Source organism: Ovis canadensis, chromosome 3 (genome assembly GCF_042477335.2).
Source record: "Ovis canadensis isolate MfBH-ARS-UI-01 breed Bighorn chromosome 3, ARS-UI_OviCan_v2, whole genome shotgun sequence".
In the NCBI taxonomy this organism is placed as follows: Eukaryota; Metazoa; Chordata; class Mammalia; order Artiodactyla; family Bovidae; genus Ovis; species Ovis canadensis.
This window is the reverse complement of record NC_091247.1, coordinates 90,080,049-90,152,137: the sequence shown is the minus strand read 5'-3', so window position 1 is coordinate 90,152,137 and position 72,089 is coordinate 90,080,049. Positions and strand designations below refer to the sequence as shown.

At 40.1% G+C, this 72,089-nt stretch overlaps 1 pseudogene; it reads right to left on the bottom strand.

Annotated features, from left to right (window-relative positions):
* Positions 1-45,958: 45,958 nt before the first annotated feature.
* LOC138436277 (endogenous retrovirus group PABLB member 1 Env polyprotein-like) lies at positions 45,959-47,402 on the bottom strand (annotated as a pseudogene).
* Positions 47,403-72,089: the final 24,687 nt, after the last annotated feature.

The window sequence follows — 72,089 nt, the reverse complement described above, 5'->3', positions numbered from 1 at the left end:
CCCAATGCTTTATCCATAGGCATGTCTAATTCCACTCTCACCTATTAGAGAATACTGAAAGCCTGCACAACCTCAGCTGACATTTTATTAACATTCCTCAGGGGAACAGCTTAGAAAACCTATACATTCTTCCACATTAAGAAATTGATTAGCTGTGTTGTACCTCAGCCAGTATAGACTCAATTCTGGCTGCACATTAGAATTACTTGGGGGAGCTTTTAAAAAATCAGAAACAAAATAAAACACCTCTGCTCACCACCAACCCCTGGAGATTCTGATTCAACTATTATGGAGTTATTTTTAAAGTGGTATTGTTTTTAAAAGCTCTCTGGTAGTATGTAGCCAGATTTGAGAACCATAGAACCTTGATAGGTGAGAAAATCAGCAGCCATGGAAACACATAACCCTAAGGCACAAAAGATGAGTAGGCAGATCTTCCCTAGTCCTGATATTTCTTTGAACAATGAGAAGTATTTCTTTGGGTATAGCAGAATAGGAAATTAGACACAAACAATGAGAGTAGAAATGAATGGTTTTCTTGGCTGTGCCAGAGGATGTGCATGCAGGAATAATAGGAAATAAGATTTGTGAAGAAGAGAAGTGGACTCACAGGGTCAGGTAATATAGTCTCAACTCTAAGGCCAAGGCCTGGAAATGAGATTTACTAGACAGTTGGGAGCTCTCATAAGTCCATGAGCAGTATAATTCTCAGACATCTAGTGCCTCTTAAATTGTTTTCTGCTTCTAAATCACCTTTTCTAATCACACATTGTATGTCTATGTGAGTGTGCCATTCTACTGTTGCTTATGTGTGCATAGTATATTTTGTATATTGAACCACCATGCCTCTTGGGTTATAACCATTAAGCAACTATATATTTATTCCTCTGTCCCTTTAAAAATATTTGTTTAAGCTAGTTCTTTCCTTGCCTCTGGATGAAAATCTAAGTGGTCCATGACTACTCTAGTAAGTTCTACATAATGGTGACTCTCAAAAGCTGGCTCTGTCCTCTAGATCTGACAGGTGTTTAAAACTAATCTTTCCTTTCATGGGATGCTCAAATATTCTTTAGTGAAAACCTTCTTCTACTTCCCCCAAGTTACTGCAGATCTTGTACCTGTAGCTCCCTTGATAATAGCAAATATTTCTTTATTTTGACTGATAACTTAGTCCTGACACAGGCACTAAAAATCAGGTGTTGCCTACAATTTCTTTCTGCTCAAGTCTGTTACCCACTCAGACAGGAGTTAATAACATTCAGGCTCACTCTCTCTCTCTTGTACCTGGCATATATCTGGTCCACAGGAAATGCTTATATATGTTTTGTGTCAACAAATTCTGGGAGTTTGGACTGAACCCTCTCATCCTCCATTCCTTTGACTTATAGCCAGTGGCTAAGCAGCTTGCCTTTGGAGCATTACATTTGCAGCAGAGTGGCAGACACCAGGTGCCAAGGCCTTGTAGTTGGGGAATCAGTGCTCCTAAGTGTTCTCTTGAAGCCTTTTTCATTAGTATGAGGTGAGAGGGCCAGAATTTCCTTACTCTGACTTGGGGTGGAGGGTGGGATTCTCTCCACACAGACGAGTCTTTCCAAAAATGCCTCCTCAGAACTGCTGAAGAAATTAATCACAATTAACTAAGTCAGTCACTGATGCTACTTAGCTTGAACTGTTCTACTTAGAGTTACCCAGGTGAGAAGTGGCTAGATTGGAAACCACAGTTGCCTTTGTGATGATCAATTTGGGACTCATATTTAAAACTACTGATTGTTTTCTCTGTCCTTGGCATATTAATGCATCTTCATAGTTATGGCTCATTACTCCCTTTCGCAGTCTTATGGGCCTCTCACTTCAAGTCTGTTTCAACTTCTCTGATAAATGACTGCCTGCCCACCCCCTAGAGGACCCTAAAGCAAATTTCAGGTATGCTCCATAGCCTACATTTAAAATCATGTTGCTCAAAATATACTCTCCAAATTTCATAAAAATCTGTCAAGCTGAATTTGCTTGATGCAGTAACAGAGATATGTTAAAACATATACAAATGTGCTTTTATTTTTATAGCTTTACATAGATGCAGTTAAAAATAAATAAATATTAGATAGTAAATTCAACTGGCTAAAGAAGAGAGTATTTTGATTATGTTGTTGGAATGGATGGGAATTTGAATGGCATTGTTTCTCAATCCTGCTGGAGGCTGGGGAATAGTAAATTTTCTCAAACACCATTTAAGTCTCTGTGCTCCTTGCTATTTGTCTTGCTGGGGATATCATAGGTCTTGATGGATTTGTTATGTGCAGTCATGCTTGGCTGATTGTTCTACCTCTTTGATCGTCCCACTAGGAATTCCATTACGGGGCTGTCCTTCGGAAATCTGCTGTTAGCTTGAGCCTGCTATGTTGCCATATGCCCTGCAGCTTTAGTCTGATAAACAGTTCTTTCTGTTCGTTTACTCTGCTAGGTGCTTACAACACAGATTCAAGTTAGTATAAAAGGTTTAGTTTTGATCTTCCCAAATTGCTAAATATAATTGGATCTTTTTTATGCATCTTTACTATATTAGAGGCATTGCTGAACAGATCCAATCCTTTTAGAAGGGAAATAAGTTATTTGGCTTCTTTGGAAGTTGTAGATTCATTTTCATTGTTGCTTTAGTACCTATTTGTTTGTTTGAAAATTTTTCTTGCAGTTTATTAAAGTGAGCTCTCTGTATTTTGCTGGAGAACTTTGCTCTTCCTGACAAAAATGATTGGGAGTTTCATTTTTATTTATTTATTTTGCTATTATTTTAAAAATATTTAGTGAATTGTCAGCAGATTATAAAGCTTACCAAGAGATTTCAGAGTTTATTTTGCTTAAGCTGTGGGTTGTTAGCAAGATGTGATTTCTAAAATTGAGATTGCATTACAGGTACAGTTGAGAGTTGTGTTAAATTCAGTAGGAGAAAAAAACAGAGCACATATGTATATTTATCTATGTTTAATGTAAGTAATTTATATGTAAAATTAAAGAATTCTCCCCTAGGTGATTTCTGAATAAAATAATAATTAGTCCTGTTCTGGGTTGAAATTCAGTGTGATCTGGTACCTTTATTCCTCCCATTTTATTCTTTCCTTGATGATTAGAATCCTTATAGCTTTCCTTTCAGTGTGTATGCTATATGATGACATATATGTTCTGTTCTCTTCCCTCCACTCTGGAAAGTTTCAAGATATTCTAGATGAAGCTCCTATTATGGCTTTATATTTTTGCCATGTTCAGTTCAGTTGAGTTTAGTTGCTCAGTCGTGTCCGACTATTTGTGACCCCATGAATCGAAGCATGCCAAGCCTCCCTGTCCATCACCAACTCCCTGAGTTTACTCAAGCTCATGTCCATTGAGTCAGTGATGCCATCCAGCCATCTCATCCTCTGTTGTCCCCTTCTCCTCCTGTCCCCAATCTCTCCCAGCATCAGAGTCTTTTCCAATGAGTCAACTCTTCACATCAGGTGGCCAAAGTATTGGAGTTTCATCTTCAGCATCAGTCCTTCCAATGAACACCCAGGACTGATCTCCTTTAGAATGGACTGGTTGGATCTCCTTGCAGTCCAAGGGACTCTCAAGTCTTCTCCAATACCACAGTTCAAAAGCATCAGTTCTTCGGCACTCAGCTTTCTTCACAGTCCAACTCTCACATCCATACATGACTATTGGAGAAACCATAGCCTTGACTAGACGGACCTTTGTTGGCAAAGTAATGTTTTTAATATGCTGTTTAGGTTGGTCATAACTTTCCTTCCAAGGAGTAAGCATCTTTTAACTTCATGGCTGCAATCACCATCGGCAATGATTTTGGAGCCCCCCAAAATAAAGTCTGACACTGCTTCCACTGTTTGCCCATCTACTTCCCATGAAGTGATGCCATGATGTTCGTTTTCTGAATGTTGAGCTTTAAGCCAACTTTTTCACTCTCCTCTCTCACTTTCATCAAGAGGCTTTTTAGTTCCTCTTCACTTTCTGCCATAAGGGTGGTGTCATCTGCATATCTGAGGTTATTGATAAGGTACATATACAACTGTTGTCTTTGACAAAGATGAAATTCAGTGCCCTCATGTCACTATTTATTTATTTTTTAATACAACCTTCCTCCTCTTTTTTCTTCTGTTTCTCCCAGCATGTTTTAGGCTGGCTCACAGGCTTTCCATTTGCTACAAAATAACTTCTTAACCACTTACTTCCTCTAGAAATACATTGTTCATTTCCTAAAGATATGTATAAATCTTTTAGGTGCAGTATTTAAATCACAAAAACTGTATCCTTGGTGCTTCAGAGTAAATTAACTACTAAAACTTTAAATAGACCTTTAAATAGACCTACGAATCTCACACGCTAGTAAAGTAATGCTGAAAATTCTCCAAGCCAGGCTTCAGCAATATGTGAACTTTCAGATGTTCAAGCTGGTTTTAGAAAAAGCAGAGGAACCCGAGATCAAATTGCCAACATCTGCTGGATCATTGGAAAAGCAAGAGAGTTCCAGAAAAACATTTATTTCTCCTTTATTGACTATGCCAAAGCCTTTGGCTGTGTGGATCACAATAAACTGTGGAAAACTCTGAAAGAGATGGGAATACCAGACCACCTGACCTGCCTCTTGAGAAACCTGTATGCAGGTCAAGAAGGAACAGTTAGAACTGGACCTGGAACAACAGACTGGTTCCAAATTGGGAAAGGAGTACGTCAAGGCTGTATATTGTCACCCTACTTATTTAACTTATATGCAGAGTGCATTATGAGAAATGCTGGGCTGGATGAAGCACAAGCTGGAATCAAGATTGCTGGGAGAAATATCAATAACCTCCGATATGCAGATGATACCACCCTTATGGCAGAAAGAAAAGAAGAACTAAAGCACCTCGTGACAAAAGTGAAAGAGGAGAGTGAAAAAGTTGACTTAAAACTCAACCTTCAGAAAACAAAGATCATGGCATCTGGTTCCATCACTCATGACAAATAGATGGGGAAACAGTGGAAACAGTGTCAGACTTTATTTTTTTGGGCTCCAAAATCACTGCGATGGTGGTCGCAGCCAGGAAATTAAAAGACGCTTACTCCATGGAAGGGAAGTTATGACTAACCTATACAGCATATTCAAAAGCAGAGACATTACTTTGCTGACAAAGGTCCATTTAGTCAAGGCTGTGGTTTTCCAATAGTCAAGTATGGATGTGAAAGTTGGACTATAAAGAATGCTGATTGCCGAAGAATTGATGCTTTTGAACTGTGGTGTTGGAGAAGGCTCTTGAGAGCCCCTTGGACTTCAGGGAGATCCAACCAGTCCATCCTAAAGGAGATGAGTCCTGAGTGTTCATTGGAAGGACTGATGTTGAAGCTGAAACTCCAATACTTTGGCCATCTGATGCAAAGTGCTGATTCATTTGAAAAGACCGTGATGCTGGAAAAGATTAAAGGCAGGAGGAGAAGGGGATGACAGTGGATGAGAGGGTTGGATGGCATCACCGACTCAATGGGCATGAGTTTTTGTAGACTGGGAGTTGGTGATCAGGGAGGCCTGGTGTGCTGTGGTCCATAGGATTGCAAAGAGTTGGACACAACTGAGTGACTGAACTGAACTGATGCATGTTGTGTGTATGCAAATAGTGGATCGCAGTCAGAATATAGTTGTCACCAACCATACTGATAATTGAAGATTCCACAGATGGCATGCCATTTCTCTTCTCCCTATGCCAAGCACTCTTCCTCGGTTCCTCTTCAGTCCCTTCCCTTTTTGGCTTTCATCGTTTTAGGACCTCTTTGAAGAAGCAAAGATGATGTCAGTACAACATTCCACACGTGCTAAAAGGAGCATCTTTTCTTCCTGCTGTTTTGCTTCCTTCCTTTTCCTATTTCTCAACTATGCATACCATTTAATATCCCTACCTGTTAATAATCCACAGTAACCCATTAACACTCATAAGGTAGGCATGTAGGAGAAAATTTAATTGACACCATTCTACAGCTGCATACTGAGAACAGGAATGGGTTTAAATCACTCTAAACGAGGAACCAGAATCTGATGGCCATTGACTCAGGGCTGTTTCTCTCTCTTTCCCTTGCAATAGCACCCAAAGTGCACCACAGCAGAGATTTCCAGAAATAAATAGAATACTTAAAATAGAGCTGTGATCTGTCTTTGGCAATAAACCAATAATTACATACTGACTAGAAATTCACCTAATTACTGAATATATATGAAATTTCCTCTATGCTGCTTGGATCTGAAGGGACAAATTACTTTAGACTTGGGTCCTCTCCATTTAGTTTGAATTATGTTCATCTGTAGATCATCCCAACACTATAGATACATAAGTAACTGAATATCTCAGAATGATTGTTGTTTTTTAAATTTCCAATTAAAAAGTTTCTAGCCTTTAATTTCATAGAATTTGGTTGGAATTGATATAGTAGTCAAAGCTTCTCATTGTTATTCTATAGTTTCCTTGCTTTCAATCAACACAACTTAGGTCCTATATGTCTGTCATATACTGTTCTAGGTGCTGCAAGAATTACTTATTCACTGAGTGAATGTGTTTGTAATTTAGCAGTTCAGTCATATTTGGAAAACAGTCTAAAAGAAATGAAGGTAAATAAGGTTAGGATAAAGTCATAAATATAATATCTCTCCATTGCAAATTACAGTCATTCTTTTGCATTGTTGTTTTAATAAACTATAGAATTTTGGGGATTCATGGAACCAATCCTAATATCTTACTATGTAGAGTAGAGAAAACTGATTCTGGGAAGATTAAGAGATATGCTCAGGATCATAGAGCAAATTACCGGCAGCTGGATCCAACCCAAGATTTTTGAGGTTAAGATTGTAAGGACCATGTGCATTTTAGCAAGACCTGGCAAACCTCTTTGTGAAGTCACTGATAATTTTGAATCCAAAAGTATGCCTTATACCTTCTTGGGAAAAGAAAAAAATCTCATATCATTGTCAGGGTCCTAGCTTTTAGTTTGGTTAATGGATTCATTGCTGCTGATTGCCCTGTTAAATATAACCCCCCCAAAAAATTACTTTTGTAAAATAGAAGTTAAGGAGATGATATTTTTGGAAGATTTTTCCATCTGAGACAAAACTGACTTCTTCTTATGTGGCCCTTATATTCCTCTTGTCACTACCAAACAGAGGTGGCCTGAACATCACAGACATTGAAAGCTGGATGAAACATTAGGGGCCATAATTTAACCTTTTCATTTTATAGTTGAGATAACAGAGGCTAAAAAAAGAAAGTGACTTGCACAGATAGCTAGAGGCAGAGGAAGACATTGTGATTCCTAGTTGTAAATTACTCTGCCTTCTTCTTTCATGTCCTGACATAATGTGGGAAAATATTGGAACCTTGTTTCATAGGCAATAGTTAAAGGGTTTATCCTTACATTGAAAACAAACTTTCTGCTAGCACTAGAAGATGATTCTGGGTCTCTGTGTATCCACTCAGGACTTTCTGGGGTCTTTTCTTCCATCATTCTGAGGCATAATAGTCGGTGGTTTTGCAGAGAGTGACCATATTTCAATAAAACTGTTACGGATGGGCCTTGGCTTTTTCAAGTTCCTAAAAAGGTGATTATTGGGCTGATAATTTTCTATAACAGAAAAACAAACTATTTTAAGAGAAGTTCCTATGCTACTGACAGTTTCCTTTTCTTTGCAAATTTGGTTCATTCTCTTAGGCATCTTATTTTAGAATTATATGAGGGATGTATTGTATACATCTGGAAAGTTTTGCAGATCTTTAAAGAGAAGAAGCATGAAAATTCTCTCTTGATAGCAGCTCCCTCAAATAAATACCCTTTAAAAAATAAGTTATGACTGATTAATAGCCATGGCTTTCATTGTCCCCAGTGAACATCCATTAGGAATCTGGGGCAAAAGATTGATGGATTATTGCCAGCAAGTAGCAGGACATACTTAGTAGTCATCCTCAAAGCTTCAAAAGTTTATTCAAAAGTTCAATCTGAGGAGAAAGGAGTCTCTGTGAAGCCCTTTCTATAGCTGATGGAAGTTCAGAGATAAGCCACTGCTGATAGGCTAGGGATGACATGAAAAATTTGCTTATAGTAACTACACCCTTACTCATTTGCTCTCACACCTTTACTTCTCAAGCCAAAATTACCTAAGTCCTTGTTTTGGATAAGCCATCAAATTCATGGAAAGAAAGCTGCATGCCTATTAATCTGTGTTGCTTTTGTTCAGTCACTAAGTTATGTCAGATTCTTTGCAACCCCATGAACTGCAGCATGCCAGACTTCCCTGTCCTTACTAATTGCCCTGAGTTTGCTTAAACTCATGTCCATTGATTCAGTGATGCTATCCAACCATCTCATCCTCTGTCACCCTCTACTCCTCCTGCTGTCAATTTTTCCCAGCATCAGGGTCTTTCCCAATAAGTTTTCTCTTTACATCAGGTGGTCAGAATGTTGGAGCTTCAGTATCAGTCTTTTCAATGAATATTCAAGGTTGATATCCTTAAGGACTGACTGATTTGATCTCCTTGCAGTCCAAGGGACTCTTAAGAGTCTTCTCTGGCACCACAGTTTGAAAGCATCAATATTCTTTGGCTCTCAGCCTTTATGGTCCAACTCTTACATTAATAAATGACTATTGGAAAACCATAGCTTTGACTATTCAGACCTTTGTCAGCAAAGTGGTGTTTCTACTTTTTAATACACTGTCTGGGTTTGTCATAGCTTTTCTTCCAAGAAGCAAGTGTCTTTTAATTTTGTGGCTACAGTCACCATCCACAGTGATTTTGGAGCCCAAGAAGGTAAAATCTGTCATTGTTTTCACTTTTTCTCCATCTATTTGCCATGAAGTGATGGGAATGGTTGTCATGATCTTAGTTATTTGAATGTTGAGTTTTAAACCAGTGTTTTCAGTCTTCTCTTTCGCCTTCATTAAGAAGCTCTTTAGTTCCTCTTTGCTTTCTGCCATTAGAGTGGTATCAGCTGCATATCTAAGGTTGTTGATATTTCTCCTGGAAATCTTGATTCCAGCTTATGCTTCATCCAGTCTGGCATTTCACATGATGTACTTTGCATATAAGTTAAATAAGCAGGATGACAATATACAGCCGTAATGTTCTCCTTTCCCAATTTTGAACCAGTCCATTTTTTCATGTCTGGTTCTAAATGTTGCTTCTTGTCCTTCATATAGGTTTCTCAGCAGACAGGTAACCTGGTAGTCCCATTTCTTTAAATTTTCCACAGTTTGTTTTGATTCACATAATCAAAGGCTTTAGGTGTACTCAGTGAAGCAGTAGTATGTTCTTGGAATTCCTTTGCTTTTCCTATGATCCAATGGTTGTTGGCAATTTGATTTTTGGTTCCTCTGCCTTTTCTAAACACGGAACTTCTATGCAAGTTCTTGGTTCACATAGTGCTAAAGCCTATCTTATATTAGATAACAAACTTATGGTTCCAATCAAAGAAAAGGAGTTAAATGTTATTGAATTTCCTTATTGTTCAAACTCCTTTTATATATACAAAATGATAAATATTTATATAATTTTACTTTATAACCTTATATATCATATTATGGGTGCTTGTGTACTGACCTTCACCCTTCTTATACTCTCTTATACCTGTTATATAGAAACCTAACTCATACCTTTTGCCCTTTTGGTATCACCCAGAGAGAATTTATCTAGCCCCTGAACCCCAGTCACCATGACATCTTGATTCTCAGCATGAGGAAAACCTGAGAGTCACCAGTGATTGATTTAGAAAATCTTTTTTTCCACATGTTTGCTGATAAAAACAGAATTACTCAGAGGAGCAGGAAGATTTTTGTGGTTCTATTACTCCCACTGCCTTGGAGTTGTGTAGATTTCTAGCTTTCTGTACTTTAAGAGTTAATTGATACAAATTTTCAATCATGTTTTCAGGTGAAGAAATTGAATCTCAAAAAATAAAAGTGACGGTAAAAGTTACCAAGTCATTTGGTGATGAAAATAAGACTGGAGGACAGATCTAATTTGGGGTACATAACTTTTTCCTAAGGCATTCCAGGCCTCTACATTTTCTTATATAAAGATTCAAAGTTTGTTTCCATATAAGTGTCCACAGAATCCTCAGCCTATGAGCCAAGTAAGAGCTTACTATAAGGCCTATGTATCTGACATGTAACTGTTTCTGCTAATATAGCTTATAATGATTGTCACTGATAAGGTAAATGATTGAGTAAATGCCAGAAAATACCAGGCCATGTATATATTTTCTATCCAGGGCCTGAGTTTCTGTCAGGAAAGCAAGGGGAGGCAATGGACATTTATTGAGTGTCTCATTAGGTACAAATTCTGTGCAGGTGCTTTACCTGTGAGCATAGCAATCCTGTGAGGGATTTAGACACTTTCTGCACTTTCAAAATGAATGATATGACGTTCTGAGAAAGAATCAAGATTATGCAGAAGACCATGCAAGTAGAAAGTAGGACATCTAGGTAAATGCCTTGTAGTGAAGCAGACTCTTCTTCCTTCCGTAAAACCCAACTCTTCATCAGAGCAAATACACTCTAAAAAGAGCCAGATGTTCTGCACTATAGCAGTTGAGCTATTATAACAGACCAGGTTTCAAATTTTAATTTAATAAATTGTATTATATTATTATTATCATCAAACTCAATATATTGCAATGTTTCTAGCTGTCTTTTATTAATGAAAAAAATACCTTTTTTCTTTTAAACTGGTATTCTCTTTCAGTCATGGAATCTTTAATCACATCATGTGGTATTACACTCATACTTTACATATTTTAGTACCCAGGGGAGTCCTGGAAATTTCAAGCTTAAGGTAAGATGAATTTTTAAATGGAGACTAATACTTATGCCTCTAGACATTCTCTGGAGACTTCCAAATGGTAAAAACCCATTTTCAAAGCTTCCAAACACATCTAAGAAGTGAAATTCTGTTGACAAACCCTTCGGCTATATGCCATGAACTAAAGCTTTGGTAACAAATTACATTGAAGTTTTATTGGACAAAAAAAAAAGCAATTTCATCAAAACAAGAATAACAACTGAATCAATTCCAGATCAGTGCTAAAGACTATGCTTAGGAGAGATGGTTCTGTTCATTTAATTTTTTTAGTGAAACTGTGTGCCTAATGAAATTTCCTCATATACAGCCTCTACTCTTGGCAGTGAAATATCTCCACAGATACACTTGTCAACATAAAAACTGGCAGAATTTTTCTTTTATCCAAAGAGATAAAATTTGCAATCACTGATGAGATCTGGAAAGATCTACTAGATGAGTGATTAGCCAAACAAGGTCCTGAGGGTAAAGGCTTTTCTAGATGTGCTGATGGAGCACAGTCACCAAATGCTGGTTTATTCAGTTCTCCAATTAACATTTATTAAGTTTCTGGATGCAGCAGTTTAAAGGTAGGAATTACTCTGAAGTAGTTTTGCAGTTATAAAGCTCTATCAGGTTGAGAAGCTGATATAATCATTTTCCTGATTTTTTATTTTTTTCTTGCCATCTAAGGCTGTGCTTAGGAGATCATCCTTACGGGAAGGATTAAGTGATAGTTGAGGGTAGTGTCATCACAATGACAATTCATAATTCTTTCTGGGAATGAATTGAATTCACAGAGTCCAGATTTTAAATGAGTGCTTCAAGTATCTTGATAAGCATAATAGCAGTCATTTTGCTTCAAAATATTCCTTAAAATTGTCACAGTTTGCAGATGACATGATATTATATGTAGAAGACCTTAAAGATGCTACCAGAAAACGACTACAGCTCAACAATAAGTTTGGTAAAGTTTCAGGACACAAAATTTTAATATAAAGAAATCTGTTTCATTTCTATGCTATTAGTACAAAATATCAGAAACAGAAATTAAGTAAATAATTCCATTTACCATTACATCAAAAGAAACAAAATACCTAGGAATAAATCTACTTAAGGAGGCAAAAGACCTATATTTCAAAAATTATATGATGCTGAGAAAGAAATTGAAGAACGCACAGATGAAAAGATATGCCATATTCTTGGATTGGAAGTATCAATATTGTTAAAATGACCATAGTACCCAAGGCAATCTACAGATTCAGTTCAATCACTATCAAATGACCAAGGACATTTTTCACAGAACTGAAACAAGAAATTAAAAACTTGTATGGAAACACAAAAGACCTTCCAAATAATCAAAGCAATCTTGAGAAAGAAAAACAGAGCTGGAGGAATCATGCTCCCTGCCTTCAGACTTTCCTACAAAGCTATTGTAATCAAAACAGTATGGTGCTGGCACAAAAACAGACATATAGATAAGCTGAACAGGATGGAGAGCCTAGAAATAAACCCATACATTATGGTCAATTAATCTATGACAAAGGAGGCAAAAATATATAATGAAGAAAAAATAGTCTCTTCAATAAGTGGTGCTGGGAAAACTGGACAGCTGCATGTAAAAGAATGAAATTAGGACATTCAGTTCAGTTCAGTTCAGTCACTCAGTTGTGTCCGACTCTTTGTGACCCCATGAATTTGAGCGTGCCAGGCCTCCCTGTCCATCACCAACTCCCGGAGTTCACTCAAACTCACGTCCATCAAGTCAGTGATGCCATCCAGCCATCTCATCCTCTGTCGTCCCCTTCTCCTGCCTCCAAACCCTCCCAGCATCAGAGTCTTTTCCGATGAGTCAACTCTTTGCTAATACCAATCAAAATTAAACTCAAAATGGATTAAGGACCTAAATAGATACTAAAGACCAGATACTATAAAACTCCTAGAGGAAGACATAGGTAATACACTCTTTGACATAAATTGCAGCAGTATTTTCTTTGGATTTGTCTCCTAAGTAATGGAAACTAAAACAAAAATAAATAAGGGGGGCTTAATTAAACTTAAAAACTTGCATAACAAAGGTAACCACAAAATGAAAAGACAACTTATGGAACAGAAGGAAATATTTGCATGTGATACTGTTAACCAAGGGATTAATCTCTGAAATAATTTCCTACAGCTCAATTAAAAAAAATGTGCAAATCTAAATAGACATTTCTCCAAAGAAGATATACAGATGGTCAACAAACACGTGAAAAGGTGCTAAACACCTTTGTTTCACCCAGTTTTCTCAAGAGGCTACAAAATTTATATTATGCCTAGTCAGAAGGGAAAACTGAAGCCTAGATATTTTTAACTTACCCCATATTTGCCATTGCTAGTTAACAATGGCAAAGCTAATATTGGATCCCAGTTTCTCTGACTCCAAAGGTCTTCATCCTTTTGCCAGACCTTGCTATGTCCAGTGCTGACCTGCAAAGGTTTTATTTATTTATTTATTTATTGTCAAAGTATCCTAGATGATGGTTACACTAGCAGATTGAACCCTCTTTCTATCCAAAGAGCAATACTCTGATAACAAAGTAATTTTTTTTTAAAGGCATAAATGCAGAGGAACAACTAGAATACACTAGGGAACCTTTAGAATAGAAGAAAGCAAACAGGCAAATAGTGGCTGCACTAATCACTCAAAGAGATTTGACTCTAAGAGGTCATAAAAGGGGCCGGAAGTCAGCTGTAAGTCGGCCTGAAGTCAGAGGCTGAACCCAGTAAGCCCAGCCTCTGCCTAAAAGACCACCTTGAGAGTTTATATCAGTCACCAGAAGAATGAAGTCCTGGAATTTTCAGAGCAGCTCAGGCTCTCAACAAGTAGGCAAGAATTTAAGCTGTAAATTGTGAATTTTGACTGCATTAAAATTTCCCATTTCTGTTTTCAGCTATGGAATAAAAGAAGAAACAAAGCACTAAAATCTCCTGTGGTATGGCTGCTAACAACCAGGTTGATTTTGGGTGTGTCATTATCTCTCAAGGTCTCAGTATCCTGAAATATAAAAGGAAAAGGCTACACTATGATCCCACTAGTGCAAACATTCTGTGATCATGAAGAAGTGATCTGTTTTATAGATCTGCATTTATGTCAAGGGAAATGGCATTGTAAGTTTTTTATCATCACAGCAAAACCATTGAAGTAGCAGATGGAACAGTACATTTGTATATTGCCATGTAACTGGTCATCCCTCTTTTATACAAGTCTTATTGAAGAAATGAGAGTAAAAGCCTCTCCATATTCAAGTATAAAATAATCTATAAAATTGCATTCAATGGTTAGCAGCTTGTGTCTGAGTTTTAATAGAGTTATAATTCTTTTCTGCATTCAAGGAAGGCTTTTCCATTTAAATATAAGAGATGGGGTACTTGATTTGGTTAAATTTATTAATGCAGCTCATGACTTACCCCTTTTATTTTCATTCAGTTCAGTTTAGTAGGTTCGTCATCTGCATCCTTGTAACCCCATGGACTGCAACATGCCAGGCCTCCCTATGCATCACCAATTCCTGGAGTAAACTCAAAATCATGTCCATTGAATCAGTGATGCCCTCCAACCATCTCATCCTCTGACGTCCCCTTCTCCTCCTGCCTTCAATCTTTCCCGACATCAGGGTCTTTTCAAATGACTAAGCTCTTCGCATCAGGAGGCCAAAGTATTGGAGTCTCAGCTTCGAAATCAGTCCTTCTGATGAACACCCAGGACTGATTTCCTTTAGGATGGACTGGTTGGATCTCTTTGAAGTCCAAGGGACTCTCAAGAGTCTTCTCCAACACCACAGTTCAAAAGCATCAATTCTTCAAAACTCAGCTTTCTTTATAGTCCAATTCTCACATCCATAAATGACCACTGGAAAAACCATAGGCTTGACTAGATGGACCTTTGTTGACAAAGTAACGTCTCTGCTTTTTAACATGCTTTTTAGGTTGGTCATAACTTTCCTTCCAAGGAGTAAGTGTCCTTTCATTTCATGGCTACAGTCACCATCTGCAGTGATTTTGGAGTCCCCAAAATAAATTCATCCACTGTTTCCATTGTTTCCCCATCTATTTGTCATGAAGTGATGGGACTGGATGCCATGATCTTCGTTTTCTGAATGTTGAGTTTTAAGCCAACTTTTTGACTCTCCACTTTGACTTTCATCAAGAGGCTTTTGGGTTCCTCTTCACTTTCTGCCATAAGGGTGGTATCATCTGCATATCTGAGGTTATTGATATTTCTCCTGGCAATCTTGATTCCAGCTTGTGCTTCCTCCAGTCCAGCATTTTTCATAAGGTACTCTGCATATAAGTTGAATAAGCAGAGTGACAGTATACAGCTTTGACGTACTTCTTTTCCTTTTTGGAACCAGTCTGTTGTTCCATGTCCAGTTCTAACTGTTGCTTCCTGACCTGCATACAAATTTCTCACGAGGCAGGTCAGCTGGTCTAGTATTCCCATCTCTTTCAGAATTTTCCACAGTTTCTTGTGATCCACACAGTCAAAGGCTTTGGCATAGTCAATAAAGCAGAAATAGATGTTTTTCTGGAACTCTCTTGCTTTTTCGATGATCCAGTGGATGTTGGCAACTTGATCTCTGGTTCCTCTGCCTTTTCTAAAACCAGGTTGAACATCTGGGATTTCACGGTTCGCATATTGTAGAAGCCTGGGTTGGAGAATTTTGAGCATTACTTTACTAATGTGTGAGATGAGTGCAATTGTGTGGTAGTTTGAGCCTTCTTTGTCATTGCCTTCCTTTGGGATTAGGACAAAAACTGACCTTTTCCAGTCCCGTGGCCACTGCTGGTTTTCTAAATTTGCTGGCATATTGAGTGCAGCACTTTCACAGCATCATCTTTTAGGATTTGAAATAGCTCAACTGGAATTCTATCACCTTCACTAGCTTTATTCATAGTGATGCTTCCTAAGGCATATGGGACTTGACTTCATAAGGCACTTGACTTCACATTCCAGGATGTCTGGCTCTAGGTGAGTGATCACACCATCATTATTGTCTGGATCATAAGATCTTTTTTGTATAGTTCTGTGTATTCTTGCCACCTCTTCTCAATATCTCTGCTATTGAGGTCTATACCATTTCTGTCCTTTCCTGAGCCAGTCTTTACATGAAATGTTCGCTTTGTATCTCTTATTTTCCTGAAGAGATCTCCAGTCTTTCCCATTCTATTGTTTTCCTCTATTTCTTTTGACTGATCACTGAGGAAGGCTTTCCTCTCCTTAACTCTCTTTGGAACTCTGCGTTCAAATGGGTATATCTTTCCTTTTCTCCTTTTTTTTTTTTTTTTTTTTTTGCTTCTTTTCTTTTTACAGCTATTTGTAAGGCTTCCTCAGAGAGCCATTTTGCTTTTTTGCATTTCTTTTTCTTGGGGATGATTTTGATCCTTGTCACCTGTATGATGTCACTAACCTCTGTCCATAGTTCATCAGGCACTCTATCAGATCTGGTCCCTTAGATCTAGTCTATCAGATCTAGTGAGATCTATTTCTCACTTCCACTGTGTAATGGTAAGGAATTTGATTCAGCTCTGTAGCTCAGATTGTAAGGCGTCTGCCTACAATGCAGGAGACCCGGGTTTGATCCCTGGGTCAGGAAGATCCTCTAGAGAAGGAAATGGCAACCCACTCCAGTACTCTTACCTGGAAAATCCCATGGATGAAGGAGCGTGGTAGGCTACAGTCCAAGGGGTTGCAAAGAGTTGGACAAGACTGAGCAACTTCACTTTCACTTTATACCTGAATGTTCTTTTGGCAAAACTCTATTAGCATTTGCCCTGCTTCATTCCGTACTCCAAGGCCAAATTTGCCTGTTACTCCAGGTGTTTCTTGACTTCCTACTTTTGCATTCCAGTCCCCTATAATGAAAAGGACATCTTTTTTGGGTGTTAGTTCTAAAGGTCTTGTAGGTCTTCATAGAAGCATTCAACTTCAGCTTCTTCAGCATTACTTGTTGGGGCATAGGTTTGAGTTACCATGATATTGAATGGTTTGGCTTGGAAACAAAGATTATTCTGCCGTTTTTGAGATTGCAGCCAAGTACTTCATTTCGGACTCTTTTGTTGACCATGATGGCTGCTTCATTTCTTCTAAGGGATTCCTGCCCACAGTAGTAGATATAATGGTCATCTGAGTTAAATTCACCAATTCCAGTCCATTTTAGTTCACTGATTCCTAGAATGTTGACATTCACTCTTGCCATCTCCTGTTTGACCACTTCCAATTTGCCTTGATTCATGGACCTGACATTCCAGGTTCCTATGCAATATTGCTCTTTACAGCTTCAGACCTTGCTTCTATCATGAGTCACATCCAGAACTGGGTATTGTTTTTGCTTTGGCTCTATCCCTCTCTTCTTTCTGGAGTTATTTTTCCACTGATGTCCAGTAGCATATTGGGCACCTACCAAACTGGGGAGTTCCCCTTTCTGTATCCTATCATTTTGCCTTGATGGTGTGATCACTCACCTAGAGCCAGACATCCTGGAATGTGAAGTCAAGTGGGCCTTAGAAAGCATCACTACTAACAAAGCTAGTGGAAGTGATGGAATTCCAGTGTAGCTGTTTCAAATTCTGAAAGATGATGCTGTGAAAGTGCTGCACTCAATATGCCAGCATATTTGGAAAACTCAGCAGTGGCCACAGGACTGGAAAAGGTCAGTTTTCATTCCAATCCCAAAGAAAGGCAATGCCAAAGAATGCTCAAACTACTACAGAATTGCACTCATCTCACACGCTAGCAAAGTAATGCTCAAAATCCTCCAAGCTAGGCGTCAGCAATACATGAACCGTGAACTTCCAGTTGTTCAAGCTGGTTTTAGAAAAGGCAGAAAAAACAGAGATCAAATTGCCAATATCCACTGGATCATTGAAAAAGTAAGAGAGTTCCAGAAAAACATCTCTTTCCCCTTTATTGACTATGGCAAAGCATTTGATTGTGTAGATCATAATAAAATGTGGAAATTCTTCAAGAGATTGGAATACTAGACCACCTGACATGCCTCTTGAGAAACCTATATGCACCTCAGGAAGCAACAGTTAGAACTGGACATGGAACAACAGACTGGCTCCAAATAGGAAAAGGAGTACATCAGGGCTGTATATTGTTACCCTGCTTATTTAACTCATATGCAGAGTACATCATGAGAAATGCTGGGCTGGAGGAAGCACAAGCTGGAATCAAGAATGCTGGGAGAAATATCAATAACCTCAGATATGCAGATTACACCTCCCGTATGGCAGAAAGTGAAGAACTAAAAGGCCTCTTGATGAAAGTGAAAGAAGAGAGTGAAAAAGTTGGCTTAAAGCTTAACATTCAGAAAATTACTATCATGCCATCCAGTCCCATCCCTTAATGACAAATAAATGGGGAAAAAGTGGAAACAGTGGCTAAGTTTATTTTTCTGGGCTCCAAAATCACAGCTGACTCATTTGAAAAGACCCTGATGCTGGGAAAGATTGAGAGCAGGAGGTGATGGGGAGACAGAGGATGAGATAGTTGGATAGCATCACTGATTCAATGGACTTGGGTTTGGGTGGACTCCAGCAGTTGGTGATGGACAGGGAGGCCTGGCGTGCTGTGGTTCATGGGGTTGCAAAGAGTCAGACATGACTGAGCTACTGAACTGAACTAATAATGAGGTAGAGATGAGATTACAGATTTATCCCATATAAAAGAAAATCTGACATATGAAAACCAGCATTTAAAAAGAGATATATCAATATGAAATGTTCACGTTCCCCAAATTATTTATTATTTATTAGTAGATGGTAGTAACTGCTTTAGATTTGGAGACAATGCAAAATGAGGGGGACAAATACAAAGAAAAGAAAGGTAGAAAGTTTAGAATAGAGTAAAAAAAAAAAAAAAGAACCAACATATTTCCATGTAAACTTGAATTGAACTGAAGAAATAAGAAAAAGTACTGAATGGACTGAGAAAAGTAAATACAAACTCCAAATGATGGTCCAAGATTGGAATTTAGGGTTAAGTTCCCGCTTCAATGTGTCTTTCATTTACATATTCTCTCTCTCCACACACACGCACGTGCACACACACACACACACACACACACAAAGTTAGGAACACTAGATTAATTCATATTTTGTTTCTCATATTGAAAAAACTAAGATTTGGAAATTAGTCATTTTAAGATTTTTCTATACTACAGATTGAAATAGGATTGTTCAACTAATGATACAGAATTCACTGTATGACACTGAATTCCCTTAATCATGAGCTATGTTTCTAAGAAAATGAATTACAAATATTGAACATTTTATGTGTGGGGGCAAGAGGACTCCAAAGATGTAAAGAAAAAATCTGATATTTATTTGACACATACTGTGAACTAAAACACTGTGTTAGTCAATTTGTGTGCAAATCTGTTAATAGTATCTGTATTTCACTGAATCAGAAATTAAGGCCTGAAGAGAACGTCTGGCAAGTATAGCAGCTGGGCCTCATACCCAACCATCAGATTTAATACAGCAACCCATGTACCATGCTAATTCCCTAACATATAGCCCTAGTCTCAGTTCAGTTCAGTTCAGTTCAGTGGCTCAGTCGTGTCCGACTCTTTGTGACCCCATGAATCACAGCACACCAGGCCTCCCTGTCCATCACCCTCTCCCAGAGTTCACTCAGACTCGCGCCCATCGAGTTAGTGATGCCATACAGCCATCTCATCCTCTGTCGTCCCCTTCTCCTCTTGCCCCCAAATCCCTCCCAGCAACAGAGTCTTTTCCAATGAGTCAACTCTTCACATGAGCTGGCCAAAGTACTGGAGTTTCAGCTTTATCATCACTCCTTCCAAAGAAATCCCAGGGCTGATCTCCTTCAGAATGGACTGGTTGGATCTCCTTGCAGTCCAAGGGACTCTCAAGAGTCTTCTCCAACAAGACAGTTCAAAAACATCAATTCTTCGGCACTCAGCCTTCTTCACAGTCCAACTCTCACATCCATACATGACCACTGGAAAAACCATAGCCTTGACTAGACGGACCTTAGTCAGCAAAGTAATGTCTCTGCTTTTGAATACGCTATCTAGGTTGGTCATAACTTTTTTTCCAAGAAGTAAGCGTCATTTAATTTCATGGCTGCAGTCACCATCTGCAGTGATTTTGGAGCCCCCCAAATAAAATCTGACACTGCTTTCACTGTTTCCCCATTTATTTCCCATGAAGTGATGGGACCGGATGCCATGATCTTCATTTTCTGAATGTTGAGCTTGAAGCCAACTTTTTCACTCTCCTCTTTCACTTTCATCAAGAGGCTTTTGAGTTCCTCTTCACTTTCTGCCATAAGAATGGTGTCATCTGCATATCTGAGGTTATTGATATTTCTCCTGGAAATCTTGATTCCAGCTTGTGTTTCTTCCAGTCCAGCATTTCTCATGATGTACTGTGCACATAAGTTAAATAAGCAGGGTGACAAGGTACAGCGTTGACACACTCCTTTTCCTATTTGGAACCAGTCTGTTGTTCCATGTCCAGTTCTAACTGTTGCTTCCTGACCTGCATACAGATTTCTCAAGAGGCAGGTCAGGTGGTCTAGTATTCCCATCTCTTTCAGAATCTTCCACAGTTTCTTGTAATCCACACAGTCAAAGGCTTTGGCATAGTCAATAAAGCAGAAATAGATATTTTTCTGGATCTTTCTTTCTTTTTCGATGATCCAGTGGATGTTGGCAATTTGATCTCTGGTTCCCCTGCCTTTTCTAAAACCAGCTTGAACATCAGGAAGTTTATGTATTGCTGAAGCCTGGCTTGGAGACTAAGTTGCTTATCAGTCACTGCCCTCTCAAAATAGTAGACAAAGGAATATTATACCCATGGAGAATATTAATTGACAGAAGCAAAATAGAAATGTAGTTGGAGGAGATCAGAGTATGGGAAGAGTACATTTACTTAGTGGAGCAACAGAAACCCTTCATGTGAAAGACAATTACAGATTGGTTCCTAAGTGATGAGAAAATTTTGACAGTTGGAGATGGGGATGGGAACATTCCAGAAGAAAAGAACTCAGCTATAAAGTTACTTATGCAAGAAAGTACAGAGACAATCCTGGAAAAGAAAATTATCCAGTTTTATGGGAGTCTTTAAGTTAAAAGCCAAGGAGTCCTTAAATGTCAAAAGAGACTGAGAGTTCAGACCTCAATTAAGAGGAAAACATAATAGACTAAATGGATCTTGGTCTTGGCAACAATTGGACATCATAGTGTTAGAGAGGGAGATGACTGCAATTATTCAAAAAGATTAGGATCACAATGCTATCATTATCATTATTGTTATTATTGCTAATGAAAAATAACAGAAAAGTAAAAATCTTCCTGCATGAGTATATTCATATTATTTTTCTTTTGAATCCTGTTCTCCTTTACATATCCCAAGCATAAACTAACAAACATAATTTCTAGCCTTCTATGCCATATATGGACATATGGGCCAGATATGATCCCTCAAACAGAGACGCAGTCAGTCAGTCAGTTCAGTCGCTCAGTTGTGTCCAACTCTTTGAGACCTCATGGACTGTAGCATGCCAGGCTTCCCTGTCCATCACCAACTGCTGGAGTTCACTCAAACTCATGTCCATCAAGTCGGTGATGACATCCAGCCATCTCATCCTCTATTGTCCCCTTCTCCTCCTGCCCCCAATCCCTCCCAGCATCAGGGTCTTTTCCAATGAGTCAACTCTTCACATGAGGTGGCCAAAGTACTGGAGTTTCAGCTTCAACATCAGTCCTTCCAATGAACACTCAGGACTGATCTCCTTTAGCATGGACTGGTTGGACCTCCTTGCAGTCCAAGGGACTCTCAAGAGTCTTCTCCAACACCACAGATCAAAAGCATCAATACTTTGGCACTCACCTTTCTTCACAGTCCAACTCTCACATCCATACAGGACCACTGGAAAAACCGTAGCCTTGACTAGACGGACCTTTGTTGGCAAAGTAATGTCTCTGCTTTTAAAATATGCTATCTAGGTTAGTCATAACTTTCCTTCCAAGGAGTAAGTGTCTTTTAATTTCATGGCTGCCATCACCATCTTAAGTGATTTTGGAGCCCCCCAAAATAAAGTCTGACTCTGTTTCCACTGTTTCCCCATCTATTTTCCAGGAAGTGATGGGACCAGATGCCATGATCTTAATTTTCTGAATGTTGAGCTTGAAGCCAACTTTTTCACTCTCCTCTTTCACTTTCATCAAGAGGCTTTTTAGTTCCTCTTCACTTTCTGCCATAAGGGTGGTATCATCTGCATATCTGAGATTATTGCTGTTTCTCCCTGCAATCTTGATTCCAGGTTGTGCTTCCTCCAGCCCAGTGTTTCTCATGATGTACTCTGCATATAAGTTAAATAAGCAAGGTGACAATATATAGCCTTAACATCCTCCTTTTCCTGTTTGGAACCAGTCTGTTGTTCCATGTCCAGTTCTAACTGTTGCTTCCTGAGCTGCATATAAGTTTCTCAAGAGGCAGGTCAGGTGGTCTGGTATGCCCATCTCTTTCAGAATTTTCCACAGTTTATTGTGGTCCACACAGTCAAAGGCTTTAGCATAGTCAATAAAGCAGAAATAGATGTTTTTCTGGAACTCTCTTACTTTTTTGATGATCCAGCAGATGTTGGCAATTTGATCTCTGGTTCCTCTGTCTTTTCTAAAACCAGCTTGAAAATCTGGAATTTCATGGTTCACGTATTGCTGAAGCCTGACTTGGAGAATTTTGAGCATTACTTTACTAGCATGTGAGATGAGTGCGGTTGTGTGGTAGTTTGAATATTCTTTGGAATTGATATTAGGGGCTCCAAAATAGAGAATGGGCTTCCTTTGTGGCTCAGTGGGCTTCCCTTCTGGTTCAATCATTAAAGAATCCTGCAATGTGGGAGACCTGGGTTCGATCCCTGCACTGGGAAAAAATGCCCTGGAGGAGGGCATGGCAACCCGCTCCAGTATTCTTGCCTGGAGAATCCCCGTAGATATAGGAACCTGCCAGGCAACAGTACATGGGGTCGCAAAGAGTCAAACACGACTGAGTGTCTAAGCACAAAATAGAGATAACTGATTTAGATGGGAAATATAAGGAAGACAATGAAGGCAGTGCCTTTAAACTGAACCTAAAAGACTCGGCAGGATTTCATCATATATTTTATTTTGAAGTGCTGGGGGCAATAAATCAAAGGAAAATGCATTAGCAAAGATGAAAATTCAGAAGTCATTGGCCTGGACTTCCCTGAGGGTTCAGGGGTAAAGACTCCATGCTTCTGTTGCAGTAGACACAGGTTTGATCCCAGGAAATTAATACACTGCATGACATGCAGTGTGGCTAAACTCTGGGAATAGTGACTTGCTTTCCAATCACACTGCAGTATGGAGGTTAGGATCTCAAAATATAAATTTGAGTGGACACAAACATTCAGTTTACAATAGACATCTACACTACATCCAGAGACAAGTGTACATTCAGGCTTATTAATAGTTGCCTTGCACATGGATGACTTTAAATACAAGATATGTAAATAGATTCTTACTAGAACATAGTGCATTGATGCAATGATGCTTTGCAGGCCATATTTGCAAAATGAAATTATTATTTGTGTCAGTCACAAATTCTAGGTCAGTTTAGTAGAGGGCCCTGGATGGGTATCTAGGAACACGTCTTCCAGTTTCAGTGCTATTTCTCTTGGGCAATCAATTGCTTTCTACATAGTTTTCTCAGGAACCTAGTTGGCAGTTCCCAAGTAAGCCCCAGTGGGCAGCTCTCTAGGAGGTCCTGTGGGTGCCCTCATGGGTGGCTTCCATAAAATTCTAACTGGCACCCCAGCAAGTGGTTATTTGAATGTTATTTTCTTGTTTGCCAGTCTCAGCTTGCAGGAACTCATCAACCTGACCATCTGTTGGGCCATAGCTCCACCTTCCAGTGATATCTGAATCTCACCCTGGTGAAGGCCATTTCTGGGTTTCTAACTTCCTTGGGCACTGTTCTTCAGCCCTATGGGTAGTGGCTGCATCTCATGTTTGTTTTCCTGTATTCTTTGGTGTTCTTTTACCTTTCACTAGTAAAATGTTTATCTCCTTTGTGCTAGTTAACAATTCTTTAAAGTTCTCCTGATTAAATTACTGTAGTAGTTTCTGTATTTGGTTGGGTTTTTACTAATAAATTATTATTCCATGTATAACAGATATCACCCAGATGTAGCAACTGATAAATTCAGAGTGTACCTTTTAAGTGTTATTATATTTTCCTCTCTGCTGCTGCCACTGCTAAGTCACTTCAGTCGTGTCCGACTCTGTGTGACCCCACAGACGGCAGCCCACCAGGCTCCCCCATCCCTGGGATTCTCCAGGCAAGAACACTGGAGTGGGTTGCCATTTAGCAATTGTCCCTCATATGGCAGAATCTACATCCAAACTTAGTTTTTAAAAAATTCAATTTACCCAAGAATATGTTGAAATAAAAGCAAAACACCTTAAAATGTCTGTTGTCAAATGAATTTGAGAAGTGTGTAAAGATATTTTCTTTTCTCTATTGCAACAGACATAATAATAAAATAAATATTTGAATGAGGAAAAATAGAATAACATGAATTTGAGACTTAATTGTGATCAGTTGAAATTGTATTATCCAATATAGATAAGTCATGATATGGAAAACAGGAAATAAAATATGCTTGATCAAACCTCTGTTTCTAGAGTAATGGAGATAAGTAAAAATACTGAGCCAATGTTATTTGAAAATACAAAGCCAGTTCATGGAAATATTATTATTGCTTTTTCTTGGAGATAATTCTATGGTCTAGACCAAGGAGTGACTAATTATGGCTGCAGGTTGACCTCCTGTTTTTGCAGATAGAATTGTATGAGGATACAGCCATGGCCACTCACTTACATATTGTCTATGGTCACTTTTGTTTGAGAATGCACAATAGAGTAGTTGTGACAGAGACCAAATGACTCCACAAAATCTCAAATATTTATTGTTTGTCTCTAGGAAAGTTTGCTAACCCTGCAGGACATGGCATCTGTTTTTGCCATTGGGGCTTGAAAGCAGCTAAATATCTGTGACTGTGTTCCAGTAAAACTTTATTTATAAAAACAGTCTACAGCACAGATTTGGCATAAGGGCTTTAAATTGTTAAGCTTGTTGTAGAGCATAGTACGTATGCAATAAACATTAGCTGAATAAATATTTAAAACTGATTTAAAAATTCTACTGTTGCCAACATATTCTGTTCTCTTTTTCAGAATGTGTGTGTATCTGGATGATCCTTATGTGACAGCTGGCAACTGGGCCTGATGGATAACTTAGGTGACCTCTGGAGAGTACTCCATTGTGACTAGAAAGTTCTGTTCCCGTGTGGAAACATTGAGTCCTGGGGCAAATGATAAACTTCATGCTTGATAAAAAAACAACCAAAAGGTAAGACTTCTCTCTGGTGTGCTGCAGTCTTCAGTCTTCTGTTTTTCATCCCCACTGGCAGCTCGAAGCTGTCCTTAATCCATCATATACCTCTTGAGTGTGTGCTCTGGGTTCACTGTCATGATGAAAAACTACTCCATGAACTCAACAGAGGAACTCCAGATTGAGTCTCAGCTATTTATATAGCTTCTGAAGAAAATGTCATCCAAATGTGGGGGGAGACAATCCAACAGGCATTTCAAGTATTTGTTTTAAAATAGGAATATTGAGAGTGGTACATATGTATATATATATATTTTTTTCCCTGAAGGTGTTAGTTCTACAAATCCACATAGGCAAATTTCACTAGCTGATTTGAGATTACCCAATTTGATCATGCTACCTCCATTCGGTCACTCAAATCCACCCTGGCACCTCTACCCAACTGCAACTAGCATAATTCAGCCCCTATACCTCTCTTCTGAATTGCTACCACCAACTCTTCATGTCTCTAATTTGTTTCACCTGTCTCAGCCAGATTAATCTTCCTGAAGCACAAATCCAATCATGTCACAGTTTTTCTCAGAAACCCCAAATGATTCCCCTATGCCTGGAGAATGAAATCTAATCTTAGTCAGTTGACAGCCTTTGGCTCCATTTATCTCTACCACCCCCTACCTCTTCTGCTTACCCTCGACTACTTCTTTTCATGGAGGGTTGCTGCATAACAATATGCCCAGATAATCTGAATTTCAGATAAAGAATTTATTAGTATAAATATATCCCAAACACTGCATGGGAAATGTTCGTACCATAAAAATGATTCATTATTCATATGAAATGTAAATTTAACTGAGTATTTTTGTTTGTTAAATCTGGCAGTACTTCTTCCATCCTTGTTACATTACTGGATTCAAGTATATTTTGTTTTCTACATGTACCTCATGCTTTTCAGCTTTTCTGATTCTGTCAGAATTACCTCTGAACTACCTAGATATCATAAATAAAAGTATGGAGCATGTAATTGTCTTCTCTTCTAAGTCAGCATGCTGTAGAAGAAAGGATACTAGTGGGACCTACTCAGGTTAGCATTATGGCTGCAACTTTACCATCTCTGTGACCTTTGGGAAAACTGCTGAGCACTTTTTAAAATTTATTTTTAACTGGAGGATACTTACTTTACAGTATTGTTTGGTTTCTGCCATACATCAACATGAATCAGTCATAGGCATACATATATCCCCTCCCTCTTGAAACACCCCCCCACCCCCAACAACCTCCCACCCATCCCACCCCTCTAGGTTGTCACAGAGCACTGGGTTTGAGCTCCCTGTGTCATATAGCAAATTCTCACTGGCTTAGCTTTTATAGACTTCAGTTTCACTATCTACAAGTGAGGATAATAATACCAACTTCAAGTGATTATTTTAAGGTTAAGTGTGAAATTTAGTTCCTTGACCAGGATTGAACCCACACCCTTGTCAGTGAAAGCAGGGAGTGCTAACCACTGGACCAGCAGGGAATTCTCCAGTGCCCTTCTAGATAGTGGATCTGTATTACCCTCTTCTGGATAGAGAATGGGTTATATGACTTTGGCCATAGTTTACTGGACATATAACCTGACTGGAATATGCTGAATCAATCAGATCTTCTCTCACTGAATATGGAAATTGTTGTCAATCTCTGGTGGATGTTTAAAATAAGTGCTTTCTGCCTTCCATGGGGAAATTTTATTCTACTGGGAAAAGATAAAACTATTCTGCAGAGGGTGATAGTAATGGGAAAGCCACTGAACTGGGTCTTAGAAACACTGCAAAGTAAACAGTGAGTTAGTTTTTCACTACCTGAATTAGTCCCTTATGGAAGTAAAGTGGTCATAACTCCTAATTTTGTTGAAGAAATTTTGAGGCTATGTTTTGTTATTCACAATCTGATAACCTCTAATGAAAGCACTCAGGTCAAAATGGAAAATTGACTACACCTTTCTGGACCACTGCATAGAGGAGTGAGGGTCACCTGTGGGAAGTGTGAATTTTAGAGCTGGCTGTGTGCATGTGCTGTTTCAAGGCAGAGGAAACTAGAGGAAAGCCAAAGGGAGTGGCCAGGTGAAAGAAAGGACCACTGACTGGCTAAGTGGATATCAAAAACTTGGGGATATTGTGGAACACAGTTCTTTACTAAGTCATAGTAAATAATCTGCACACTCTCCATTTTCCCATGAAATGTTCCGTTCAGTTCAGTTCAGTTCAGTCGCTCAGTCTTGTCCAACTCCTTGCTATCCCATGAATCGCAGCACGTCAGACCTCCCTGTCCACCACCAACTCCTGGAGTTCACTCAGACTCACGTCCATCGAGTCAGTGATGCCATCCAGCCATCTCATCCTCTGTGGTCCCCTTCTCCTCCTGCCCCCAAATCCCTCCCAGCAACAGAGTCTTTTCTAATGAGTCAACTCTTCACATGAGGTGGCCAAAGTACTGGAGTTTCAGCTTTAGCATCATTCCTTCCAAAGAAATCCCAGGGCTGATCTCCTTCAGAATGGACTGGTTGGATCTCCTTGCAGTCTAAGGGACTCTCAAGAGTCTTCTCCAACACCACAGTTCAAAAGCATCAATTCTTCGGCACTCAGCCTTCTTCACAGTCCAACTCTCACATCCATACAGGACCACTGGAAAAACCATAACCTTGACTAGATGGACCTTAGTCGGCAAAGTAATATCTCTGCTTTTGTCTAGGTTAGTCATACCTTTTCTTCCAAGGAGTAAGAGTCTTTTAATTTCATGGCTGCAATCACCATCTGCAGTGATTTTGGAGCCCCCAAAAATAAAGTCTGACACTGTTTCCACTGTTTCCCCATCTATTTCCCATGAAGTGATGGGACCAGATGCCATGATCTTCGTTTTCTGAATGTTGAGATTGAAGCCAACTTTTTCACTCTCCACTTTCACTTTCATCAAGAGGTTTTTGAGTTCCTCTTCACTTTCTGCCATAAGGGTGGTGTCATCTGCATATCTGAGGTTATTGATATTTCTCCCGACAATCTTGATTCCTGCTTGTGCTTCTTCCAGCCCAGCGTTTCTCATGATGTACTCTGCACATAAGTTAAATAAGCAGGGTGACAATATACAGCCTTGATGCACTCCTTTTCCTATTTGGAAGCAGTCTGTTGTTCCATGTCCAGTTCTAACTGTTGCTTCCTGAGGTGCATATAAGTTTCTCAAGAGGCAGGTCAGGTGGTCTGGTATTCCCATCTCTTGAAGAATTTTCCATAGTTTATTGTGGTCCACACAGTCAAAGGCTTTGGCACAGTCAATAAAGCAGAAATAGATGTTTTTCTGAAATTCTCTTGCTTTTTCGATGATCCTGCAAATGTTGGCAATTTGATCTCTGGTTCCCCTGCCTTTGCTAAAACCAGCTTGAACATCTGGAAGTTCATGGTTCACATATTGCTGAAGCCTGACTTGGAGAATTTTGAGCATTACTTTACTAGCATGTGAGATGAGTGCAGTTGTGCAGTAGTTTGAGCCTTCTTTGGCATTGCCTTTCTTTGGGATTGAAATGAAAACTGACCTTTTCCAGTCCTCTGGCCACTGCTGAATTTTCAAATGTGCTGGTATATTGATTGCAGCACTTTCACAGCATCATCTTTCAGGATTTGAAACAGCTCAACTGGAATTCCATCACCTCCACTAGCTTTGTTTGTAGTGATGCTTTCTAAGGCCCACTTGACTTCACAGTCCAGGATGTCTGGCTCTAGACAAATGATCACACCATCCTGATTATCTGGATCGTGAAGATCTTTTTTGTACAGTTCTGTGTATTCTTGCCACCTCTTCTTAATATCTTCTGCTTCTGTTAGGTCCATACCATTTCTGTCCTTTATCGAGCCCATCTTTGCATGAAATGTTCCCTTGGTGTCTCTAATTTTCTTGAAGAGATCTCTAGTCTTTCCCATTCTGTTCTTTTCCTCTATTTCTTTGCATTGATCACTGAAGAAGGCTTTCTGATCTCTTCTTGCTATTCTTTGGAACTCTGCATTCAGATGCTTATATCTTTCTGTTTCTCCTTTTTTCTTTTCACCTCTCTTCTTTTCACAGCTATTTGTAAGGCCTCCTCAGACAGCCATTTTGCTTTTTTGCATTTTTTTCCCATGGGGATGGTCTTGATCCCTGTCTCCTCTACAATGTCATGAACCTCATTCCATAGTTCATCCGGCACTCTATCTATCAGATCTAGGCCCTTAAATCTATTTCTCACTTCCACTGTATAATCATAAGGGACTTGAATTAGGTCATACCTGAATGATCTTGCAGTTTTCGCTACTTTCTTCAATTTAAGTCTGAATTTGGTAATAAGGAGTTAATGATTTGAGCCACAATCAGCTCCTGGTCTTGTTTTTGTTGACTGTATACAGCTTCCTCATCTATGGCTGCAAAGAATATAATCAGTCTGATTTAAATGTTGACCATCTGTTGATGTCCATGTGTGAGTCTTCTCTTGTGTTGTTGGAAGAGGGTGTTTGCTATGACCAGTGCATTTTCTTGGCAAAACTCTATTAGTCTTTGCCCTGCTTCATTCCATACTCCAAGGCCAAATTTGCCTGTTACTCCAGGTGTTTCTTGACTTCCTACTTTTGCATTCCAGTCCCCTATAATGAAGAGGACATCTTTTTCAGGTTTTAGTTCTACAAGGTCTTGCAGGTCTTCATAGAACCATTCAACTTCAGCTTCTTCAGCATTACTGTTTGGGGCATAGACTTGGATTACTGTGATATTGAATGGTTTTCCTTGGAGATAAACAGAGATCATTCTGTCATTTTTGAGATTACATCCAAGTACTGCATTTCAGACTCTTTTGTTGACCATGATGGCTACTCCATTTCTTCTAAGGGATTCTTGCCCACAGTAGTAGATATAATGGTCATCTGAGTTAAAGTCACCTATTCCAGTCCATTTTAGTTTGCTGATTCCTAGAATGTCAACGTTCACTCTTGCCATCTCTTTTTTGACCACTTCCAATTTGCTGTGATTCATGGCAATGACCTGACATTCCAGGTTCCTATACAATATTGCTCTTTACAGCATCGGACTTTGCTTTTATCACGTCACTTCCACAGCTGGGTATTGTTTTTGCTTTGGCTCCATCCCTTCATTCTTTCTGGAATTATTTCTCCAGTGGTCTCCAGTAGCATGTTGGGCACCTACTGATCTGGGGAGTTCATCTTTCAGTATCCTCTCATTTTGCCTTTTCATACTGTTCATGAGGTTCTCAACGCAAGAATGCTGAAGCAGTTTGCCATTTCCTTCTCCAGTGGACCACATTCTGTCAGACCTCTCCACCATGACCCACCCATCTTGGGTTGCCCCACGGGCATGGCTTAGTTTCATTGAGTTAGACAAGGCTGTGAAATGTTCAGAAAAGTTATAATATCCACTAAACTTTGGATGAGTGTGCTTTTAATAATCAGTGTGCAGGATGAATATATTGGGTGGCAAGATTGATATCTGGTTTGACTAAATGCAGCAGCTGGCCCAGACTGGGATTTCAAATATGCTGGGCTATTGCTTCAGTTTTCATTTGAAGAAAAGTTTTCATAAAAATTTCATAAAACAAGTATAATAAAAAGAGCCTTGAATAAAGAATTGAAATGTATAGGTTAACATTCAAGAACCCTCACCTCTTCATTATGTCTCATGTCATATTACTGATAGAGTAATCCTGAAAGATATTAGAAGATTTAATGAGTTCAAATGTTATCAAGAGAATGAAAAAAGTTTATAAACCATAAAGAGCTACAAAGGATAAAGGCCGTGTTTTGGTTCACAGTCTAGATTATGAGCTCCTTTTCTTTGCTTTTGTTTCTTAATATCTAGCACAGCAATAATAATAACTTAGGAGATTCTCATAAATTGATTGTTGAAGAAACCGATGTAGGCTTCAGGATCACATATATATTTTATGTACATATAAATAAATCGGTCTCAAACCATTCATTGACAAAGAGAATACTAACTGTCCTTGTGCACTTGGGAACAAAGGACAGGAAATAGCAACAGAATTGATTTAGTTTAAAGTCACATCCAAATAGTGAGAATGGTAGCAGGGGAAGTTGAATATCCCTTCCCTAGAGAGTCTAAAGAGATTGAATTTTGTTCTCCTTGGAGTAATTTAAGTCTAATCTTGATGAACTTGAAGATGTCTCAGCATTTTTTCTATCCATTTAATCTTAGGATTAAAATGAATCTGAGATCTTCTTTACAGCTGGGATGGCAATAGATGTCTTCCGTGTGGGCCTAGATAACTCTGATTCAGTGGGAAGTGTCCAACAAATGCACTGCAGCATATATGTCACTTTGTTGGTTTCTCAGTTGACTATTTTGAGCATATTTATCATAAGCATTTCTAATACATAATTCTAAAAGGCTTAATACAGTCTGTAGGCCTTTTTACCATCAAGAATCACACTGAGCATGTTCCTTTGGCCTTTGATGTAAGTGACAGAGGGTGTGACTTACTGCTCTTGTGACTAATTTTGTGTAGGTTGCTTCTATATATGGAACAACATGAATGAATCACTCCCTGTATTTCAGCGGATTTACATAAATATGTAAACAATGCATCCTGGTTTCTGACTGTGATAGTTTTTAAAGTGATGGTAACATGTAGACCAGAATATATAGAATCTACACAAGTTTACTTCATTGTTTTCCTTGCTCTTAGAACTGCTTTCAGGTTGGGATAAGGCCCTGAATTTTAGAGGGCCCTGTCTATCACGGAAACACACACAGAGTACATTTATCTAAAAACGTGTGGTTATTTCTGTCACCTGGAATGTAGGACTCGTACTGGCACAGTTCAGACTGAAACAATGAGCATCCTTTCTCATGACCAGTACCATTTAGGCCTCAGAAAACTACTTCTCCATATCTTGCCCTATATTTTCAAAGTAGAAGGTTGTCACATCCAAGTGCTATAAAGATTTGTGAGACATGATACTGCTGGTGTCACAGATGGTCTGTGATTTAGAAATCAGAGAGAATTTGAGGGCAAACTTACACAGATAAAAGAAAAGATAAGTAATTTGTATCAGTCTGGGTTTAATCAGGAAACAGAACCATTCTAGGTATTATGAGAAAAAACATCAATGAAAGGAATTAAGGTTGCCATGATTGTGGGAAGAGCTGAGACAGTGGATGTTGGAAGTCTGTAGCTTGAAGGTCAGGAAAATAAGCATTAAGAACCAGCTGGAGGCTCTAACGCATGCTATTCTTAAAGGATTGATTGGGAATTGCTGCAATCTCAGTATCTCTAAGAAAGTTTCTAACAACTAGCAGGCAACAACAATGTGGATGCACCTGGAATGCCTGGGAAGTCAATGAATATTCTCCTTCTACCCATGAATCTTGTTACCATAAACCCACAAGAATAATGACTTCTTCTCCATTCTGCCTGCAAAATATCACATGAGTTTCATTCACCATCCATCTCTAATTCAGAACCATACAAAGTTGAGACTCCTAAAATGTATTGTTCCTGGCTACTGCTCTGCATTGCATAGGAGAGGAATAGGGGCAGTGTTGAACTGACAAATGGTAGTTCAATATAATCACCCTTTTCTCAACTCAACATCCAGGTGCAACATTTCTTCTTAAATATTTACGTTCTGAATAAAGACAAATATAATGCCTTGCTTTCAACTACTGTGATGCAACTCACCTCAATTCATGTACAGACACATTCATTTTCCCCAAAGATAAGGCAGGAAGGCTCATTTGGCACTCTATCCATTTCTGATAACCCATAATCTCTAGCCATGGTTGATAGTCATAGAATGGAACATTTTGCCCATCTAGTTGTTATGTCTCCTCTGCTGTGTTTTCTCTTGTATTGTTGAATGTCACATGAATATCTCCACATTTTGTGCCCATTTTGAAAGATTCATCCACATGCCCCTTCTCCCAAGCAGCTTTTCCAGTTTTTGAATCTCATTATTTTCAAATCTCTGGTCACTCAGCTAAATTGTAAGTAACTACATATATATAAGTGTAGACTTATACTTTTATTTTCCAGGTAATCTTATCTTTGAGGCATACCTAACTTAAGATTGTAACTGGTCAAAAGCCCTCCTCACAGAGGCTGTCCCTTAAATAGCTTTCCTTCAGTACTACTACTTCCATCTACTTTGAATAGTTTTAGATTATCTCCTGGAACCAATTGTATGTCATGCCCAACTAGTTGCCCAGCTAGTTTCCCTTCTCAATGAAGTGGTCATAGGGGAGTCTTTCTTTAAAATTATATTTATATTTATTTTATTTTAAAATGTATTTTAATTGGAGGATAATTGCTTTACAATGTTGTGCTGGCTTCTTCCATACAACAACATCAATCAGCCATAAGTATACACATGCCCCTCCCTCTTGCACAGGGGAGTCTTCATGAGGCCATGAGATGAGGTGAAAGAGAAGGGGCAATGCCACATGAACAGGCACCACGAGAATCTAAATCACTAGCTTATGGAAGCTCATACAAGCCTTTCTTTTGGAGCCCAGTCTTGCGCATACCACTTCTACTTGATGATGGATTGCTGACACATCAATCTTAATGAGTTGGGGGTTCATATAGCATTCAGCTTATAATGAGTAGTTCAGTTTACATAGTAACTCTGTGGCCACCATCAGTTGTTCAGGGCCCATGTACGGGAGAGTGGTTTTCTGTTGAAAAGAGCACAATTTACTCTAGTATCCCAGGTCTGCAGAATAATTCATCAATAAGGTCCTGCCAAAGACCCCATATACCATCCCTATCACAGGTACTTCATGTTCCACTGAAGCTGCTGCTTCATATGGCACAAGTGGCAGAAAGGCTTACACAGAAGTGTGGGACCATGGCAGAGCCTACTCAACTAAGAACTAGAAATCTTACTAATTACTTGGTAAATGTGTCCAAGCCACGTTCATGACCAAATCTGACACATTTGCCTTTAAAACTCAGGTGCCCAATAGGCCTTGGTGGTAGTGGATGCCAGACGTACCAACTTGTCCTTCACATCAGAGCTGATATATTGACATGCATTGAAACTCCAGAAACCTTACTGAAGTTACAGAATCCTAAATTATTGAGGGGTTTATTTCTTATGCTTTGTCATATGTGTGTCTTCAAGGTATCTGTGGTAGGAGTTAGAAAAATGTTCTGTAAAGAGCTAAATAGTAATTGTTTTAGGCTTTGCAGACCATGTAGCATTCTCTACCACATGTTCTTCTTTTTTGTTTGTTTGGTTTGGTTTTTCACTATTATTTTAAAATGGAAAAAAGTGTTCTAGGTTCACAAGTTGTATGAAGACAGTTTCTTGGTAGTTTGATTGCTGTTTTGGGGCAATACTTCCCTAATTATCTGTGGTATGGTTTTTTTTTTTCTTTTTTAATTTGCAATCCATTTGAATAACTAAAAATAAGATGATAAAGACAGGAAGTAAAAGTTTAATTTTAAATATTAGGTTCAATAAGCATAAAATTATGGTTTTCCTTGGTGGCTCAGATGGTGAATAATCTGCCTGCAATGTGGGAGACCTGGGTTCAATCACTGGGTTGGCAAGATCCCCTAGAGGAGGGCATGGCAACTTACTGCAGTATTCCTGTCTGGATAATCCCCATGGACAGAGGAGCCTGGAGGGCTACAGTCCATGGGGTTGCAAAGAGTTGGACATGACTGAGTGGCTAAACACAGCACAAGCATAAAATCATGCTATCAAATTGCTTGCTATAAAACATAAATTCTTAGTCTAAATTTCTCTGCTTAACTCATTGAAAATTAGCAGCATAAAATTTTCCACTGGAGACTACATTTCGAATAATACTAATCTAGAGTATTTCTTGGGGTTTCCCTGGTGGCTCTGATGATATAGAACCTACTTTTTGTTCACCCAGTCAATCAGCATTCAGTGAGTTGAACTGCTGTCATGATCTATAGAATGGCCAAATAACCAAATTCTTTATAGCCTAGATTAAAGCAGTAAGCTGTAAAGTTAGTATATTCCTAAAATAAGGAGTAGCAGTACACTATTCATTGTTAAAGGAATAGAGGGAGAGAGAGAAAAAAAAATCAGATCTATAGCTACACATCAAGTGATAGAGGTTGTGTTGATTTCCTGGAGCAGCAGCTGTCTTTGGATTAATTTATTATAATCTACTATAATTCTCTAAGATGCATCTCGCTTCTGCATAGTCCAAATAGGTAAGTGGAATGGGTATGTGATAGGTATAACCTCGCCCACATCTTTCAAGTCCTGATAGTGACATGAATCTCTACAGTCTCTCCAGAAATGCAGTTTTTCTTTTGATGTTACTACTGCTTGTCATGGACTACCAGTATCTTATTAACCAGTGCCAATAGGGTCTTTGTAAGATACAGTTATGTTATAGCTGGACTGGAACATACCTCTGCTTACCTCTGGGAAATCTGAAAGTCTGGTATTGATACTTAGGCAAGATTAAGAGGAAGAAGGCTAACTAGAGATCTTTCAGTCAGTTCAGTTCAGTTGCTCAATCACGTCCAACTCTTTGTAACCCCATGGACTGCAGCATATGGCAGGCTTCCCTGTCCATCACCAACTCCCAGAGCCTACTCAACTCATGTCCATCATGTCGGTAATGCCATCCAACCATGTCATCCTCTGTCATCCCCTTCTCCTTCCCCCTTCAATCTTTCCCCAGCCTCAAGGTCTTTTCCAATGAGTCTACCCTTCGCATCAGGTAGCCAAAGTATTGGAGTTTCAGCTTTAGCATCAGTCCTTCCAATGAATATTCAGGACTGATTTCCTTTAGGACTGACTGGTTGTATCTCCTTGCAATCCAAGGGACTCTCAAGAGGCTTCTCCAGTACCACAGCTTGAAAGCATCAATTCTTTGACACTCAGCTTTTTTTATAGTCCAACTCTCACACCCATACATGACTACTGAAAAACCATAACTTTGACTAGATGGCCTTTTGTTGGCAAAGTAATGTCTCTGCTTTTTAATAGGCTGTCTAGGTTGGTCATAGCTTTTCTTCCAAAGAGCAAGCGTCTTTTAATTTCATGGCTGCAGTCACCATCTGCAGTGATTTTGGAGCCCCCCCAAAATAAAGTCTGTCACTGTTTTCATTGTTTCTCCATCTATTTGTCATGAAGTGATGGGACTAGATGTCATGATCTTCGTTTTCTGAATGTTGAGTTTTAAGGCAACCTTTTCACTCTCCTCTTTCACTTTTATCAAGAGACTCTTTAGTTCTTCTTTACTTTCTGCCTTAAGGGTGCTGTCATCTGCATATCTGAAGTTATTGATATTTCTCTCGGCAATCTTGATTCCAGCTTGTGCTTCATCCAGCCCAGTGTTTCTCATATGCAGAGTACCTGCATATAAGTTAAATAATCAGGGTGACAATATACAGTCTTGAGGTACTCCTTTCCCTATTTGGAACCAGTCTGTTGTTCCATGTCCAGTTCTAACTCTTGCTTCCTGAGCTGCATACAGGTTTCTCAAGAAGCAGCTCAGGTGGTCTGTTATTCCCATCTCTTTTATAATTTTCCATAATTTATTGTGATCCACACAGTAAAATGCTTTGGCATAGTCAATAAAGCAGAAATAGATTTTTTTTTGGAATTTCTTGCTTTTGCAATGATCCAGCAGATGTTGGCAATTTGATGTATGGTTCCTCTGCCTTTTCTAAATCCGACTTGAACACCTGGAAGTTCATGGTTCATGTATTGTTGAAGTCTGTCTTGGAGAATTTTGAGCATTACTTTGCTAGTGTGTGAGATGAGTGATCTTTTATTTGCTATTAAAAGCTCAAAATTCTCTTGATGCAGGTGAGGATCAGCTTTTAAAAATAGTTTTCAGGGATATACATATTGATAACTTACCCAAGGTTTAGCCAGATCTATAGCTGGGCTTTGTCTATGTAATGCATAGGGTGTATAAGACCCCTCTGGAAACTCTTGCCTGATCTCTCCTGAAGCTAATTAAAATACTCACTCATATCCAGATCGTTGTGGAGGTTCAGAATCCAGAAATGAAGTTCCTCCTGTGCTGCTGAAGCAGGAACCTGGGAAACTGTGCCTGGAAATCTCTCAGCCCTTATGCTTCCTATGCTCACTTTTTTCCTTCTACCACATGATTTCTCTTTTCATATACTTTAGGTGAGTGTACCCTGAAAAGTCTTTTGAGTCCTCTCAATTCTCCAAACTTGTATAATCATTGTAGTGTCATTACTGTCTTTAATCAAGAAAAGAACCAATTCTAGTTCCTATTCTTAAGATTCTATTATCCTAGAATATTTTCCATACAAAATAGCATATCCATCCAGATTTGATCAGGAAAACAGATCCCCTCTAAGTAATATGGGGATCAAGGGATTTAATATGTGTAGACACATTTGTAGTAATGAGGGTTACGGACACTAGGCAGAAGGTCATAGTTTCTTCCCACCACCGACGTGGTTGTTATTAAAAATTACTACTGTTTCTAGCATTTGTTGAGAAAATTCTCACCTGTGGGGAAAAAAGTAATGATTTACATAATTTTGACTTAAACTGTTGATTGCTCTTGTTGATTATTTGCTAAGCCCTGTCTGACTTTTTGTGACGCCATGAACTGGAGTGCACCAGGCTCCTTTATCCATGGGATTTCTCAGGCAATAATACTGGAGTGGGTTGCCATTTCCTTCTTCAGGGGATCTTCCAGACCCAGGAATTGAACCTGCATCTCCTGCTTGGCAGGTGGATTCATTACCTCTGAGCCATCTGGGAAGCCCCCAAACCTGTTGTTTAGTAGCTCTTAAATATTAAGGCATGTGATATGTGGGCCTGAATTTATAGTTTCATGGACCCCACAAAAGTTAGGGATAAGCCTACTTTTTTCTCACGATGCTCCCTTGTGGTCTTTTCTTGACAAAGTCTGCTTTGCCTTCTCTTTAGTTTCATTTGCTGTGTATCTGACCAACTCAAAATTTTCCTTAACTAAAATGGCAATCAGTTCTCATATTTATAGGTCATATGCAGGGTTTTATTTTGGCCCCAACATTGAGTCCTGAACCAATATTAAGTTTATATTAACTCAGTGTAGTATCAGATATTATCTTTATTGTAGTATATTTGCATCTAATATAATAACTACCTACTAAAAATGGGATGATTTGAGAGTTTACTTAGTGCTGTAGTTGAAATAGGAATAAAAATATATGTAATAATAAAGGTGTGTGGGCGTTTCCCAGGAGTGAGAATTAAGCATTATCAAAAGAAAGTTTGAGGGTGATTTGGGGCTGTCCCCTTTCATCCCCACTATTCAACCAAAAATGTTTTTCTTTTATCATATTTGTTTTTATTTCTTGGTAAGATTTTGTTTTAAACTAGCTTTCTTAAGTTTAAAACCATGTTTAAAATCCATGGATTTAACCCAAGTCCTTATTTTATATTTGAGAATATTGAGGTCCATAAAAAATAGATGAACTTGCTTAAGGCTGCATAATGAAATAACAGTAAACTGGGAGTAAAACCCAGGTCCCTCATCCCTGACAATGCCAGTTTTCTTACAAGTGCTTTTATGATGTTGGAGCTCTTGCAGCTGCCTACTGATGATAGCTTATTTCACTTAAATACAACTATAGTTTCATATTAAACAAATAACCTATATTATATTCTAGTATATATGAATATGAACTGATACCATATTCTCTTTCATATTCCACCCTGCACACACAAGAAAAAAATAACTTGAAATTAAAAATGTATTTCTTCCACATCAAGAAAATGTCATTTAAATGGCAGGACACCTATGTGTAACTGGAGTAACACCACTCTTGATGGATGTGGATGCAGGACATGAGAACCTGGTGGCACTTCATGCTGCTTTTCACACAAAATTTTCTAAGGTTCTGATTTTAAGTTATAGACAATATTTTAGATATGTTAAATTGGATGTATTTTATACAATTACAAATTATGTATTTCCTCTCAAAAAGCTTGAGGAAATGAAATTTTGCCACCTGGCATTATTGACATTTGATTTAAAATGCATTCTAAAATAGGTATTACTTAACTGCATGTCTCTGAGTTTGGCATTCAGATGAAAAGTGTAAAGATAAAGAGGACAGAATTCAAATGACTTGAAAATTTATGATTTTTTTTCAAAGCCTGATATAATAAAAGTTTGATTTTTTTTGGACGAATCATCACTTTCTACTAATCCAAAGTGAAACTGAAAGTTGCTCAGTCGTGTCTGAATCTTTGTGACTCAGTCCATATAATACAGTCCATGAAATTCTCCAGGCAAGGATACTGTTGTGGGTAGCCATTCCCTTCTCCAGGGGATCTTCCCAACCCAGGGACTGAACCCAGGTCTCTCGCATTGCAGGCAGATTCTTTACCAGCTGAGCCACAAGGGAAGCCCCTAGTAATCTAAAGAGAAGATTAAAGCATCATGAATAGTTCAATTATATGTTATGGGATTGAGTATCATTAATGTTAATACAAAGTTACCAGAAGATATCAAGGAAAAAATGAACTCTTGGGTAGGTTGAATCAAGTGCTTTTAAACCAAATTGGACTTAAAAGTCTTCTCAGAATTCAACCTCTCAAGGGCTACCTGCCTTGATAGTGAAAGTTGCTCAGTTGTGTCCGACTATTTGCAACCGCATGGACTATACAGTCCATGAAATTCTCCAGGCCAGAATACTGGTGTGGGTAGCCGTTACCTTCTCCAGGGGATCTTCCCAACCCAGGGATTGAACCCAGGTCTCCCGCATTGCAGGTGGATTCTTTGCCAAGTGAGCCACCAGGAAAGTCCAAGAATACTGGAGTGGGTAGCCTATCCTGATAGTTCATTTATAATTAGGGTGTTACATGTCAAATAGTCCCAGTAAGGAGATATCCTATGATGTGATTTGAGAGTTTCAGTATATCTCCTCATTCTACATCTATAGTTTCTGAAATTTATCTATTAAATATGTCGCTTTTGAGGTTAAATGGAAAATTTAAAATATGACAAAGCTGTTACTGACTGGTGGTTTGACATCCTGAGATATGGTGACTGGGTAGCCAGTAAATATTGAAGAAACTAATTCCTTGAGCCAGACATGGAAGTGATGATCCTAGGGACGGAGATGTGAGGAGATATGATTTTTAAAACCTGGGCTTTCAGAATATGTGATGCAATGGATGAGGATGCAAGAGGGAACATTTATGAATATAGAGATGCCAGGGACTGGTCAGACTAGAAACTGTTAATTAACCAGAATCAGCAGAATCAGGTAGGTAGTTAGAAAGGTTTCAAAGTGGCCACCTGATGAAAAGGAAAATTTCCAGGCAGAATGAAATAATGCATTAAGAAACAGTGCAGAAAGTGATTTTTAGAAGAACACTGGAAAGCCTTTGAATCAGAGCACAGCATACTCTGGAGAGTAGTTAAATAGGCTGCTTGGACTTGGGGTTATGACCAAAAGAATTATATTTTCTTAGGTGTCAGGGATGCTGAAGGAACTGATTCTGATCTCTTAACTGAGGGAAATTTAATGTGGAGAATAAGAATGAAGAGTAATGCTAGATGCTGACCTACTGGAAGATAAAATTGCAAAGAACCTTCAGTATTTGAATTAATTTCTTAACACCAGGCATGATCAACATTTGACTTAAAAAATCAATGTTTCTCACCTGTTTAAAAATTTTATCCTGAATAGATCACAAAGCTTTTCTTTGCCATGGCTGTTACATTCATTTCAATTTCTTATGTATCCATGTCTTCAAAAGTCTTTATCTGGATAAATTTTCATATAGCTGGTTTCACTGATCATAAAAAAGTATGCCCCTTTATAGAGTTGTCATGTTAGGCAAGAAAAATAAAGAACCTAATTAAAATTGAACTTCAAATAAACAATCAATCATTTTCAAAAGTATGGGTATCTCCTACATGATATTTAGAAGATACTTTTACTAAAAAAGTATTCAGTGTTCATGTGAAATTCAAATTTAACTAGGTGTCTCATATTTTATCTGGCAAGTTAGTTCTTCAACTTCTTTCTCCAACTAATGTTTTCTCCATATCTTCATTTATTAGCTCTTTTCCTCTCATTTCTGGGAATATGTCTGTCTTCTTTCTAGAACTGATCCATTTATTTGTTCTTCTGATTCCATTCATTCCCATATTTACCAGAATTTTACTCTAGCAGCCATTTCCTGCACTTTGCCTTTAATTCATTCCCCTCTCTTAAGATTTCCCCTTCTTTTCCACCAACCCTCTCCATTTGCTGCTTTCCCTCCATGACTAAAGTACCTTTATCCTATCACAATTTTCCCTTAAAATTTTCCTTCTTCAAGCTACTACTACCCTTAACTGTTAAGCTGCTCAAGAGTAATCCATTGCTACTGCTTTTTCTTCTTCACAGTACCATGCTTGGTATTATAATTTTGTATTAATGTGTCTGATTCTCTAAACAGTAATAATCCCAGCTGTGGTGAAAGTATTGTCCAGGGAGGCCAGTGTGTTGTCTAGAAGTTTATTTCTTAAAATGGCAATTTGAGTAGAAGTCACATGACAGCCAGGAAGAAGTAAAGTTGGAAAGGAAAAACAAATACTGAAATAAATAAAAACAGGTTTTAATAAAAATTATCATTTACTAAAACCTTTTTTGGTCCATACACCCTAAGTTGTTTACATTTATAGTTCCTTTAATCCTCAAAACTACAGTTGATCTTTGGACAACATGAGTTTGAACTATACGAGACCACTTATATGCCATTTTGAAAAATGGATATGTATTACACCATCCGTGGTTGGTTGAATCTTCAGTTGTAGAACTGCCGTGGTGTGGTGGTTGGTGGGGAGGGGCAGGGGAGTAAAGGAGGAGACTGTAAAGTTATACTTGGATTTTCATCCCTAACCCCTGCATTGTTCAAGGGTCAACTATATATGTAATCTTACCATGGTTTTCATGTGAAATAAGTAAGATTTAGTGAGATTAAAAAAAAAAATTGCTTGTTCAAAATGACACAGCTACTAAGTGGTAGAGCAGACATTTGGATCTAAGGATTTTGATTCCAGAACCCATGGGGTATGGGTATGAGTAACCATCACTTAAATAAATTAAACAAACAAATACCTATCCAGTTGCTTATACCAGTTTCAGTTAGCTCTTGAAATATATGCAGTAGTCTGATTAATATTTGCTCTAGTTATTAATTGAGTGAAACAAAAGTGCTTAATTTTTTATGACACGATTTCTTGATTGCTTGGGGAATCGTGATTTGGATCAATGAAGACAAGATTTCCATTTTATTCATTTTCCAGATAATGTTTTTAATCTTACTGTAAAATAACAACTTGGCCTATTGCAAATATTTCTGAGTCTTCTTTAGTCAATCAAATTTCTGATATACCCAGAAATTTATATCCATGTGTGCTAAGTTGCTTCAGTTGAGTCTGACTCTGTGCTACCCTATGGACTGGAGCCTGCCAGGCTTCTCTGTCCATGGGATTCTCCAGAAAAGAATACTGGAGTGGGTTGCCATGCCCTCTGCCAGGGAATCTTCCCAATCCAGGAATCGAACATATGTCTCTTAAAAGTCTCCTGAATTGACAAGTGATTCTTTACTACTAGCACCACCTGGAAAGTCTAATATTTGTATCTAAATGTGCACTCAAGCATTAGGTTAGTATAGTAGATTTTATAGTCTCTTATACCTCTAACTCAACAAATAATTATTGAACACTTATTATGTATATAGCATATTTGGGTCTACAGTTGATTAAATAATGGTCAAGTACCTGATATTAAAGAAGCAGTTGTGGAAATGAAACATATATAATATATTATATATGGAGCTTCCCTGGTGGTTCAGACAGTAGAGAACCTGCCTGCAATGCAGGAGACCTGGGTTTGATCCCTGGGTGAGGAAGATCACACCTGGAGAAAGGAATGGCTACCTACTCCAGTATTCTTGCCTGGAGAATCCCATGGACAGAGGAGCCTGGTAGGCTATCATCAATGGGGAACAGCTAAGTACACACACACACACACACACACACACACACACACACACACACACAGATGACAGCTAGTGCTGAGGGCCTAAACTAGGTTAATACAAGAGAGTCTGCAACTGAAGGCCTCCATGTGGGAGACATCGTTAGAAACTGGGACCAACTGAATATGGTTGTTAAGAGAGAACTATATTGTATTAATGCATAAAGGAAAATTTAGAAAGAAATAAACATAAGGAAAAGAGTGAAACAAGTCAGCAATATCAAGGAAAGAGTTTGGGCAAGCAATTATTAATCAAATTTAAACTTATATTTCCTTAAACATTTTGAGTTTTAAAGACTCTCTTTAAAAATAAAATTGTAAATTGAATATATCCTCTCCAATCCTCTTCTCTTTCCAGTTTTGTCTTCTTCTGTTCTGATTATTGTCATTTTCACATCAGTTTGACTATATAGGAGAAAAAATGTTCAAAACCAGCAATTATCAAGTTAAGTAGCATATTCTTATTATATTTAAAAATGCAATATGAAGTTGACATATTGCTCCTACTTAAAACAAACTAACTCCTACATGATTTGGGGGGAGGGGATAAGAAAATTTTACTTGCATGCAAGGGTCCACAATTTTAAAAGAAAGGGATCCATAAAATATACAATCCATGGTATTTATAGCTCAGATGATTACGTGAGAGTCACAACTCCAATTGCATAATGTTTAGTTTGTATTTGACAGAAACCAAAGTTTTGATAAATAAAAAATGCAAATCTCTTTGTATTTGATTAGCTTCATAATCTCTTTTCTTTTCAGTTCAACAAGCATTTAGAAAATGCTTTCTATGTGTATAGACTAACTGATCCTATGACAGACAAAATAATAGTAAATAATCCCAGAATTTTTGAGTTTCCTTTGCCATCCAATTACAGGCCATCTATTCTTTTGGATGTCTTGGTAATTCATTGCTGATATTAGGAAGGTCCTTCTACTCATGGCCCATCTTGGAAAACACTCCATTTAATTAAGAAATGCAAAACTTTTCTAGGCTGAGGAAATGTAGGACAAAATGTAGATTTTTCCTCTTTAAGTTTATTTTTTTTGGTCAGTCATTTCTCTGAGGTACAGATTCAAATAAATAAGTTTGACTTTGTGAGTTTTTCCTATTCAGGATCACTAATTTGTTTTTATAATAGGATACTGGACACATGTGAATTTTGCAGTTAGCTTCATATTTTCTAACCAGTCAATCTTTTCACCCAGAAAACTAACTTGTAAACCAAGGGTGGGGAACCTAGGTAATGTTTGGTTGTCCTATGGTTATCTGGACAGTGCTTTGTTTTCTTTAGAATGCTACAGGGTACTACTGGCCAGTGACCAGATCAGCATGAAAGGTTGTTGCTAAATAATGAAAGATGCCGGGATTCTTGGTCTCTGTAGCAGAAGAATTCAATCCGGGGCCAGAGACAAGGCTTGATTGCTCAGAGCTTTTGTGTAATAAAGGTTTATTGAAGTAAAAAGAGATAGAGAAACGGTCTGGCATAGACATCAGAAGAGAGCAGAAAGAGTGCCCCCTTGCCTAGTGTTAACAAGGGAGTTATATACTTTTTAATTATTCAGTTCAGTCTTTCAGTCATGTCCGACTCTTTGCGACCCCATGAACTGCATCACACCAGGCCTCCCTGTACATTACGAACTCCAAGAGTCCACTTAAACCCATGTCCATTGTGTTGGTGATGCCATCCAACTATCTCATCCTCTGCCATCCCCTTCTCCTCCTGCCCTCAATCCCTCCCAGCATCAGGGTCTTTTCAAATGAGTCAGCTCTTCGCATCAGGTGGCCAAAGTATTGGAGTTTCAGCTTCAGCATCAGTCCCTCCAATGAATACCCAGGACTGATCTCCTTTAGGATGGACTGGTTGGATCTCCTTGCAGTCCAAGGGACTCTCAAGAGTCTTCTCCAACACCACAGTTCAAAAGCATCAATTCTTCAGTGCTCAGCTTTCTTTATAGTCCAACTCTCACATCCATACATGACCACTGGAAAAACCATAGCCTTGACTAGACGGACCTTTGTTGGCAAAGTAATGTCTCTGCTTTGTAATATGCTATCTAGGTTGGTCATAACTTTCCTTCCAAGAAGTAAGCATCTTTTAATTTCATGGCTGCAGTCAACATCTGCAGTGATTTTGGAGCCCCCAAAAATAAAGTCTGACACTGTTTCCACTGTTTCCCCATCTATTTCCCATGAAGTGATGGGACCAGATGCCATGATCTTAGTTTTCTGACTGTTGCAGGATTAACCAGAATGTTTTCAGGAAGGAGAAACTGTCCTCAAGCAGGATACATTGTTACTACATAATCTTTAGTACAGATTTCAAACTGAGTTGTTTGTTGTGCATTCATCAGTTTAAAGAGCCTTAAAGATGAAAATGTTTTATGTGACTAAAGACTAAGGAATTTAGAGGAGGAAAAAAAAAGCTTGTCCTTTCCTCCTCCTTGAGAATTCCAGACCCCTCTCTCCTTGGGGACCCCCAGACTTCTTATCAACCTGCCTAAGAACTGACTCTTTCATTCCCCCCTTTTCTTTTAGGAGAATTATGTTGCCAAGGGAAACGGGTGTCGTTCTTGTTCCATAACTTCTTCTGAGCTGTAAGGGGCATTGTCCCTAAATTGTTGAGGTAACATATTCTCCTAACCCTCACATTGAGGGTCTCTGACCCAGGGGCCCTAAGTAATAGTTTGAGGAAGCTGTGGCACTTGTAGGAGCTTGGACAACCATTTTTAACTTAAAAGCCTTCATGCGACTAGAAGCAAATCCAGCTACACAGTTACAGATGCAGGGAGCAAACAGCAAAAATAGAACAATCAGAATTATTGTAATTAAGATAGTTTTCCACCATGGGGAACTAGTCAACTTCTCCCAAAGTGTGGCAGTTGAGGCTTCAGGAGTATCCATAGCCTCAATCACCTTGTTCATGTGTTTAGTAAAATGAGTAACATTATTTCTCATAACAGGTATGTATGTATAGCACTGGGTATGAATAATGGCACAATTTCCTCCTTGTGCAGCTGTCAGAATATCTAAGGTCAATCTGTTTTGTAAAACCACCTTTCTAATTTGTACTTGTTCAGCATTAAGAGCCAAAATAGCTTTCTGGGAATCTTGTAATGCCTGTTGAGTAAAATTAGTCAAAGCATCCACTCATAGCATAACATCTGTAGTTCCCAAAGACAGAACAAACACTGCAGCCAAATAATCATACCAGTGAAATACAAACCTTGCCCACCAAGTTTTAAGGTGTGGTAAATTAGCAGGCTTTTCTGGAAGCGCTGAAAGTATGAAGCAGTGAGTAAAAGCCAGACCTAGGGTGCATCTCCCTATCTAGCCAAGGGGAGCCATGCCCATAGATAAGAGCCACATATCCAATGGGTCCCGTTTGGAGCAAACCAGCGTGACTGAGATATCCAGTCCCAATGAGTGCCAGGCCAGGCAAAGGGAGGTCCTGAACTGGGGTTGGAAAACACGGGAATGACTACATTGCATATTTCCTGAGGCAAAAATCCCAATTGTTTCCAATCATTATAATTAAATTGTTGGCTAACTTCTGGGGATGGCTCTATTTGTTCTCAGCATATAGAGGCAGTAAATACTAGAAGTCCTTTTTCAGGAGTCTTGGCTTCTCTTTTCTCATATCTTTCTAATTCTTTCTCAGTATATTGTTTTTTTCCAGTTCCACAGGACCTGTCCAGATCAAAGGCATCTGTAGTGAAAGGGTTTCATAAAGTGCCACTTTTCTGGCTTGACAGTCACCCAGCTGATTACCTTAGGCTACTTAACTTCCATCCCTGCTGTGCCCTTTGCAATGCATAACAGCTACTTCTTTAGGACAATATATAGCAGTTAAAAGTCTCTCAATCTCTCTGAAATGCTTAATGGGTTCTCCTGTTGCTGTTTTAAAATGTCTTTCTTTCCATATTGCAGCAGGAGTATATAAAGTCAAATAAGCATACTTACAATCAGGGTAGATATTTACTCGCTGCCCTTTGCTTAACTCTAGAGCTTGGGTCAGAGCCACAAGCTCTGCTAACTGAGCACTGGTTCCCTGGGGGAGATATTTTGCTTCTAAAACCTGTTTAGCCATCACTAGGGCATAACCTGCTTACACTTCCCATCCCGAACAAAAGAGCTGCCATCTGTAAATATTTCCATGTCAGGATTGTCTAATGGGGTATCCATTAGATCTTCCCGAACTGCATAAAGTGAGAAATTGGGAACAACCGCGATCAGGTGTTTCATTTTTCTTCTCAGGAAGGAAAGTGGCAGGATTTAAATTTCTACAGACTTTAAGCTTAGTTACTGGTCCTTCTAACAATGACTGATATTTAAGAAGCTACTGTCTGTCATCCAAGTATTAGCCTTAGAGTTTAAGATTCCACTCACATCATGAGAAGTCAGTACAATAAGATATTGTCCATTAATTATTTTTAAGGCTGCAGGTGTTAATAAAACCATCGCCAAAATTACTCTTAGGCAGTGTGGCCAGCCACGAGAAATTACATCTAATTCTCTACTTAAATAAGCAATAGGTTGCTGGTGGGGCCCTTGGGGTTGTGTCAAAACTCCCAAGGCTATACCTTTTCTTTCAGTGACAAACAAATTGAATTCTGACCCTGTGGGCAAGCTCAAAGCAGGAGCTTGCAGGAGAGCAGTCTGAAGAGCCTTAAAAGCCTTTTGAGTATCTGGAGATCAAACCAGTTTGTTGGTTTGGGCCTGCTGCATCTCAGTTATAAGTTCATATAAAGGCCGGGCAAGTTCCCCATAATCTGGAATCCAAATGAGGCAGTAGCCTGTGATTCCTAAAAATCCTCTCAATTGTCTTAAAGTCATAGGTAGGGGATGATTTAGTATAGGTTTAATTCTCTCAGGGCCTATGGCCCTAGTCCCTTCTGGTATAATTAGGCCCAGATATCTAACAGATTGTTGACAAAACTGAGCCTTTTTTCTTGATGCCTTGTAACTGCAGCCTGTCAGAAAGTTTAAGAAATTTTCTGAGCCTTGTGAACAAGCTTCCTCTGTCTCAGCACAGAGCAGAATAGCATCTACATATTGTAGCACCACTGCTTCAGAGCTGTTAAAGTTCTGCAGGTTCTGTAAGATAAACTTTGCTCAAATAGGTGAGGGCTGTCATGAAATCCCTGGGGCAAAACTGTCCAGGTTAACTGAGAAGCTGGCTGCATAGAGTCTTCAAAGGCAAATAGAAATTGACTTTCCTCTGCCAAAGGCACCGAATAGAAGGCATCTTTTAAATCAGTTACTGAGACATATTTGGCTAGTTCAGGAATTTCAGACAATAGGGTATAAGTGTTAGGGGAAGCACACTGATTGAAACCGCCCACCCTGGCCAGGTACCATAGTAACTATTTGCATGAGTTGTTTTATGACAGGAGATCCTGATAAGGAATATGGAACTAATAAGCCACCATCAACCGGAAGAGTTCGGGAAAGGTCTAAAGGAATCACTGCGTGTCTGTCCACTTCCCAGAATTCTTCTCGCTAGCATCCATCTTGGCTGAGCGATGCATGCGCCACCAGGAAAGACTCTGAATTAGAATGACTGGTCAAAGACCACCCAGAAACTAATCCCATCACCATAAAACCTGACATTGTGAGCCACGAAGCAGAGCAGTTATCCTGGGTTCCCTTACCCTACTGCTCTCCACCCGGGTGCCTTTTCCCAATAAAATCTCTTGCTCTGTCAGCAGATGTGTCTCCTTGGACAATTCATTTCCGAGTGTTAGACAAGAGCCCAGTTTCGGGCCCTGGAAGGGGTCCGCCTTTCTGCAACATAAGGATTAGGTACCACGGGGTGTAAAGAAACTACAGCCTCATTTATTATTCATAAATCTTGAACTATTCTCCATTTACCATTTGATTTCTTTATACCCAAAAACAGGAATGTTGCATGGACTGTTACAGGGAATTAATAGCCCCTACTTTAAATTATCAATGATGGGTTTTAACCGATCCTTAACCTCAGGTTTCAGTGGATACTGCTTATTATGTGGAAATAAGTGTGGGTCTTTGAGCTTGACAACTACAGTAACAGCATTTTGTGCTCGACCCACAGATTTTCCATTAGTCCACACTCTAGGATTTACATTTTGTTCAATTAAAGGGAAAGAAAGGGAGGGCTCCATATTCATGAAAACATAGGCATGGACCGTGCTCAGTATCAGTTCAGTTCAGTTCAGTTGCTCAGTCATGTCCGACTCTTTGTGATCCCATGAATTGCAGCACGCCAAGCCTCCCTGTCCATCACCAACTCCCGGAGTTCACCCAGAAGTATATTCCTCCCCAAAAGGGGTGAGGGAGACTCTGGTGTGATCAGAAACTCATGTGAAAATAGCACAGAGTCCCAGTTACAGCTTAAAGAACAATTTTGAAGTAATACCTTTTCCTTGGTCCAGACAGTCCCCCTACAGAAGTAGATTGGGAAGAAAGTAGGCCAAGGGCTTCAGTAAGCACAGAGTAAGTTGCCCCAGTATCTAAAAGGAAATTAATGGATTGTCTACCCCTGACAGTTATTAATACTGAGGTTTCCTCAGGTATAATTAGGATGGGAGCTTGTGTGGGGACCCATGGGCACCTTCAGTCCTGATTGTCTTGACAATCTGACTCCTGAAACCTACGCCTCTGGGGGCAGTTTCTTCTCCAGTGTGGTCCTTTCCAGACTGAATATGGAGCCAGGGGCGGGTATAAAGATATCAAATGGTAAATGGAGAATAGTTCAAGATTTATGAATAATAAGTGAGGCTGTAGTTTCTTTACACCCCGTGGTACCTAATCCTTATGTTGCAGAAAGGCGGACCCCTTCCAGGGCCCGAAACTGGGCTCTTGTCTAACACTTGGAAATGAATTGTCCGAGGAGACACATCTGCTGACAGAGCAAGAGATTTTATTGGGAAAAGGCACCCGGGTGGAGTTTAAAGTCTTAGCACACACTTGCCTGAGTCCTTCAAGAATACATCTGACAAAATGACGCTGATCCCATCTTCCTTCAGTCGTGTTATAGTCCCAGTCTGGTTCTATACTTGGGAGCTCCTCATTCCCAGTGGGGAGGGCGGCTATCTCGTTCTCCCTCTTCCCTACTGATTTATTACCAAGCCATTCATCTCCATAAGCAACGGCTTTCCCCAAAACTCGACTTTTTGAGCCAGGAGTCAGCGTTTGTCCCAAGATATACATCACATCCTTCCAAGTAAGGTCATAAAGCAGAGTAACACCTTTAAAAGCTCTAATATATTTTTCTGGATCCTCTGAATAGTTTCCCAGATCCTCCTTGATTCTTTGTATTTCTTGATAAGAAAAGGGCTTATTAACTCTCATAGACTGATTATTTCTCCTGGTGGGTGCTTCATGAAGAGGCAACAGCTTCTGTGGCTGTTCCTCAGCCTCTCTGGCTATTCTGTGCATATGATCCCAGGGATAGATTGGAGAAACCTACTTTTCTGTATCTCTTTTTTTCCTGTCCTCCATCTCATCTCACCCCTTAGTTTTTGCTATCTGAGCTTCTCTTACTGCTCTGCTTCTCTATCTGAGTTTCTATTGAAACCAGAGTAGTCTGAGGTCATACTGAGACAGGGGTTGTTTGGACCTCTACTTGGGTTGTTTGAATCTCAGTTTGGGTTTTTACTGAGACCGAGGTAACCCTTCCTGGGCAGGGGGGGCGGGGGGCAGTCCCTGACTTTCAGTTTGCTCAGTTTGGAGCCCCAGGTACGGGGGAGGCAAAGCAGGAGAACAGGAGGGAGCTGAAGGTTTCACGTCCAAATGTATACCCTTAGGACATAAATCTGGCATATCACCAACACATATGCTACTTCTACCCATTTCCCTTGTTTTCTACAGAACCGGTCTAATTGTAAAACAGTATTATAATTAAAAGACTCTCCAACCAGCCACTGTTTGCCATTCTCCAGTGGATACTGTGGCCATGCAGTGTCACATAGGAAGATCAGGAATGTCTTCTTTAAGCTCTGGGGACCAAATATATCCCAGTTTTTCAGGATACAGTTCAAAGGAGTGAGGCTACAATTGTTAGCTCCCATCTGTAAGAGAGAAAAGAAGAGACCAGCACCTCTTTCTACCACAGGCACCCCTCCCTGCTCTAGATAGGGGTGTAGACAGACTTTACACCGAAGCTTTCCTTCCCTGGTCGGACTTAGTCTGTCCCTTACCAATACAGGTGCCATACTCGTCCCTACCGGTTCTACCACAGAGGTGGGGTGGAGATGCACCAGGGGTATACCCGATGGCATCCCAGACTGATGTCCACTTCCTTACCCTTAAAATCTTGCTTGCCTCTGATGCCACCTGGGGTGCAATCAGAATAACCTTCCGGAATGCCTCCCAAGCTAAGATCGCTGGGGGAAAACATTCATCACCTTAGTGCCTGCACACGACCCTTAGTATATTCTTAACCACAATAAGATGGGTATGAACATAAAACCGAGATGTTCCTTCCTAGCATCACCACACCAGTATAAGCAATAACAAAAGAGATGGTGAAGGGCTGGCTGTTATGCTCCAAGCCCATATCTCCGAACCGATCGAGAGAGCAAGTCCACCACAGTATTGCAAATGCAAGAAGGGAGTTTGTTTATTCCTAGCGCGCTAGGGCCCAAGTCTCATCCCACACAAGGGAATCCAACAAGAGCCCCGAACAAAGGAGTATGGCGGCTTATATACAGGCGGTTTTTTGTCTCAGTTACAGGAGTAGCTGGCGTTACATGATTGGCCAGGCAGGATGAGCGCATATCCTGTCTCTTTTTGGTAAACATGACTCAGGTCCTAGAGACCGTCGTTTGGTCCCTAACATTCCCCCCTGTCCTTAGATCATATAGAGGAATCTTCCTCTCGGTCCTGAGACACAGTTTGATATTGTTGTCGAAGCACAAACAGCTGTACTGTATTTATGTGTTCCTTTACAAAGGCTACAAGTCTATTGATAATGCATGGGCCAAAGGTAAGCATCAGTAGAAGTACTAGCAGGGGTCCCAGCAAGGTGGAGATTAAGGTAGTCAGCCAAGGGGATTGTTGAAACCAAGATTCAAACCATCCCTGTTGAGCCTCACGTTCTCGTTTACGTTGGGCTAGTCCTTCTCTCACTTTGGCCATAGATTCTCTAACTATTCCTGTATGATCAGCATAGAAACAGCACTCTTCTCTTAGGGCAGCACAGAGTCCCCCTTGTTTCAGAAAGAGGAGATCTAATCCCCTCCTGTTTTGCAGAACTACTTCAGATAGAGAAGTTAGAGACGATTCTAAATGACTAATAGATTGCTCTATACAGGTAATGTCTTCATCTGTGGCCACTCTCAGGGAGTTAAATCCTTGGCTTTGCAGGGACAGAGCTGTTATTCTGGTTCCAGCCCCGGCTATTCCAAGACCGAACATAGTTGCTATGGTTATGGCGGTAAGAGGTTCCCTCTTAACTTTATAAGTTTTTTTTGGAGGATTTAGAGTTAATTTTTGGGCCCAATAATCATATATTGCTTTCTCTGGTCGGTACAGAATCTTTGGCACGACAGCCACCATAACACAGAATTCTTTTTTGGGGTCAAAGATTGAGCTATGCAGGCATGGAGTTAGCCCCGTGTGTGAACAGACCCACCATCCCCCCATTTGAGGTATTAACCATTTAGCTACAGGCAAATCATCAGGCTCGACGATATGCACACAAAGTGGAGACTTTGCTGGTAACACCGTGCCCATGCACAAGCCCTTTCCCCATACCTCTTTCATTGTAAGACCCACCTTTCAGTTCCCCCACTGACACTGAGGAGGATCGGTGCTGTTGGCCAAGTCATAAGAGGCGTTGAGGCCTACTGCTTCGTAATAAGGGGGAATTAAGTTGTAACATAACCAACAAGATTTAGTTGCCTCAGGATGGGTCTGATTCAGGGTGGCATAAGCTGCCCTAACCAGCTTCCATAGGGGATCTATTTCAGTGAGCGCTTCTGCTTCGGGGCTCACTGCCAAAGATGTTGGCATGGAAGTCGTTAGGAGGGGGGTTACAGCCAGCTTTGCTACTTTGTTGGGCCCGATACTGTGTACAAGAATTGGCTCTAAGACCTGGCTCACTACTATAATCCCTTTCCCATCAACCCCAAACCCTCCTGATTCCCTCATCTGTAGCCCCCAAGATAGGCCAGAGATCCAGGTCCCCTCTTTTTTGCTTTTTTCTGGGTTGAAACTTATTCTGACTTGTGCATAATTGCAACTTTCACAGCTAAAAGTTGGATCTCCGAGGACCCTAGGGAGGGGCTTGGCAAATGAAAAATTAAGTAAATCTTGATTTCCTACTTCCCAGCGCCGAGATCCATCATTAGAAGTAACACAATCCCAAGTTTTACAATAAGAGGCTTGTGCCCCCCCCACAGGTCTTTCAGTCATGTCTGGGTGTGCCTGGGCATGCCCAGAACCCTTGTTCTCGGAGATAACCCCTAGCCCAAGGCACATTTACCATCAGCTTAAGGTCAAAGTACAAGTCTGGCCACCATGTGTTTGGTGGATGTATTGCGGTAGTGGAGTTTAGCACCTCTCGTGTTAGTCCATTTTGCAGCTTCCAGGTGATTTTGACGGGTTGATGCGGGTTCACGCTGGCAACTCTGGAGCAGAGTAACAGGGTCATCCACAAGACGGCCCAGCCGGGTTGTCCTGGTCCTGTTGGCGCCTTCGAAGCTTTAGCCTCAGGGGGTTGGACGGGTGCAGAGATGCTTTCCATTTTTTCTTAGTGTCTTCCTGCTCTGCTGAAGCAGCTGGGCGTACCTGGTTGCAATGCACGCAAGGCCCGATACCGTCGACCTTTAGGGCAGTTGGGGTGGTAAGAAGAACAACATAAGGACCCTTTCATTTGGGTTCTAGTGCCTTGGTTTGGTGCCTTTTGACCCATACCCAGTCTCCTGGGCCAATGTCATGTGAGGGAATAGTTCCCTTATTTTGACCCACATGTATTTCCTGGAGCAGTTTCCAGACATGAGAGTGCACCTTGCTTAAGGCCATCAAGGCCTCCCCAACGTGGGAGGCGGTAGTTTTTTCCCTTCAAATATTGGACATACAGGGGGAGGTCTCCCATACAGAATTTCAAATGGGGTCAGATTAAGTTGATAAGGAGTATTACGCGCACGGAAGAGGGCGAAGGGAAGGAGGGTCACCCAGTCCCCGCCAGTCTCTATAGCCAATTTAAAGTTTTTTTTAGAGTCCGATTTATTCTTTCTACTTGCCCTGAGCTCTGTGGACTGTATTCACAATGTAACTTCCATTTGGTCCCCAGAGCTAGGGCAAGGCTCTGAACTATTTGACTCACAAAAGCAGGTCCATTATCAGAGCCGATGGTCATTGGCAGGCCAAACCTGGGAACTATTTCTTCTAAAATCTTTTTTGCCACTATCATCACGGTTTCTCCCTTTGTAGGAAAGGCTTCCACCCACCCTGAGAAGGTATCCACCAACACTAACAAGTACCAGTAACCATATTTGCCTGGCCTTACCTTGGTGAAATCTATTTCCCAGTGTTGCCCTGGTCCTTCTCCCCGATACCTCAGTCCTGCATGTTGTCCTTTTCCTGGCCTCATCTGTTGACACGCCTTACAAGCATGCACTATGTTCTTTACAGTTGTCTGGTGCCGGGGAAATCGCAGACCCGCAGTTTGAAAGAGCATCAGAGTCTTCTTTTCTCCCAGATAAGTAGACAAGTGTAAATGCTCACATAGTTGCCGTCCCAACTGAGCAGGGAGTATCAAGTAGCCGTCTGATTCTTGGTACCATCCATCTTCACCTTTTTGAAGGTTGGTGTGTTTTTGGATCCAGGCAAGGTCTGTGGATGAATACTCAGGGGTTGGGGGCAAAGTTCCCATACCTGGAGGTGGAAGTCCGATCGCCAACACAGGGGTGATGAAATCTTCATCAGCTACTTTTCAAGCTGCCAGGTCTGTGGCACGATTCCCTCATGCCGTGGGGCTGTCACCCTTCTGATGTCCAGGTACGTGTACTATTGACACAGCCCGAGGCATCTGTACAGCCTCTAAAAGTCTACGGATTTCAGGCAAGTTTTTAATTTCTTTTCCTTCAGCTGTCAAAAACCCCCGTTCCCGATATATCGGGCCCCTAATGTGTACCGTGCCAAAAGCATAGCGACTGTCAGTGAAAATAGTTATTCTTTTTCCTTTGGCTCTCTCTAATGTTGAATCAGGGCAATTGACTCTGCCTTTTGTGCTGAGGTATCCGGGGGAAGGGCCTCTGCCCATATCGTCTGTCCAGAGTCATCTACTACTGTGGCTCCCGCCCTTCTCTGTCCATCTTTTACATAACTGCTGCCATCTGTGAACCATTTTAGCTCACTGTTATCCAGTGGAGTATCAGTTAAGTCCTTTCGCATTGCTGTTAACCCAGCCAGTATCTCATCACAATCATGGAGGGGGCTATTTTCCTCCGGATTGGGCAAAAGAGTGGCCAGATTTAGAGTGCAGGGCGTTTGGAAATGAATCTGTGGGGTGTCAAGTAGCAAGGCCTGGTAGTGCGTCAAGCGGGCATTAGAAATCCATTTACCTGGGGGTTGCTTTAAAACTCTGTCTATGGCATGAGGAGTGTAGACCAAGAGTCTCTGTCCATAAGTCAGTTTATTAGCATCGTGGACTAAGAGCATGGTGGCCGAGATGATACGGAGGCAAGGTGACCATCCGGCTGCTACTGGGTCCAGTCTCTTGGAAAGGTAAGCTACAGGTCGCTTCCATGGTCCCCATCTCTGTGTTAGTACCCCTTTTTCTATCCCCCGCTTTTCATCTACATTTTTTCCTATAATTGGAAAGGCTTAGATGGATCAGGGAGGGCAAGGGCAGGAGCTTCTAGCAAGGCTCGCCTGAGCTCTTGGAAGCCCTCTTTCATTGGCTCAGTCCATTTTCAGTCCTTGTTTTCTTTGGTCCCTTCATATAGGGGCCTGGCCTTTTCTGCAAACCCCAAGATCCATAACCGGCAATATCCCACAGTTCCCAGAAATTTTCTCACTTGTCTAGGGTTAGCCGGCTCAGGGATCTGGAGGATGGTTTCTTTCATAGCCTGTGTTAGCCACCTCTGGCCCTGTTTTATCTTATAACCGAGGTACGTAACCTCTTGCTTGGCAATCTGGGCCTTTTTGGCACTAGCCCTGTAACCTAAAGTCCCCAAGGTTTGGAGAAGGTCACCTGTTGCCTCTTGGCACTCTTTCTCTGTAGCCGCTGCCAGCATAAGGTCATCAACATATTGTAATAAAACAATGGTAGGGTGTTCAACCCGATACTCACAGAGGTCTTCGTCCAGGGCCTCATTAAATAACGTGGGCGAGTTTTTGAAACCCTGTGGTAAGCGAGTCCATGTCAGCTGCACAGGGGTCTGACCACCGTCTTCCTGCCATTCGAAGGCAAAGATCTCTTGGCTTGTGGGGGCAAGAGACAAACTGAAAAAGGCATCTTTTAAATCTAAAACAGTGTACCAAATGTAGTTTGGAGGCAAGTTGCTTAGCAATGTATAAGGGTTAGGAATCATGGGATGAATATCATTCACCCGTTTGTTGACTTCTCATAGATCTTGAACCGGTCTAAAATCAGTTCCCCCAGGCTTTTTCACAGGCAACAGGGGAGTGTTCCATGGGGACCGGCACCTTTTTAGGACCCCAGCGTCTATGAGGCATTGTATATGAGGAGTAATTCCTTGTCGAGCCTCTTGACTCATGGGATACTGTCGTACCCTCACCGGGGAAGCACTGGCTTTCAGTTCCACAATGATAGGGGGCCTCTGTTTGGCTAGTCCCATTGCTGCTGTTTTAGCCCAGGCCTGAGGGTATCTTTGAACCCATGGTTGTACTTTGGGGCTTATTGTCGCTGGGGCCTCTGGCAAGTAGAGTCTGTATTCATCTTTTAATGCCAGAGACAGGACCTGAAGAGGATGCCTGGTCCCATCTAGAACCGACACTTGTCTGTGGTTGAAATGAATTTGGGCATTTACTTTAGACAGTAAATCCCTTTCCAACAAGGGCGCTGGACACTCAGGTATCACCAGAAAAGAATGGGTCACCTGGTGGACCCCTAAGTTCACTTGCCATTTTGTAGTCCATCCATATCGTTTAGTCCCGGTTGCTCCCTGCACCCAGCTACTTTTTTAGACATAGGTCCATCTTTTTGGTTTAAGACTGAGTATTGGGCTCCCGTGTCCACCATGAAGCCAACCGGTTTCCCCTCCACATTTATAGTTACCCAGGACTTGGGGAGGGGCTTCGAGTCCTGACCCCCCTAGTCGCTATCCTCACCCGCGTAGAGGATATGACTATCTAGGGAGGGAGTCTCGTTTCTGGGGTTTTTGGGCCCCTCTTTTAGATTTTTTTTGGGACATTTATCTTTTCAATGTCCAAACTTTTTACAAAATGCACTTTTTTTTTTTTTTTAAGCTTACACCTTGTCGTTTTTTTTTTCAGTTTTTGAGTCCAGTTTTTTTTTCCTTTCTGGAACCTGTTTTTGTTTTCAACCCCAGCAAAAAATATCTGGGCCAGCTCTTTTTGATTTTTATGGTTTTCTTTAGCTCTAAATTTTCTTTTTTTTCTTTTAATGTGGTCCTCTCTCTCTTCTGGGGTCTCTCTGTGATTAAAAACTCTCTCGGCTGCCCTCACTAGATCTTGCAAGGATTGTTCACTTAACCTCTCTATCTTTTGTAACTTTTTTTAATATTGGGGGCTGCTTGATTTACAAATGCTAACATAATTGCCGCTCTTGACTCATCTGCCTGTGGGTCCATAGGGGTATACTGTCTAAAAGCTTCTATTATCCTTTTTAGGAAGGCTGCTGGGCTCTCATTTGGCTCTTGCCTCACTGAATTTATTTTGGCCAAATTAGTTGGCTTTTTGGTGGCCGCTCTAAGGCCAGCCATGAGAGTCTGACGGTACACTCGGAGACGCTCCCTACCCGCAGCGCGTTCAAAGTCCCAGTTGGGTCGCACCAAGGGGAACCCCTCCTCAATGAGGTTAGGCTGTATCGTGGGCCTCCCATCCACCCCTGGCACATTTTTTAGGGCTTTTGACAGGATCCGTTCACGCTCCTCTGTAGTAAAAAGTACCTGTAACAGTTGATGACAATCATCCCAAGTGGGATTGTGAGTAAACAGGATAGACTCTAAAAGATCAATGAGACCCTGCGGTTTTTTAGAGAAGGAGGGAGTCTGGGTTTTCCAATTGTACAAATCACTAGTGGAGAAGGGCCAATACTGATATGTCCGTTCTCCACCCTCTCTGGCTGGCCCCGCCCGGACCGGAAACGCATGAACGGTGGAGGAGGGAACCTCCGGGTCTTCTTCCGCTATGCCAGCCATTTTTTTTTTCGCCTTTCCCCGAGTTCCCTAGGCGGGGCCCCTTTTTCTGGGAGGAGCTGAAGGCTTGGTTCTCTTTCTGGCTTCTCTCAATGAAACCTATGGAACCTGTGGAAGCAAGGGCGGGGAAGAGGGAAGGGAAGTGAGGGGCTGAAAAACAAAAGGTTTTAGCCAGGCCAGGGGGTTTTCCACCAGGTCCTGTCAGACCAAAATGTATGGACTTTGGTCTGGCTGGGTGTCCCGAAGGGTAGGGGGCGAGCATCTTCTCTTTGACCACTCGAATAGTAGGCAGGCTGAAAGTGCCTTCTTGTGGCCAGCTGACATCAAAAGCAGGCCACTCAGCAGAACAAAAAGTTACTAACTTGCTTTTCGTCACCAGAAATGATAGATTCTGTGCTCTAGACTTGAAATCAGAGAAGTGGTTAATCATAAGAGATAAAGGAGTAGAAGCTGTTTGTCCCATGATCACAGAAAAGTACACTGGGAGCCAACAGAGCACACAAAGAGCAACGCAGACACCACAAATAGACAAACAGATAACAAACGCAAGGTGGCCACCGACAATGCACTCAATCTTACCTGCAGGATGTTCACAGAGCCAGCCGCCTCCCCAGCACGAAACCAGGCCCCGGCCTTATGCTGGACTTAATCCAGTAACCAGAGCCAGCCGCCTCCCCAGCACGAAACTGGGCCCCGGCCTTACCCTGGACTTGCCTCTGCACTTTACACCCAGATGCCTCCCCAGTACGGTACTGGGCCCCGGACTTAATCTGGGCTTCTGCAACATTAGCACCGGTGCTCAGAGCTCTTATCTCCTAACGAGGTTACTCCCTTCTACCAGGAGAGTTGTCCTCCCCGGCGGGACAGAGATCCCGGACGAGCCCCCAGATGTTATGCTCCGAGCCCGTATCTCCGAACCGACCGAGAGAGCAAGTCCACCACAGTATTACAAACACAAGAAGGGAGTTTGTTTATTCCTAGCGCGCTAGGGCCCAAGTCTCATCCCACACAAGGGAATCCGACAAGAGCCCCGAACAAAGGAGTATGGTGGCTTATATACAGGCAGTTTTTTGTCTCAGTTACAGGAGTAGCTGGCGTTACATGATTGGCCAGGCAGGATGAGCGCATATCCTGTCTCTTTTTGGTAAACATGACTCAGGTCCTAGAGACCGTCGTTTGGTCCCTAACACCAGCCAGTGAGGAAAAAGTGATTTTTGTCCTCGAGTTATTAGGGCCAGTCCTTCCATTTCATTCCCACAGATTCCATGGAAAGAATATCCAAGGAGTTGGGACAAAAGCCACTGAAAAGTCTCCTCTGGTCCACTAAGAGCTAGCGTTGCCAAAGGAAGAAAATCATTGTATTTCCAATCTGAGTAAACTTTAACCTAAGAGATGCTCTTGAAGCTAGAGCTCCATCTAGCTTCTGAACTTTCGACTCTTAGTGAAGCTAGGCACTTCCTGACTACCAATCCAAGTTTGGGACCTAAGTAACAGTATACAGTCAGAGAAGGCAATGGCAACCCACTCTAGTACTCTTGCCTGGAAAATCCCATGGATGGAGGAGCCTGGCAGGCTGCAGTCCATGGGGTTGTTAAGAGTTGGGCACAACTGAGTAACATCACTTTCATTTTTCACTTTCATGCATTGGAGAAGGAAGTGGCAACCCACTTAAGTATCCTTGCCTGGAGAATCCCAGGGACAGAGGAGCCTAGTGGGCTGCTGTCTATGGGGTCGCACCGAGTCAGACATGACTGAAGCAACTTAGCAGCAGCAGCAGCAACAGTATACAGTAACAGCATAGATCAAAGGTCCTTTGAAAGTCTATGATCTGACAGATGGGTTAGTAGTTCTAATTCCCAAGAATTTATGGAATAGTCAAAGAGACTGGAAAGTTTGACTGAGAAAGGAGAGTTTAGTCCACACACTTTGCCCATTTCTGGTAGGTCCCTGAAGGAGACATTGGGTGCCTCTTGGCATTGGCAGGTTGGTATAAACCCCCGACAGATTTCTACTGTAAGCCATATGAGATCACCATGGAACCGAAGAGCAGGGCTCCTTACTTGCTTTGAGCAGTGAGTGTCATTCATTCACATGAGCACACTGTAGAGTTAGTAAGGTACAGCAGAAAATGAGTTTGCTAGGAGAACAAAGAACTAGAGCTCCAAGTTCTTTTTTGTAGTTTTCACTAGCTTATAGTAAATATTTGTTGATGAGTATATGAAAATATATGAAATCTTACTCAGCATTTAAACATTTAGTGTGAGAGGAAAGTTCTCAAGATACATTGAAAAAAATGCATGTTACAATGCCATTCTCCTATCTATTCTCAATTTTGTCAGTAAATATTATGTATATATGTCTGTATGTACAGAAAAGGATTTATATGCATTCAGCAAGATCTTATTTCTGTGAGGAAGAAGGTGAGTGAATAGAATTTTCTTCAGCTTTCTATAGTGAATGTTTATTACATTATAAATAAACAAAAATTAGTTACATATGAATGAATTGACTGAAGAAAAGTCATTGAGAGTACTTTTCAGATTAGTCCCTCTCTCATACTTTTGAAACATGGAAATATTACAGGGAATGAGCTCAGAGACTTAAAATAGCAGATATGTGTCCAGAGAAGGCATTCTAGAACATATACTGCTGAACATTTATTTATTCCAAAGAGAATGAACACCTTGTTTAAATGGCTGGGTTTTTTGCATGTCTTAACTTTGATTTATTATACATTCCTCAAATCTACTTCTTCCTGTTTCAACCTGGGCTCCAAAAAAACCCCAAAGCTTTAACACTAGGTGAATTGTTTTTCACTCTTCCAAGTATATGTAAAAAAAATTCACCAACCACAGTTAATCTAGGTATTATTAGCTAGTTATACTGTCAATTTTATATTGACAGATACAATGGAAAGGTGGAAAGTCTAAAACCCATGGATCAGAAACGTGTTTTATTTTTCTTTGTATTCTGAGGAATCAGTGAACATTGTTCAAAACTGGAACATCATGTGTATCCTGAATAGACTGAAAAATTTTAAATCAAGTGAATTTATGTTAAAGAAATAAGTGGGTTCACATAATTAAAAAATTTCTCAACCATTAAAATGTTTGCTGGACTTGACTATTTAGAGTTAGACTTAGTTCATTCTTAGTTGATTTCTTTAAACCCCTTATTCATTTGGTTCCATAATATCAGTATGAAAAGTGCATCGCCAATTCATGCGTGAATCAGTACAAATGAGTATTCAATTACTACAGCACAGGCCACAGCATTTGACACATCTGTAGTGTTCCAAGAAACAGAATTTCCATAGTTTCGTGGGGAAGATTGCTTGGTCTAATTTTTTCAGAAACATACTTTCCTTTGAAATTTTGCTGACTGTTTCCTCTAACAAACTGATATTTGCTGTTTAATCCCTTCTTTGCTCTGTAGCCTCATGGAGACTTCTATACTTGTTCTTTGTCTGCAATTCCAATATCTTTTCCACAAAATTCACATGTCCCCACACTCCCTTCTTCATTGATTTTTGTGTCTGTGGTTGAGGGGAAGCTCCTGACTGAAAGTATACATTAGTCAATTGTTAGAAGTAATGAAAATAAATAGATTGGATTTCTTGTCTAGTGTTGACTAGGAACCTAATGAAGCTTTCAAAAAACTATGGGAAATAAGAGATGAGCTGTTGGCCAACAGACCTTGGAAGAGAGAAGTAACTTTCATTGGCAGTTGGAACAGATGGCATCTTAAGCATGACAGATTTCCCACCACTTGAAGTAGAATCGATATCCAGAAGCATGAAGTAAATTAGCTGGCAGTGGATGAAAAGTCTTCCTATTAGTTTGATTTAAGTTTGGGGCAATTTGCATACTTTTATCATGATACTTTGTTTCAGTTCATTGCTTTTAAACCAGATCCAATAGCAACCATCCCAAGGATTCTGTGATGACTAGCTTACTGAAATAAATTTGAGACTGGAAAAGATTTTCAAAGAAAGAGCAAAATAATTGAAGTGGCCAAAATACACTTTCATGTTTACTTTTATCCTCAGTGGATATTCAGATAAGCGATTTAATGGGCAGCATTTTTCTCAGAAAAAGTTACAATGTAGTTGGAGGATTATAGGGATTATATGGATAAAAAACAAATATTTATCGTCGTTATTTTATGCTGAGTATTTTCCAAATGGAATTCTTTTAATTCTTATGACAGATCACCTAGGTAGTGACGAAGTCCAACTTCAAATCCATGTTTGGCTGAGTCCAAAACCCATGCTTTTCCAATCTTTCAGCTACATGATGTTGATAGTTGGTCTTGCATTAGTGTTTAGGTCTTTTCTAAGCTCAACATGGTGCCAAGTCCTTTCTTAAAGGCTTTTTCCCATAAGGAAATTCTTTATGTGCTTGTTCTAGAATGCACGGACTAAATATAAGGGTCAATCACATTTTGATTGGGAAACCCAGTAACTTAATTTAAATAAATGTATTCCTAACAGTGAATAAACAGGCATTTATTCATTTAACGTTCTAGTGCAAGAACTGACTATTCACCAAGCATATTCCATGTGACATATACACTGTGCTAGGTATGGGAAAAATAATAGTGAAAAAAAATGAGTTTTCATAGGGAAGAAAGGCTTTAATCAGATAATCACATAATAAGCATGTAAATTTCAAATTTGTTAAGAGTGATATGAAAATTAAAGGATACCTATAATATTGAACCCACAAGACCTTCTAAAACTAACAGCAAAAAAAGATGTCTTTTTAATCAGAGGGGACTGGAATACAAAAGTAGGAAGTCAAGAGATACCTGGAGTAACAGGCAAGTTTGGCTTTGGAGCACATAATGAAGCAGGACAAAGGCTAACAGTTTTGCCAAGAGAATGCAGTGGTCATAGCAAACATTCTCTTCCACAAGATAAGAGAATAATTCTACATACAGATGTCACCAGATGGTCAATACTGAAATCAGATTGATTATATTCAATCAATATGCAGCTAAATATGGAGTGGCTCTATACAGTCACCAAAAACATGACCAGGAGCTGACTGTGGCTTAAATCATGAACTCCTTATTACAAAATTCAAACTCAAATTGAAGAACATAGGGAAAACCACTAGGCTATTCAGGTATGACCTAAGTCAAATCCCTTATGACTATACAGTGGAAGTGACAAACAGATTCAAGGGATTAGATCTGATAGAGTGCCTGAAGAACTATGGACGGAGGTTCATAACATTGTACAGGAGGCACAAATTGCTTATGTATTGTGCAGGTGATCAAAACTATCCCTGAGAAAAAGAAACTCAAAAAGGCAAAATGGTTGTTTGAGGAGGACTTACACATAGCTGAGAATAGAAGAGAAGTGAAAGGCAAAGGAAAAAGGAAAAAAAGCAGAGTTCCAAAGAATAGCAAGGAGAGATAAGAAAGCCTTCCTAAGTGATCAATGCAAAGAAACAGAGGAAAATAATAGAATGGGAAAGACTAGAGATCTCGTCAGGGAAAATTATAGAGATACCGAGTGAGCATTCCATTCACAGATGGGCACAATAAAGGACAGAAATTGTATGGACCTAACAGAAACAGAAGATATTAAGAAGAGGTGGCAAGAATACACAGATGAACAATATGAGAAAGAACAAAGCTAGTGGAGGTGATGGAATTCCAGTTGAGCTATTTCAAATCCTGAAAGATAATGCTGTGAAATTTGCTGCACTCAATATGCCAGCAAATTTGAAAACGCAGCAGTGGCTACAGGACTGAGAAAAGTCAGTTTTCATTCCAATCCTAAAGAAGGGCAATACCAAAGAACGTTCAAACTATTCACAATTGCACTCATTTCACATGCTAGCAAAGTAATGCTCAACTTCCTCCAAGCTAGGCTTCAACAGTATGTGAACTGAAACCTTCCAGATGTGCAAGCTGGTTTTAGAAAAGTCAGAGGAACCAGAGATCAAATTGCCAACATTTGTTGGATCACAAAAAAAGCTAGTTCTCCTTCATTGACTTCTCCTTTGACTGTATAGATCACAACACACTGGAAAATTCTTAAAGAGATAGGAATACCAGACTACCTTACTTGCCTCCTGAAAAACCTGTATGCAGGTCAAGAAGCAGCTGTTAGAACTGGACATGGAACAACGGACTAGATAAAAATTAGGAAAGGACTATGTCAAGGCTGTCTATTCTCACCCTGCTTATATAACTTACATGGAGAGTACATCGTGCCAAATGCCGGGCTGGATGAAACACAAGCCAGGATTGCCAGGAGAAATATCAATAACCTCAGATATGCAGATGATACCACACTTATGGCAGAAAATGAAGAGGAACTAAAGAGCCTCTTGATGAAGGTGAAAGAGGAGAATGAAAAAGTTGTCTTAAAACTTAACATTTAAAAAACTAAGATCATGGCATCCGGTCCCATCACTTAATGGCAAATAGATGGGGAAGCAATGGAAACAGTGACAGACTTTCTTCTTTTAGGCTTCAAAATCACTGCAGACAGTGACTGCAGCCTTGAAATTAAAAGACACTTGCTCCTTGGAAGAAAGGCTATGAGCAACCTAGATACTATATTAAAAAACCAGAGACACTGCTTTGCCGACAAAGGTCCATCTAGTCAAAGCTATAGTTTTTCCAGTAGTCATGTATAGATGTAAGGGTTGGAACATAAAGAAGGCTGAGTGTCAAAGAATTTATGCTTTTGAACTGTGGTGTTGGAGAAGACTCATGAGAGGCCCTTGGACTGCAAGGAGATCAAACCAGTCAGTCCTAAAAGAAATCAGTCCTGAATATTCATTGGAAGGACTGATGCTGAATCTGAAACTCCAATACTTTGGCTACCTGATGTGAAGAGTCGACTCATTGGAAAAGAGAAAGATTGAAGGCAGGAGGAAAAGGGGATGACAGAGGATGAGATGGTTGGATGGCATCACTGACTTGATAGACATGAGTTTGAATATGCTCCGGTAGATGGTGAAGGACAGGGAAGCCTGGTGTTTTACAGTCCATGGGGTTGTAAAGAATCAGACACGAGTGAGTGACTGAACAACAACATAATATTGAAGGCTTCTTTCAGGCTGGATTAATAAAGTACAGTGAGTGTATTAAAAATATTCTTTAGGTTAACTCCTGTAGAAGGAAAGGAAATGGACAGATAGATCAGAGGGAAAATTTAGGTTGGTGGGAAAGAGAGAGAGTGACAGCTAGAGGGCAATGAGGGCTGAAATGATAATTTTATTTTCAATAAAAGAAACTCAGGACATGATCCTGGTGAGGAGAGGCTTTATGGGATATTATTGAGGAAGATGCCTGTGGTTAAGAGGTTTCATCAGAGATTGAAGAAGGGTCATGTTGCTAAGGATTTAGTTGTGGGCATGACTTATCACAGAAATGATCTGTGTGTAAGCCCTTCCTTGTTCCTTGGTTTGGGTATAAATAAAAATGGTTCATGTAGATTTGAAACTTTAAAGTCTTGCTTAGATTGCACTTCCAACCTTTTTCATGATATTTGCTAGGAGACCTACCTCAGCAAAGTGTAATGATGAAGGTCAAATATAGAAGCCTGGGGATGAGAAAAAATAGTGAGTTTGGCACAGGATATTGGACATAACCATTTTAGGGTCAGGAATGATTCTTCACAATAACAATAAAGGATATGACTATCAATTAATACATAAGTAGAATTTGTGCCTTTGCTCTAAGTATCGGGCATTTACCTGGTATAAGTAGAACTATTAAGTATAGCTATTTCCAGGAAGAGAAGGATTCAAGACACAATAGCCACTGGTGATGGCAACAGAAAATGCGATCAGATGTGAAGCTCTGTGGTTCAGATTGTAAGCAATCTTCTTATATCTGGAGTTGAAATGTGGGAAAATATGAATCTCAAACTTTTTATGACATTAATATTCTAGTAGTTTTGCTGTTTCTGCTTTCAGTCTGAGTGGTTAATTCTGTTGTTTTCACCAGAACATGGTCATGGGGGAGAACTATGATCATTCATTCATTCATTCATTCAACAAATATTTTCTCAATATCTGTTGTGGGATTGGCATTTTGCTAGTGGTAGAGTACAAAGTGGTTGTAAAAAGTGATCAGAGCAGTCTTGCAGGGGAAGACAGACTTGGTACATGAAAATAATAATTAAATGGCTACATATCGTTTTTAAAAGGGTTTGGAACAGTCTTGCAGGTATGTTATGGTGAAAAGAGAAATTAATGGATTATGTTATCTTTTGGAGAAAATTTTTAATGAATTGAATATGATATATTGTGGAGAGAAATAAATTCTAAATTTTCCCAGATTTCTGAATTGAGCCTCTAGGATGGACCATCATACCATTTACTAAGAAGGGAAAGCCCTGAGGAAAAGAGACTGAAAAAGGGTTGGGCTGCTAAGGATTTAGGTGTGGGCATGCTACATTTGAGATACCTATGAGCCATCAAAGTGGATATATCAGATAGGTAATGGTATATGTGTATGTTTAAAGATGAGAGCAATGATCTGTGTATGAGAAATACATTTTGGAGTTGATGACACATAAATGATATATAGTCATAGTAAAGGATGAGATCATTTAGGAAAGAAAATAACCAAGCTAAAGAAGAGAAAACCGTTTACAGAGTCCTGAGGAACTCCAGAATTTAGATTTGAGGTGGATGATAAAGAGATCTTGGTGCTCAAAGGAGACTTCTCCTGGCATGGTGATATAATATCTGGTTGTGTCCTCACAATGGCACTTAGGAACACAAAATAAGAACAGTTTCCATTTATAAGGAACTTAATGTGGGAGCCACTCTTCCAAGTGCTCCATCTATGTTCATATGTATAATTCTCACAACAAGCTTACATGGCAGGCCAGACATGTGTTACCCGAGTTTATAATTGAGGAACCTGAGGCTCAGAGGGAACAATTAACTTGTCTGGGGTCATATATGGAAACAAGCTTCAGTGCCAAGCAATCAGTCTTCAAAGCCTGTATATAACTAAGGTGTTATTTTGCCATTTACAATGCCAATTCACCCCCTCCACAATATGGCAGTTTACTTCTCTAAGGCTAGCAAGAGAATCTCTTTCATTTCCAATCACTTCCTTTAGGAAAGATCCATTCCTTTTTAATGGGCTCACAATGGGCTACCTAGGACAAGCCCTCTTTTGATTAATTCAGTCACAACTTACTTAGGACCTTAATTCAGTCAGTTCAGTCACTCAGTCTTATCTGACTCTTTGTGACACCATGGACTGCAACACGCCAGGCTTCCTTGTCCTTCACCAACTCCTGGAGCTTGCTCAAATTCATGTCCATCAAGTCGGTGATGCTATCCAACCATCTCATCCTCTGTCATCCCCTTCTCCTCCTGCCTTCAATCTTTCCCAGCATCAGGGTCTTTTCAAATGAGTCAGTTCTTCACATCAGGTGGCCAGAGTATTGGGGTTTCAGCTATAGCATCACTCATTCCAATGAATATTCAGGACACATTTTCTTTAGGATGGACTGGTTTGATCTCTTAGCAGTCCAAGGGACTCTCAAGAGTCTTCTCCAACACCACAGTATAAAAGCATCAATTCTTTAGCAGTCAGCTTTCTTTATAGTCCAACTCTCACATCCATACATGACTACTGGAAAAACCATGGCTTTGACCAAAAGGGCCTTTGTTGGCAAACTAATGTCTCTGCTTTTTAATATGCTGTCTAGTTTGGTCATAGCTTTTCTTCCAGGGAGCAAGCGTCTTTTAATTTCATGGCTGTAGTCACCATCTGCAGTGATTTTGGAGCCAGGAAAAGAAAGTCTGTCACTGTTTCCATTGTTTCCCCGTCTATTTGCCATGAAGTGATGGGACCAGATGACATGATATTAGTTTTCTGAATGCTGAGTTTTAAGTTTAAGTTTCTTGGGCTCCAAAATCACTGCAGATGGTGACTGCAGCCATGAAATTAAAAGACGCTTACTCCTTGGAAGAAAAGTTATGACCAACCTAGATAGCATATTCAAAAGCAGAGACATTACTTTGCCAACAAAGGTCCGTCTAGTCAAGGCTATGGTTTTTCCTGTGGTCATGTATGGATGTGAGAGTTGGACTGTGAAGAAGGCTGAGTGCCGAAGACTTGATGCTTTTGAACTGTGGTGTTGGAGAAGACTCTTGGAGTCCCTTGGACTGCAAGGAGATCCAACCAGTCCATTGTGAAGGAGATCAACCCTGGGATTTTTTTGGAAGGAATGATGCTAAAGCTGAAACTCCAGTACTTTGGCTACCTCATGTGAAGAGTTGACTCTTTGGAAAAGACTCTGATGCTGGGAGGGATTGGGGGCAGGAGGAGAAGGGGATGACAGAGGATGAGATGGCTGGATGGCATCATGGACTCAATGGACATGAGTCTGAGTGAACTCCGGGAGATGGTGATGAAGAGGGAGGCCTGGCATGCTGCGATTCATGGGGTCGCAAAGAGTCAGACATGACTGAGCGACTGAACTGAGCTGAGCTGAACTGAACTGAGTTTTAAGCCAACCTTTTCACTCTCCTTTTATTTTTATCAACAGGCTCTTTAGTTCTTCTTCACTTTCTGCCATCAAGGTGGTGTCATCTGCATATCTGAGATTATTGATATTTCTCCTAGCACTCTTATTCCAACTTGGGTTTCATCCAGCCCAGCATCTCGCATGATGTATTCTGCATATAAGCAGGATGATAATATACAGCCTTGATGTACTCCTTTCCCAATTTGGAACCAGATTTTCTTCCTTGTCCAATTCTAACTGTTGTTTCTTTGCCTCCATACAGATTTCTCAGGAGGCAGGTAAGGTGATCTGATATTCTCATGTCTTTAAGAATCTTCCATAGTTTGTTGTGACCCAAACATTCAAAGGCTTTGGCATAGTCATTAGAGCAGAAGTAAACATGTTTCTGAAACTCTCTTGCTTTTTCGATGATCCAGCGGATGTTGGCAATTTAATCTATGGTTCCTCTGCCTTTTGTAAACCTGGCTTGAACATCTGGAAGTTCATGGTTCAAGTACTGTTGAAGCCTGGGGTGAAGAATTTTGAGCATTGCTTTACTAGCGTGTGAGATGAGTGCAGTTGTGCGGTGGTTTGGGTAATCTTTGGCATTGCCTTTCTTAGGGATTGGAATGAAAACTGGCCTTTTCCAGTCCTGTGGCCACTGCTGAGTTTTCCAAATTTGCTGGCATATTGAGTGCAACAAGTTCACAGCATTATCTTTATGATTTGAAATAGCTCAACTGAAATTCCATCATCTCCACTAGCTTTGTTTGTAGTGATGCTTCCTAAGGCTCACTTGACTTGCATTCCAGGATGTCTGGCTCTAGGTGGGTGATCACACTTTGTGGTTATCTGGGTCATGATGATCTTTCTTGTATAATTCTTCTGTGTGTCTTGCCACCTCTTCTTAATATCTTCTGTTTCTGTTAGGTTCATACCATTTCTGTCCTTTATTGTGCCCATCTTTTCATGAACTGTTCCCTTGGTATCTCTAATATTCCTGAAGAGATTTCTAGTCTTTCCCTTTTTTCTTTTTCTTTTTTTAAAAATTTCTTTGCCTTGATCATGGGGGAAGGCTTTTTTATCTCTTCTTGCTATTCTTTGGAACTCTGCATTTAAATGGGTATATCTTTCCTTTTCTCCTTTGCCTTTTGCTTCTCTTCTTTTCTCAGCTGATGTAAGACCTCCTCAGACAACCATTTTGCCTTTTTGCATTTCTTTCTTGGACCTTAATTACATCTGGAAAAATCCCTTCACCTATGTCATATGATATAACCTAATCATGGGAGTGATTAGAGCAGCGGATGACCAAGACTCACCCATGACCAAGGGGAAGAGAATGTATAATGTGTGGACAGAGGGTAAGAATCTTGGAGACAACCTTGGAATTCTGCCTGCCATGGGTTCCAAGTCATCTATAGAGCTCGGATGGATTCATCCTCCTGAGTATACTTGGGATCATCTGGGCATGGTTAATTTGAATGTCAACCATTTTAGTGTGTGGACTGGAAGCCACTCCATTCCAAATCACTTCTATTTCACCATTTCTTCCAAAGTACATCACAGCTGCTCTGGAACTGAACTGCAAGACCATGCACTAAGTGGTTGCTTTGGCAATGGACACATATTCTGTTCCATCTGAGTACTAGTTAAAATGGTATTTACAATGGTATTGCTAAGCTGAATTGAAATTAAAATGTTATACCATATCACAATCCTAGGCATGGAAGAGGCTCAAAGAGAGTGATTACCTGAAAGGGCGGAACAAGCTTTTGTTCAGTATATAAATTCACAGTCTAGACTCATTATAGTTTGTTATTCAAAAGGATGCATGCCTTCTCTCAGCATTATTGGTTTGCTAACCAGTGTGTGTGTTCAGTTGCTCAGTCATGTCTGACTCTGTGTGATCCCCTGGAATGTAGCTCTCCAGGCTCCTCTGTCCACGGAATTTTTCCAGGCAAGAACACTGGAGTGGGTTCCATTTCCTACTCCAGGGGATCTTCCTGACCCAGGGATGAAACCTGAGTCTCCTGTGTCTTCTGCATTGGCAGGTGGATTCTTTACCACTGCTCCACCTGGGATGCCCTTATTAACCAGTACCTTATACATGTGGGACTTTTCAGGTGGCTTGGTGGTAAAGAATCTGCCTGCCAGTGCAGGAGATGCTGGAGACGTGGGTTTGACCCCTGGGTCAGGAAGATCCCTGGAGGAGGAAATGGAAACCCATTCCAGTGTTCTTGCCTGGACAGATCCTGGCAAGGATCTAATCCTATGGACAAAAGAGCCTGATGGGCTACAGTCCATGGGATCAAAAAGAGTCAGACATGACTGAGTGACTGAACACGCACATGTACCTTATATATATATAGGAGGTATGCAGCAGGTATTTGTTAAACCAAATAAAAGTTGCCTTTCCAGAATGACTATTTATTATGCATCTGAATCAGTGCATACAAAATTTGAATTTCTGTGACCCTAAGTTTCTCCAAACCTGCTTTTAAACAGTCTGTTAAAAGTATGGAAAACATCGAATTCCTTTTTTGTCAAGCTAATTATATTTCTGACCAAAATGACTACTGTACCTTTAGAAGTCATGTTTATTTGTCAAGCAGTAGATGCTTTAATTATACACAATATTGTTCACAAGATTGGACAGCTTACTTTTAGTTATCCATATGTAAAATAAAAAATTGCTCAGTAACTCGATAGTGAAAAATAAAAAAATCGCTCAGTAACTCTATAGTGAATTGCTTGCTGAAGGTGTTTCATCTTCATATTGCCTAAGAGTAATCCCATGCACAGAAAAAAATTGAAGGAAAGCATTGTCATCCTTTGAGGCAACTATGATTGCCTGCTGGTCTTGTCAGTCTGATTCTCAGGACCCATAGTTGCCACAGTGTGTTCTACAGAATATTAGTTTCTTCATGTGTAAATAAGTGTT